The sequence below is a fragment of the Panthera uncia genome, assembly GCF_023721935.1.
Source record: "Panthera uncia isolate 11264 chromosome A3 unlocalized genomic scaffold, Puncia_PCG_1.0 HiC_scaffold_11, whole genome shotgun sequence".
Lineage (NCBI taxonomy): Eukaryota > Metazoa > Chordata > Mammalia > Carnivora > Felidae > Panthera > Panthera uncia.
Genome location: NW_026057578.1, coordinates 29620131 through 29674776, shown reverse-complemented (window position 1 = coordinate 29674776; position 54646 = coordinate 29620131). Strand labels below are relative to the sequence as shown.

The following is a 54646-nucleotide window of genomic DNA, read 5'->3' as shown; positions in this document are numbered from 1 at the left end:
GAGGGGATGGGGGGGGAGAAGGGAGGAGAAGGAGGAGGAGGGGAGGGGGAGGAGGAGGGGAGGGGGAGGAGGAGGGGAGGGGGAGGAGGAAGAGGAGGAGGAGGAAGAGGAGAAAAAGAAAGGAAGGAGGGGAGGAAGAAAGAAAGAAAAGAAAAAAAAGACACATTCTTGCACACATTCTGGTAGACATAAGCTCTTGTTTCTGTTGTGTTCATGCCCAGGAGCGGAATTGCTACCTCCTAAGTTATGCATATGGTCACTGTCAGTAGGGTACTGCCAGTTTGCCAACAGTTTTACCAATTTATATACCCCCCAAATGTCTGTGAAAGTTTCAGTTGCTCTGTGTTTTCATCAGTACTTGATCTTGTTTTGCTTGTTTTTAATGTTGATTCATTTTTGAGAGACAGAGCACACACGTGCGCGTGGGAGAGGGGCAGGGAGCGAGGAGGACAAAGGATCTGAAGCAAGCTCTGTGATGACAGCAGAGAGCCTGATACACAGCTCCAACTCACCGTGAGATCATGACCTGAGCCAAGGTCAGACACTTCACCGAACTGAGCCACCCAGGTGCCCCAGCACTTGATCTTGTCAGACACTTTCACTATAGCCTTTCTGCTTAGGCGTCTTTGTAAATTTACACTTCATTTTCTCCTTATTCCCTATAGTTTCTAAGTGTTACTGTTTTCCTGGGTTTAGTTATTGCAATTATTTTTTTTTAATGTTTATTTACTTATTTTTGAGAGAGAGGAAGAGAGAGCGTGTGAATGCGTGCACGTGTGTTCAAGAGGGGGAGGAGCAGGGAGGGGAGAGAGAATCACAAACAGGCTCTGCACTGTCAGTGCAGAGCCCCACGCTGGATTCGATCTTGCGAACAGTGAGATCATGACATGAGCCGAAACCAAGAGTTGGACATTTAACTGACTGAGCCATCCAGGCAACCCTAGTTATTGTAATTATTAATAGTGTATAACTGATCAAAACAACACTTGTCCCTTCTCCCTACCCCCACCTTTGCTTCAGGCATCCCCCTTTAGACCGCTCACTATTGGACTGGAAACAATAGGTGGTGGAAGGGGGCCCTTAGAGTGGGGTTTTGCTTCGTTATCCTGTGTCTCCAAGGCATTTCCCAATACTCTGCACACAGGAGGTGCAAAATATTGTATAAATACATGAAAGTATGATATGAAAGCCCATTCGTCTCCACCACATTTTGTGAGCCATTCCCAACCACTGGAGAGTAAGCAAGGGTCTTTTTAAAAAAAAAAAATTTTTTTTAACGTTTATTATTGAAGGACAGAGAGAGACTAAGTGTGAGCAGGGGAGGGGCCGAGAGAGAGGGAGACACAGAATCTGAAGCAGGCTCTAGGCTCTGAGCTGTCAGCACAGAGCCCGACGTGGGGCTCAAACTGAGAGATCATGACCTGAGCCGAAGTCAGACGCTTAACCAACTGAGCCACCCAGGCGCCCCAAGGGTCTTAACTCATATTAGGCCTTAGACCTGGCACTGGAGAATCCTTTAATAAACGATGTATGCTACACCAAACTGGCCTCTGGAGACCTGGCATTTTAGTCTCGAGCCGACTGCTTTGCCTCACACAGCCTTAGGCCATTAAGCCTGAGCACACATACAACGATTATAGTCCAATTGTTACAATATCTCCAAAACTATTAATTATAATACTGCACATTATTACACTATTACACCATGGGGCAGATCTTGGCACCCTGGGCAGGAATGTGTTGGTGTGAAATCTCACTTCAAATGGGGTCCCGGCTCCAAGGCATCCAATCAGCTGTGGGTCATGAGCGTAGAACATGTCTAGCTCTGGGGGCTCAGGGGCCAGAGTTTTCCCTTGTACTGTCTCCTCTGGTCCTTCCTCCCTCCCAGTCTTGCAGACTAGCTATACACTGGGTCATAATGGTACCTCCTTTATAGGGTTGTTTGGGGATTAAATGAGTTAATATATTTAAAGTGCTTAGCCCAGCGCCTGGCACGCAGCAAAGTACGGGGTAAGCAGTGGCCCTTTTTATTATTGCTGTTGTTATTAACAGCAGCTGCAGGAGTGAGGAATACTGGGTGACCATGCCCAACACCAGGTGTAAACTTCACGGCCCTAGGCTACAAGGAAAAGACCAGAAAGGTGAGCACAGGGAGAGCGTGTGATTTTCATCTATAGAATCCCTTCCACCACTGATCAGACTAGGAATGCCAACACTACTTTTCCTGTGGGGAGGTAGGGGGCAATTCTTGGCCATCGGTTTGGTGACGGTCCTTCAATGGAAAGCAAGTGACCTCAAGGCCTGACCGACTCCATTCCTGGGAGACTCCTATTAAAGCAGGAAACATGCTGTGGAATTTGAACCGGCCCAGTTGGGTAATTTCTGCCTGCTGGAAGGGCTCTGTCAGAACCTGGAGGAGGCCCCTGGTGCAATGGGCAAGCTGCCACGGGACACCCCCAACTGTTGCCTCTCTGGGACAGAAGCAGTAGCCAGACACCTCCAAGGAGCTTGTCAGTGGAAGAACCCCCTTTGGTCCCCTCCCACTAGGACAGGAACCCAGTGCTGCTCACTCCTTGAACTAGTTCAAATGGGATGCCACCCACGGCCAAGAAACCAACAGGGGAATGCCTAATGCTGCCTTGGGAAAAAATAGAGGGCCTTTACCACAAAATTCTCCCAACCCACATGTGCCCCTTGGGTTTCTGAACCCCTCACTCTGAGTTACAAAAGGAGCCTGTACAGAAAAGGGGGAATCGGGCAGGGATGAACAACGATGGCATGAGTCCGTAATTATTAAAGCTGGGTGGGGGCACCTGGGTGGCTCAGTCGGTTAAGGGTCCGACTTCAGCTCAGGTCACAATCTCGCGGTCCGTGAGTTTGAGCCCTGTGTCGGGCTCTGGGCTGATGGCTCAGAGCCTGGAGCCTGCTTCCAATTCTGTGTCTCCCTCTCTCTCTGCCCCTCCCCCGTTCATGCTCTGTCTCTCTCTGTCTCAAAAATAAATAAACATTAAAAAAAAAATTAAAAAAAAAAACTGGGTGGTAGGCACATGGCAGGTTCTCCTTCTGTTTTCTCTTATATATATTTCTTATATACATTTCTTATATTCTATTTCTGTGTGTTTGAAAGCTTTCCGTCAGAAATAATGTTTCTTAAAAGAAGCTATGAATGATCTAATGCCTGGCAGGGCAAAGGGCATCTTCTTGATCTCTAACCAGAAATTCCCCCTAAACCCAATTAAATCTGAGCGTATCCAGCAAGGAAAAGGGGGAAGGTACGGCCTTGGTCTGGCTTCAGTAGATTATCAAGCAAGGTCTATATTTCCCAAGGAGAAAAAAGCCATGGTGGCTCAGACGTTCTGAGGGAAATGTTTTAGCAGGAGAGACAAGGTAGAGAGGGATTGTATTTTGACAGGTGGTGAGTCCCTAATGGATCAGGATGGCACTGAGCCTCTGGCCCCACCCCGGCCTTCACCCTGAGGTGAAGTGTGCTTTACCAAGTCTCCCAGTATAGGTGCCAAGTTTCCCAGTCTACTGAGGGTAGAGATTCTCTGTCCTCTCCTGGGGTTCTGGCCTCCATGTGGTCCAGGCCATGGTGGTGGGAGTTACCTGTGTCATCCTCCTCCTACACACCCTCCTGCAGCTGAAAGCCTCACTTCAAACCCCAGGATTCCTGAAATCTGACATATCTTACCAACTATCCCAAGTCCTCTCCTGGCCACAGGCCTCACTGCACTGGCCAATTCCCAACCCTGCTTCAAGTTGGCATTTTAGAGGCCTTCAGTTGACAACGGCCAAAGTAGGGATGCTGTTTCACGTAGGCCAGGATTAGGGCTTCTGGGCAGCATCATTTGAAAACTACCTGGTAGGGGGCACCTGGGTGGCTCAGTCAGTTCAGCATCCGACTCTTTGATTTTGGCTCAGGTCATTTTCCCATGGTCATGGGATTGAGCCCCATGTCAGGCTCTGTGCTTGAGATTCTATCTGTCTCTCTCTCTCTCTCTCTCTCTCTCTCTCTCTCTCTCTCTCCCTCTGCCCCTCCCCCCTACTCATGTGCTCTCCATCTTTCAAAAAAATCTTTAAAAATCTGAAAAATGCCTGGTAGGTCCCTGAATGAGTCCTATACACCTTACACAAAGGTCTCTCCCACATGGCTGGTCACTGTGCTTGAAATTCCACCAGCTAAGTAACGTCCTTTGGGACTACACATTACTTTCTTGAGATACTCTTTTCCAAAGCTATCCTGGGAGGGTAACACATTAAAACTAGTACCAGGGGTTAGTGTCTGGCTGGCTCAGTCAGTAGAGCATATGACTCTTAATCTTGGGGTTGTGAGTTGGAGCCCCACGTTGGGTATAGAGATTACTTTAAATGAATGAATGAATGAATGAATGAATGAATGAATGAAAATTTAAAAAATAATAAAACTAGTACCTGTCCATGAATTTTTTACTGACCTGGGTATCTGAGAATGAGGGAGGGCTAAAAGAGGGCTGGTTAAGAGCAAAGGTGATGGGGAGTGGTGCGGACAACTTGGGTAAGGACCTCTCCTGATTTTAGGGTGTAGGCTATTGGGTTTGGATTGAGGGTTGAAAAGAAATTCAGAGGGAGGAGAGGTCATTCAAGGTGGAGGTCACTGAAGCCCCCTAGGGCAGTGCAAAGAAAGGCCTTAGCAGCCAAAGCAGGGTACAGGACTTACCAGCTGACATTTGGGGGAGTACACAGCTACTACCCCCAGTATCCCCCCAGAGTGCTAGTCTGTCTCGTGCAGAGAACAGGAATGGAAGTGGCTTCTGGGTCTCCTATGCCTGCTTCTTGTCCAGAGATGACTGCCTGAAAAGAACCCATGAGGATATTCCCCAACCCATCTGGTTGCTGGGGGGCCCCAGGCCTCACCCTGCACTGCTTTGCCACTAGACATGCCTCCCTCCCCGCTCCCCAAGGCACAAGATGAATAAGAAACAAATATAAAGGGAGTGAGGGGAGGTAGCAGGGTCTGGATCTGCCTCGTAAGGTGTAGCCAGTCACTCCAACCCCTCCACATTTACAGCACCATGTATCCAACACTTAATAAATGCCAGGAACCATTCTAAGATTCATATAGATAAACTCATTTAATCCTCATCACACTAGGAGATATTTATATACATATAAAATTTTACTATTCATCCTCATTTTACAGCTGAGGAAACTGAGGCACAGAGAGGTTAATAGAGAGCACAGTGACAGAGCACAGAGTGAGTGAAAGTTCGAGTGGGGTACAGGCCCAGGCCACCCCAAACTACAGAGTTGCACCCTTACCCACTGGGCATTCTGCCTCTTATACCCTCATGTCTACCAGGCTTGGCAGGGGAGAGGTAGGGGCAGCTATCAGCAGTCACCTACTCTGGGGAAGGCAGGCACTTGACAAACACTTGTGTGCTTCAATCTCAGAAGAGCCCAGTGGAAATGAGCCATGATACTCACTGGCCATGTGGGGAAGCAAGACCAGAGAAGTCTGATCATCTTGTCAAGGCCACACAGCCCAGGAAGGGGTGGAACTGAAATCCAAACCTTGGCCTGAGCTTACCCTGGCAGGTCTCTCCTTCCCAAACCCCCCTCCCCACCACCACCAAGCTAAAGACCACGGAGACCAGAGGGAGGGAAAGGGAAAATGGGGGTGAGGAGACTGGAGAGGGGCTTCAGAGACAGTCCTCAGGCCTAGCAGCTGCCTTAGGTTCCCTAGGGGTCCAGGGGAACCTCTGGACTTCCCTCGCTTCTTGGGGGACCTCAAGCAGCCAGGTCCCTGGAAATGGATCACCCTTATGTTCTTGGGGCTTTTAGGGTCTGGAGCAAGGTCCTGTGGGATCCCCCACCCTGCACATCTGCTGGCCACCAGGCACCAGGGCAGGATGGGGTGGGGGGGGGGGGTTCTGACCCCCTGCATGATCTAGCAGCACCACCTCATCTGTGGACTTGAGCAAACAGGGTCTGGATGGGGGTACCTCACCTCCTCCAGAGAATAAAGGCCACAGCCCAGATTGTGGGGTGTGTGAGGTCTGGAGTACATGGGGAAGGCATGGGCTGGGACAGAAATCTGGTCTGCACTCAATTCCCCCCCCCCCCCCCACCGGCTCTCCTCAGGCCCAGGCTCCACGAGCCCCATGAAAGGGACAAGACGGGGAGATAGCACAGTCCGTGCTTGGGCTAGATGTCCTGCAGGGAAGGGAGCAGACTCGGGACAGGGAGGCCCTAGGGGCTTCACAGGCGCCGCCTATACAGCACAGCCAAGAGCATGGCAAAGAGAGCCCCAGCTGCAGCTGCCCCAAGCCATGGAGCATAGAATCTGGCCGGGACAAACTTGTCCTTGACTGAGGGCTGTGGGGCAGCAGGAGGCCCGGGACTACCCTCTACCAGGTCAATGCTGGGATCCTGGGCCACTTGGATCCTAATGGAATCCACTGACTGGTACTCATTCTCCTCTGGGACATTGTCAGGCCCTGCGCCCAAGGACTTGCTGCAGCTGAGGGCCAGGTCCGCAGAGCAGCCTGAGAACGGCTCACTGTCCATGTGGGAGACCAGCCGGCCAGGCTTGCTCAGCTCCAACTCGGAGCCCCAGGTGGCAGAGTTGTGGTCTGGCTTGGGCAAGCTGTCTCTGGTGGAGGTGCCTGTGGGCTCTGGAGCCACTGGAGGAGTCTCCTGAGAAAGAAAGGAAGGGCTGGAAGGGACTGGGGATGGCCGGACACCCAAATGGGTGGCCCCATTCCCAGCCAATACATGAACTAGCATCTCAACCCTCCAATTCCCAGCCCACAGTATGGGAGGAAGCCACCCACTCTTGGAGACTCAACCCAATGATGGTGCAGGAGGGCACTGAGAGAGGAGGTGTCCAAGCCTCTGCAGTGGTATCAGTGGTAACTTTCTCCAAGGTACCCCTCTCCCTACTCACTGGCCTGCTTGTGAGCTCACCCCCGCCCTCCTAGAGCCCTTGGCAGTTGTGGCCCCATCCTACTTCAACATTCTGCCAGGGCTGAGGCCATGGAGCAGCCACAGGGTCAGAGGCCTGGCCATGTGCCTAACAGGTCCCTTGGACTTGGTTCTTCCAGGCAGACAACAGGAGCAGGACTAGATGTGCTGGCCCAGAAGGGGCAGCTGTGGGGGGCTGTTGGGTCAGTGTGGCTGTCTCAGGCTGAGACTGCTATCTACAAAGCCCTGATAATGGAGAAGCAGACTGGATATCCTGGGGGTGAAGAGCAAGACATTGAGGCAGACAGGCCATCCAGCTCTATCCCTCACAGTTCCCTCATCTGCAAAATGGTGCTGCTAGGCCTAATATACGGCTTTGAGCTCTAAACGGGTTGATGCACATGACCAGTGGGGATGGCCGCCACACCCACCCCTCCTAGGAATCCACACTCAAGAGCTCTAATGATTATTAGTACTCTAAAGGATTTGGTGTGGGGTCCAGAAGAGGCTGGATCTCAGCTATCCCTATACCCTTGAAAAGAAGCCCTGGCACAGCCCAGGCTGGAGACAGAATGGAGACTGGAAAGGGTCCAAGGATAGGGCTCGGGGGCAAAGCCTGGATCACTGGTAGAAGGGCAAAGACTCACCCCTGAGGATATGCTGCTCCTGACGGGGGGCACTGTGTTGGAAGGCACCTTGCTGGGCGCTGTGCTTGTGGACATCCTGTGGTCAGGCACCAAGCCAGTAGGCACCTTGGGTGCCACTGTGCCAGCACGTGTGGAGTTGATAGGCAGTTTGGATGGTGGTAGACTAGTGAGCACGTTAGTAGACATTGTACCAGAGGGTTTCGAGCTGGCAGGCAACTTGGAAGGCATCGTTCTATCAAATGCTGAGTTGGTAGGCACTTTGGAGGGTGCCATGCTGGTGGTCAATGAGCTGGCCAACACCCCGGCCCCAGGGCAGATGGTAGCCTCACCATGGTCACCAGCACCCCCTGAAGAGGCCAAGCCAGGGGAAGAGGAGGAGATGCCAGTAGGCGGAGCTGATACTGAGGGTCCTGGCAAGCGGCTTGCCCTGGGGATGGAACGGGTCAGTGGCTGGAAGGAGACAGATGGAGACACAGGCCCACGGGGTGATGTGAGGCTGGAGGCCATGCCTGCAGGTGGTAAAATAAAAGGGAAAACACAAACCCACAGGACTGTTACCCTAAAAGCACAGTCACCTGGGATCAGAGAGCTGAAGAAGGGTCTCAGTTCCCCAGCTCAAGTCCCTACTGCACCCAGGCCCCCCAACATCCTCCCATGGAGTCTCCACAGTCCCTCTGGTCATTGCTCCCAGGCCCCGAGGTCCAACAGCTGCAGGCGCATCCTCAGCCCTATCTAGCCTTAGTCCTTGACCTAAAGTCAAGTCTGTTCTCTCATAAGAATGAAATGGTTCCTCCCCTTTACAGCATCTAGGAGCTTGAAGATCATTAATTATCCTCTCCTCTTTCTTCTCCTGCCTGGGACACCCCCCTTTCCTCCTGTGTCTGCTCATTAGCTTGGTGGAATTCTGGATGCTCCTCCCTCTGCCACCTTCCCCTCCCCCACCAGTAGGAGCCACCCCAGATCACAGCAAAGGGCAGCACGATGGCTCAGCAGGTGGTAACAGTCCATATAGGCATTTATATCCAGATCCCCCGTGGTACTCTGAGAATACATGTGCCAGGCCCTATGGCTGACAAAGGCCAGAAGTAATTCTGATGTACCACCCCACCCCCACCAAAATCTGACACCACAGAACCTCGTGGGACCTGTATCCACGCATGTATTGAAATCTTAGTGCCCTCCACTCCTTTCACCCCAGAACTCTTCCCCAAGCACCCATTTATACTTTGCAATGTCAGCTTGCCATGGGACACCTTTCAGGAAATGCTGCTGTGGACCAGGGAGGCAGAGGGCACTAAGATGGCTTCTCGGAGCCTTTAACTGTTCAGGTGCCTTGTGGCTGTCCCAGGGGCACCAAAGGCTGGTCAGGCTATAGTTTTACATGGCATACAGTTTAGGAAACAACGGAGCAGAGAGATGCCATCCTGGGAAGTCAGAGTGGACAGCTCTATATTCCCGAGGGTGGGAACTGAGATCTGGTTTTGGGGCCCAGGCCCTTAACTGATGAAAATCATACTTCCTCTGGGGCTGAGAAGTTTTAGTGATTCATTGGGAGCTGAGCCCCACTAGGGGTAGGGAAGCACCTAAGGGCTCTAAGGGCCCCTGCCAGTAAGTAGCCCAGCTCTTCCACACTGTCCTCCAGGTCCTGGTGAACCCCACAGGGTCCCCTCAGCAGAATCCACAAATGGCCCTAATGCTCTTCCCCTGCCTGTATCCACATCCTCTGCAATGTGACTGTCAGTCCTCTCATCTAGAGACAGAGTCTGTTCCCTACTCCTTGACTCTGGGCTGGCCCTGGGACTTGTTTGGGCCACAGAACGAGGCAGGAGGGAAGACTGCCAGTTTTGAGCCTTTGCCCCAGGAGTCTGCTCTCTCAGAATTCTGCTCAGCTGCCAGGAAACAGACTTGTCTGGTGAAAGATGAGGACTCACTGAAGAGAACCAAGGTGCTCCCCCCTCCCCCGCCAACAGGCGTAAGTAAGCAGTGCGTACACGGGTGTGTACGCAAGAGGGAATCCAGCCAAGATCCCAAGAACTACCCTGAGCCAGCCCAAATTGCTGACCCACAGAATCACGAGCTAAATAGTCCTATTTTAGGCTACTAAATGTTGGAATGGGTTGTTACGTAGAAAATACTAATACACCCTCAAGGAATTGGGTTGCTCCTGAGGTAAACTCCCTTTACTCCCACCCTCACCTCCTGTCCAAGGAAGCCAGAGGGGCAACTCTAGTCTTTACCCTCTGGGAGGTCCGAGAGGTCCTATGGCTCCAGGTCACATACGTACCTGCTATGTGGGCACTGCCTGGTTCTGTGTCCTGCTCCTGACTCCCACTGGAGGTCAGAGGGCTGAGGGCTGCCATGTCAGAGGAGGGCTCCAGGGGGCCAGCTGGCCTCCTCAGGACAGTCCCAGAACTGGGTGTCTGTGGGACTTTCTTTGAACTCTGCAAGAGGGAAAATGGAAATGAGGCAGCTGCTTCTCCCAGGAGCAGGCATCTCCCACCGGCCTCAGCCTGTGCCATGGAGCACAGAAACCAGGGAAGCCCCTCGCCCCGGCTTTGATCATTGCCAGACCCTCTGTCCACAGGAACGTACCTTACAGAGAACATACACCATCCCATGGGGAGTCTCTATTCATCTGCCTGGCCCTATCAAATGTCCCCCTCTCTGAGGCTACTGCACAGACCCCTTTCTTGGGCTTCAAGTCCATGATCTGGGGTCTCCTGAACACCCTGCTGCCTGCCCATCACATCTCAATAGAATCAGTAATTTTCGCCCTGAACTTGACTTTACTGGCAATAATTACTCCATCTACCCTTTACCCCATCACCTCCTCCTTCCCCAGTACTCCTCCAGTGGTCATTCTCCGGTCCTTTGACCCAGCTCAACATCTCACACGGACCACTTCAAAGACCTCCAAACTATGACCTCACAGCTGGTTGATAAGAGGGTTGGGGGTTGCCATAGGGTGAAGCCCTAGTCAGCAGTCTGAGAGTTGGTTTGGGGCATATCTCCATTGGGGGAGCCCTTAGGTTCTGAGCAGAGGTTAGGCATGACTTGTGGTGGGGGCAGAAGAGAGCTTCTAGAGGCTGGGCAGACAGGAACACAAAAGCAGGGGTCCAGACTAGACGTGAGAACACACCTCTCCTAGGGACTCTGGCGGCCGAGTGTCCTGGACAGGCATGGGGAAACTTGGCTCCTCCTCTCTGTAGCCATTGTGGGGGGTGCTGGGGGCCACGGCAGGTGTGGAGGGCCCTGGAACCTCAGCAGGAGCTAACTGTGGCTCCAGTGGGGCTGGGGGGCAGTTCTTCGGGACCCCTGGAAGACAAAGATACAGTGATGTCAAGGAGGAGTCAGAGGAACTCCCAGTGACAGGAGAGGCCTGGATGCTCCTGGACCCCCAGAGCCATGACTATAGGCCCCCCACAGCTCCAAAAGCTGTCCTGAGGTGGGATGTACTCCTTAGAAGAGACAAGATTCACTGAGTGGGAGGCAGGAAGGAGAGAGGAGGTAGGGAGGACAAAGACAAGAAGAGGTAGAAGGAGTGGAAGGGTAGAAGAGAAGAGAATGGGGGTGGGGAGCATGCGGGGCACCTCACAGGCCTCTCACAACCCAGACTGGGTCAGCAGTCACCACTTCTCTGTCCCTCAGCACTCTGGAACCCAGTGGCTTTCTTCTCCTCCTTGTAGGCGGTTGTCACCCCTAACTAACCCCTGACCTGATGCTGTTTCCTCAGAAAGAAGGGAGGAAAAAAAGAAAGCAAATGGCGGGGGGAGGGGGGGAGTAGGGCTGTTCTAAGGCTTTAAATCTGAGCAGTGTCTCAGGAGTCATCTCTAGTCTAAAACATACATAGGGCTGGCTTGAGTTTTCTTCCTGTCTTATCCCCTCAGACCTGACCTGACCAGATCCCTCCAGGCACTCAACCTGGCAGGGAGCATTGAAAGGGAGCTGAGGAGTAACTGGGCAGCTGGAGTGGGGGACCTAGAAGGCTCCAGGGGATGCTAGGGGGAGAGGAAGAGATGAGGGAAAGGAAGAAGGAACCCATGAGGGAGAAAGAGGAGACATGAAGCGGAGGAAGAGAAGAGAGGAATGGAGAGAGGGAAGCTGAACTGAGGGAGAAGACAGGAAGTGGGAAAGGAATGGGAGGCAAATGTCACAGCCACACAAATTAGAAGGCCCACTTGCTGAGCACACGGGAGGCACCCAGTCCCAGCTAAGCACTCAACATGCCACCCACTGTCCCATGGTATCCACCACAGCCCTATGACGTAGATGTCTGGCCATTAACCCCATTTTACAGAGAAGAAGACTGAGGCTTAGGGAAATTAAGGCACTTCACCAAAGGGACATGACTAACAAGAGGCTAAGCTGGGATTGACACCCAGGTTTGTCCACTGCCCAGGAGTGATGGGAGGGAAGGGGACAGTGGAAGGCAGAAGGTACAGGGGTGAGGGGACAGACAGAGTAGAGGCCAGGGGAATGACAGGGGTTCCATGAGGAGGGCCAGGGCAAGAAGCTCACCAGGCAGGTTGCTCTGGTAGACAGAGGCCACTTCGTCAGCAAGACCAGCCAGCTCACAGATCCTCAGGGCCTTGATGAAGGATTCCACCCAGCCAGTCCGCCGCCGAAGGCTGTTGAAGAGCTCCCAGAGGGTGCCCTGGTTCCCCCAGAGCTGGTAGTAGGCCCGCAGTCGGTCCTGGAACACAGCCAGATGCCCTGTTCAAGCCAGGTGGCCCTGGACCCTTCCCCACTCGGGGACAGCTGCAGAGAGAGACACCAAGTAGCCACAAGAGTGCGGCAGCCATGCGAAACCAGGTCAGAGCCCAGGACAAGGCCAGTGTCTGGGCCCAAGTGTAAAGCCAGCTTCCAGGAAGTAGGCTTTTAGTGTGTGCCACGCTCTGAGCTCAGGGCTGTGTGTGAATTATTTTAATGCCATTACCCCTACTCTACTGGTGAGGAACCTGGCAGTTCCTCAGTTTATGCAGCCCCCAAAGCAAAAAGAAAGGGTTTGGATTAGCAGAGGAGGAAAAGGGTGCATAGGGAACAGGAGATGAAAGGAGGCAAAAGGAGAAGAGAGGCAGCTGACCTAAGAATCAGGAGGATGGGGAATCTCGGGGCGGCAAAGGTTTTAAATCTCACATACAGACTGAATTCCCACATTCAGACAAGCAACCAGACAGCAGAAACGAAAAGCCACAGAAAACATTTACTGCAGAACTGGTCACAAGACATCCCCACAAGCCCCCGAATGCAAGGCAGGAGGGCAGGGGCAGACCTTGTCAGCCACAGGCCTGCTCCACCGCCACGGCCACCTCACCACTGCCACCTCAGCCGCGTTGAGGCAGCAGAGGGCCCGGGCCATCTGGGAGCAGCTGAAACTGGGAGGCGGCTGGCCCCGCTTCACTTGGGGCCACAGCCAGTTCTAACAGATGAGGGTGGTCTGGCTCCCATGAACTCTCAAAACTGAGCCCTGGACTCCCTGCCAGGACAGAGCTCCATGACAAGGAGAACGGAGTCAACACTGAGGAGGAGTAATGACAAGACAGACTGAAGAAAAGGAAGGTTCCCACGGAAGCAGAACGGGGATTGAAGCCCAGAAATCTCAGGCAGCTGGCACCATATATTTCAGCACTACACCAAATGGACACGAGAGGGCGCTCAGCCATGTTGGAAAGGCCATCCTGACCCACACTTGATTCAGCAAGTTAGAGAAGCGTCAAGGTCAGGAAGCAGGATGCAGACAATAACCAAGAAGGAAGGAGTTGGCCCTGGCTTTGGGTGAAGCTCTGAACCCCCAGCCTGCCCCAAGTCAGTGGCTGGCTGTCATGCCCCAGCTCACCTGGTCACTTATTGTGAGGCAGGACAGATAAGGCAGAATCTCCAGAACATGAATATGACCAAAATTGCTGTAATGGTAGCGGATATACTCGTAAGTCTTGTCCTCAGCAAACGTCATCGCTGTCCAGGTTCTGAAGTGACAGAGGGCACTGGCCCAAAAAAGGATGGGCTGAGAGGGGAAAAAAGACTGGAAGAAAACACACCACATATGGCAACAGAGTTGGGAGTGGGATCGGACAAAAGGCAATTACTTCTTTCTTTCTCAACTCTTTGGAATGTTTTGCTTCTTTCTTTAATCATCCAATTCTATTACTGCCCAAGTCCAGAGGCCCTCAAAAAATAAAAAATGAATTGATGAACAAAAGAAATAAGATCCAGAAGATGTAGGCCCCATTTCTGTCTTGTAGGTTGGTTGGTATTGCAGAGAGTTCTGACTCCTTGCCATTGTCCTAAGGTCTGTATGTGCCCCTCGTTGCTGAAAGCAAGAAGTCCTACTTCTTTGGGGTGTACTAGGGGGGAAAAAGCCCAAAAGGATAATAATAAGATCATCCTACTTTAAAGGTGAAGAAAATGAAGTACCAAGAATAAGGACTTGCTAGTTAGTGGAAAATTATCAGGCTCCAGGATCAGTTTCTTTCCAGAACATGATTGCAGGCCCACCATTAAAGCTTGCCACATACATGTTCTTAGGGTAGGAGGCTGAGTTCCAATCACTATGTGTGATCTGGGGCAAATTACCAGTCTTTTCCAGGCTTGTCTTCACTCCTAAAATGGCTCAGAGAGCTTATTTTGACAACACAATAGTTCAACCTAGTAAACTTGACATTTACAAGCGCCTCAATTACAAGCAATTGCCTTAAGTAGCACTTACCACAATTTGCAATTATAGATGGGGCTGTCTGCAAATTTCTTACCTGCTTCCCCCCTCAGGGAGAGCTGTAGGGAGTAAGAGGGATAAGATCTCTGCCATCATCCAATTTATATTCTATTGAGGTGGGACAGATGACAAATCAGTAAGTATACATATAAATAAAAATTCCAAACAATAATCAAGGTTATAAAGAAAATAAAGCAGGATAAGAAGACAGAACTCCTGTAGAAGGGCATGCTGCCTAGGCAGAGTTGGTCAGGAAGTCTTTCTGGATTAATGACATTTGAGATGAGCCATTCTGGACTGTGAGATCAGTGTTTTGGGCAGAGGGCACAGCAAATTAGAAGTCCTCAGGTGGAAACAAGTTTGGCATGTTTAAAGAACAGAAATCAGTTCCCGGTGGTCCAGGTTTAAAAAACTAGGGGAGGGGCTGAGATCAAGGTCAAGGAGGTTGGGAGTGGTGGCTTATGGGGGCGTTGCAGGAAAAGACTTTGAGTTTTGGGTTTACTTTTTTCTCTCTCGAGTGAAATGGGGAGCCATAGGAGGCTTCTGAGCAAGGAAGGGAGAGGATTTGACTTATGTTAAAGACCTCCCTGGTAGTTGTGAGGAGCTAGACTGTGGAGGGACCAGGATGGAAGCAAGAAGACAAATCAGGAGGCTAAAGCAGGGAGCCACGTGAAGGGTATGGCCAGAATGCCAACCATGGAGGTGGTGAGAGGTGGCTGGATTCCTAGTGTGTTGTGCATGTGGGAGGTGAAGAAGGGAGAAGAATCAAGGTGATTCCTCAGGCACTAGGTGCATGGATGGTGCCATTTTCCAAGCCAGAAAATCTGGTGGGCAAGTTGTGGCACAGAGAGGACTCCAAAGATCCATTCTGAAAAAGCTTAAGAGGCTACTAGATGTCCAAGTGGATTTTCTGGGAAGGAAGGAATCAGAAAAGGGAGGGCCAGGTGGTGTCAGTCTTGGGTGGGACTCTAGGAGGCAGTGCTGCAGAGCACAGCTGAGCTGCCAGTCCCTCACCACATGGGAAATGGGGCGACAGTCCTGTCTACCGGCCTCAGAGCCTCATGTTGCCTGCCTCCCTTCGTAGCCACCAGGTGCTACATTCCTGGTGGGGCAAGTGTTAATGACAGAGGTCAAGAGGATCAAGGAGGTGGTGGGGTGGGAGTCCTCTGAGCCTTCAGGAGACGAGCAAAGAACAACTCTATGGTGACTAAATGACCCTTTTCTCCTTCTTTCCCATGGCATCCAGGGAGGTACCAGGACAGAATCAGGTAACACATTCTTCTGCACCTGAGCCTCAGCCCTTAGTAACACAGTTAGGGGAGTATGGAAATATAACATGCTCCAACCAAAAAGAAAGGAAGACCACATTTGTTCACATACTGATGGTCCACTTAGGCAGGCACCTCCTGGGTTTCTTTCATTTAGGAGAGGAGAAATGATGCCAGGCTGCACAAGCAGACCCGTGATCCTGACAGGATTTGAACCCAGGACTTGTTGCCTCCTTGCAGTTCACCATGCATCTTGCAGAACATGGGGGCAGCTGCAGCAAGTGAGACTCACAGTACTAGAGGGACCAAGGCCACTGTCTGGGTGAGGGGGGGTCGCTGGGTGGGGGTGCCCCTGGGAGACTGCAATATTTAGTCCTTGTCTTCTGGGAAATGGACATCGTTCCGACAAGGCTGAGAGCATTCTAACCTGCCCTCTACAGCAGTCACGGTTCTCAGGTAACTGACTATCCTTCTAGAAGTTATTGAGGCTCCACAGAGTGCAGGAGAACGTGGTTGTTTGTTGTGTTGTTGTGGGGGGTTGTTTTGTTTTGTTTTTTCAATGTTTTCCTAGCACCTCCTTGTGGTCTCAGAGAAGAAGGGCGGACCAACGTTGCAAGGAGAATTTCCTACCAGACAGCCTCGGAGGCTCTGAGTGCGTCCCGGAAAGAAATAATCTTCGGGCCCAGAGGGGCGAGGCCTCACTGCTTTGGCTAGGATTCCTGGATGGGACCAGGCCCGCGGAGGATGAGAGGCTGTTCTGAGCAGGTATCATCACCGAGAACTGTAAAGATCTAGGGGAGGGCGACGGCCCTGGCCCCTAGGCGCGGCCGCGGCTCCGGGAGGTTGGCCCATCCAGGCTAGGCCTCGTCCCAGGGTCACCCTCGGCCTGCCGGTGCGGCTGGAGGACCTCAGCTGCCTGTGCCTGCCTCCTTCCGGCCCAACCTCCCCTCCAGTGCCAGCAGACGCCCGGAGCCACCCTGGGTGCTGGCTGAGGCTCGTGGAGCCCTCGCTGCCGCGAACCGCGTGTGCACTTAGGACCAGCCCTTCCCCAGACCCGCGCGGCCAATCCTGTCCCCGGAACCCCGTGCGCCCCAGACCCCGTGCGCCCGGGCGCACTTCGAGTCCCACTCGGCTTCTGCCGCCGCTGACCACCTTCCGGGGAGGCGTCCGCGCGTCCTGAGCCGACGGGACCGAGCGCCCGGGGAGGCTATCTTACCTCGGGTTGCCACCACACGCCGACAGGCCGACCTCCCGGGACAGTCCGGAACCCTCCCCTACAGGGGAGGGGGAGGGTGGGGAGGGGCGGGAGGGGCGGGACCGCGCGGCCATTGGCCAACGGCGGGGCGGGGCTTCGCGGCCACCCCGAGCCCCTGGGAGGCGGGGGTGGGTGCTTGGCCTTGGCTTGGGGGCCTGGACTTGCCGGACAGGTGCACCGGACCGACCTAGGTTCCTGCTGGGGCGCAAAAGATAAAATTATTTTCTTTCTGTGTTTGTCTCGGGCAACTTCTAGGAGAAATCCAGAGTCTGGCTAGAATCCAAGCGGATGGCTGAGCTCGGAGTCAGTGGTCCCCATTCTTCCTACTCCTCCTGCCCAGTAATTTGAGGAGTGAAGGTCTTTATGTCGTTTGCACCTGGGCGCCCAGGGCCTGGCACACAGTTAGTGCTCAATAAATATCGGGTGACACCAAAGTTCGCACAGGCGCGACGCCAATGCTGGGCCTGAGGAAGCAGGATCACGGTGGACGGAGGCTGGGTAGGTGGGAGCAGGGCAGGGGCGCCACTGTTGGCTTGCCCAGCCTTCTGGGTGTGGTTCTTGACTGCTGTGTGGGAAAGGCCTCTGCCCAAGGGTCTGGGGCAGGTACCTCCCCACAGTGCTCGCCAACTGCCTGACCCTTCCTCTGCTTCCGGTAGAGGCCAGCAATTATTGAGACCCCACTGTGCTCCAGGTACAGGCTTGAAGCCTTATACCTTAAGAGTCCACTAAATACTCTCACAATAACCGGGCAGAGATTTATTTTTCCTGTTTTAAAGAGCGATTAAAAGATTTCAGAAAATGTTTGGCAGTTCTTACTAAAGTGAAACATGCCAACCCTATCACCCAGCCACCACTCCCGGCTGTGTGTCCATCTAAAACCATGCACAATATAGGACACCTGGGTGGCTCAGTAGGTTGAGCATCCGACTTGGCTCCGGTCATGATAATGATCTCATAGTTTGTGGGTTTGAGCCCCCCACCCGGCTCTGTGTTGACAGCTCAGAGCCTGGAGCCTGCTTCAGATTCTGTGTCTCCCTCTCTCTCTGCCCTTCCCTTGTTCATACTCTGTCCCTCTCTCTGTCAAAAATAAACATAAAAAAATAAAAAAATTTAAAAACATGCACAATAGCTAATGTTCCTAGTGGTTTTGTTCACAATAGGCAAACTCTGAAAACAACCCAAAGGTCCATCAGCAGGAGAATGAGGAAACAAACTGTGGTGTGCTCACATTATGGAATAGTATACAGCAGTGAAAAAGAGCAATCGGTTAATACACATAACATGGATGAATCTCCCCAGGATAAATGGGCACCATGGCTAACTAAGCACAAAGAGTACATGCTATCTGTTCCTCCAGTTGCAAGGTAAAGCAAGGTTCAAAAACAGGCAAATCTCATCTACATAAATAGAAATCATTCACTGGTTACTTCTGTGGTGGGGTACATGGGAACCCTTGCAGGGGATGGAAACTTCTGTATCTTGATGTGAGTGGTGGGTACATGGGTTTGTGCATATACAAAACTTCATCAGCTGTACACTTAGGATTGTTACGCTTTATACTACAACTTGAAAATGAAAGAATGACAACTGAGGAGTTAAGAGGTTTGGCCGAGATCACACGGAAATGCCTGAGTACATACCTGTCTCCAAAGCCAGTCCTCCCAAACTAGATCACGGGAAAATGCCTGAACACTTTCAGATGAGATTTTATTACTTTATTGGGATATTTCACAACATTCAGCATTTACAAAAATGTTGTTAATGTCACATCTGAACTCAACTAACTGTAATAAAGCCAGCTCTGCTTTGTTTAGCCAAGGCAGAGTGAATGTCGATTGGTTCAAGAATTACTCCTGCCTGCTACCGACTCCAAATCCATGATCTCATATCTAATTCTTGCAGGAACAACATTGGAAGTGTGGTGACTGGCTTCCAAATGCAGTTGCATCCCTGTCTCTACATTTGTCTGGACATCCCAGGACATTAAAAAAAAAAAAAATACAGCTTCCTCAAAAACACAATGAGGTATTATCTTAGTCCTTTGGGCTGCTATAACAAAAATACCATACACCGGATGGCTCACAACAAACATTTATGTCTCAGTTCTGGAGGCTGGGAAGTACAAGATCAAGGTGCCAGCACATTTAGCGTCTGATAAGGGCCCATTTGCTGCTTCACAGACAATCTTCTTCTGGTGTCCTCACATGTTGGAAGGGGCAAGGGAGCTCTCTGGGGTCCCTTTTAAAAGAGCACTAATTCTATTCATGAGTGCTTCACCCTTATGGCCCAAATCACCTCCCAAAGATACCACCTCCAAATACCATCACACTGGAGATTAGGTTTCAAAATATGAATGGGAAGAAACATAAACCTTTGGTTTATAGCAGATATAAATGTTTAGGATGGCTATCATAAGACAAACAAACAGAAAATGACAAGTGTTGGCAAAGATATGGAGAAATTGGAACCCTTGTACATTACTGGTGGGAATGTGAAATGGTGCAGCTGCTGTGGAAAACAGTATGGCAGCTCCTCAAAAATTCAAAAATAGAATTCCGACATGATCCAGCAAGTCTACTTCTGGATACATACCAAAGAAATGAACGCATATGTGTATACACACATCCATAACCAAAAGGTAGAAGCAACCCAAATGTCTACTGATGGATGAATGGATAAACAAAACGTGGTATGTACATATAACAGAATAGTACTCATCCTTAAAACGGAAGGAAATTCTAACACATACTATAACATGGATGAACTTCGAAAACATTATGCTAAGTTAAATAAGCCAGTCACGAAATGACAAATATTGTATGATTCCACACACGTGAGGTATCTAGGATAGTCAAACTCATAGTGCCAGAAAGTAGAGTAGTCGTTTCTAGGAGCTTGGGGCAATGGAGAATGAAGAGTTAGTGTTCAATGGGTAGAGAGTTTCAGTTGGGGAAGATGAAAAAGTTCTGGAGATGGATGGTAGCGATGGATGCACAACAATGTGAATGTACTTACTGCCAATGAATTGTACACTTAAAAATGGTTAAAATGGTAAATTTTATGTTATGTATATGTTACCCCAATGGAAATCCTGGTCTAGGTAGTCTTCTTCCACCTTTTATCTGGGTCCCACATCATCTCATCTATGATATGCTTGCCAAAATTCATAATCCGAAGCCAACCACAAAGAAATATCAAACAAACCCCAAATGAGGGACATTCAACATTTGTCCAGTTCAATACGCTAGCCATTTTGCACAGTAGCCATCTCCTACAAATTAAATAAAATGTAAAACTCAGTTCCTCGGCCCCACTAGCCACACTTCAAATGCTATTTTTGTATGGCTAATAGCTGTCATGTTGTACAGCACAGATACTGTGCGTTTCTATCACTAGTGATCTACACAATAACTCTCCAAAAATGTCAAGGCCATGGAAAGACAGGGAGAGACTGAGGAACTATTCCTGATTAAACAAGAATAAAGAGATGTAACAACTGAAAACAATATGGGATCCTGAATCAGACCCCAAAACAGAAAAAAAAGGGGCACCTGGGTAGCCAAAGCGTCTGACTTTGGCTCAGATCATCTCACAGTGTGTGGGTTCGAGCCCCACGTCAGGCTCTGTGCTGATAGCTCAAAGCCTAGAGCCTGCTTCAGATTCTGTGTATCCCTGTCTCTGCCCCTCCCCTGCTTGTGCTCTGTCTCAAAAATAAAAAAATAAACATTAAAAAAAAGAAAAAAGGACATTGGTGGGATAACTGAGGAAATTTTACTAAGGCTTGGATTAGTTAGTAATATTCTATCTGTATTAAATTTCTGGTTTTGATCATCGTACTGTGGCTATGTAAGATGTAAATATTTTATTATTTTTGCAACTGTTTTGTAAGTCTGAAATTATTTCAAAATGAAAAAATTTTAAATGAAATAAAATTTAAAATCATTTAGACCCTATCTGGCTATTTATATCAATTACCTCTTACTGTTGACTACATTCTGCCCTATTTCATGAGTAGAGTTATTTTTTTTTAAGTTTTTATTTAAATTCCAGTTCATTAACATACAGTGTTATATTAGCTTCAGGTGTACAATGTAGTGATTCAACACTTCTATACATTACTCAGTACTCATCAAAATAAGTGTGCTCTTAATCCCCATTACCTATATCACCCATCCCCCCCTCCCTCTGGTAACCAGCAATTTGTTCTCTATAGTTAAAAGTCTGTTTCTAGGTTTCTCTCTCTCTCTCTCTCTCTCTCTCTCTCTCTCTCTCTTTCTCCATGAGTAGTTTATTGATCACTGTCTATTTATTCGTGGAAGGGCAAGAGAGTGATCTATATCCCAGGTACCACCCCCCTCCAGTGAGGGCCTTTGGAGTACTCCTCCCCTTTAAAGCTCATAACCTAACAGGTGGCCCAAGTCCCCAGGCCAGTGCTCCAAGGAGGGCTGTGACTCACATGTGATGATTCAGCAACCACCAGCTCACATTTCCCCCCAGAGAGCACAGTCAGACCCAGAGAATAGTGACCGAGGGCCCCCAAAACAGAAATGTTCTCATGTCTGAGTCCCTTCAGGGAACTCTCCAAGACTGAAAAATAAAGTATAAACCCTGCCTTTATAACCTTGTTTCAGATAAGTTTTTAAACTGTTATTATTTAAACTATTTTATTTTTCATACTGCCAATTTCATTACCAAAAAATTAATTTATTTTCAGTAAAGCTGAAGGAAAATTATATGCTTGTATACACGATATGGGGAAAACCAGAAATGCCTGATGAAGAAAACCAAAATCTGTACTCATAAGGCTACTACTCAAGAAAAATTGCTAGCGACACTCCGGTGTCTTTTCTTCTAGTATTTTCTTTTCTAAAATAATGGGCCTCTGAGTCCTCTGGCTTCCAGAGGAAGCCTTGACCAACCACATGAGATCTCTGGACATAACAGGGTCTGGTAGGAGCTCACCTTACCTCTCAGTGGTCTCAGAAGAGGGCTTGGTCCATGTCAGCTTGTGAGTCAGTCCCTCCTGCAGGGGGCTCCTCCAGGCCTTAGCCCCCATGGTCAGCACGGCCTCCTCACCAGCCTCAGGGCATTGTGTTGCTGGTCACCTGCCACTCAGGGACTGCTGTCTCACCCTTCCTTCTGAGAACCACTGACGTAAGTTGCTTGGCAACAGACATTTACTGAAATTTGTGGGAAAACAAGCAAATGAATACATGGGCAGGACACAGTTTCCAAGTTGCCAGAGTTCCTAAAATTCACAGGCCTCCCGCAATACAGAAGCCTTCCCCCTGATCACATCCCTCCATGGCTCCAGCTTCCTGCCACACAGCTGGTGCCTTGCTTGCTTTCAGCCCTTTTTGCGGTCTCTTGTCATAGGGTCCCTCCCCTAGGATCTGGAACTCAGTGCAGAAAACAGAAACCACTGTAGTTATTTTGTGCATGAAGCGTTTTTTGTTTGTTTGTTTTTGAGAGAGAGAGCAGAGAAGGGGCAGAGAGAGAGGGAGACACAGAATCTAAAACAGGCTCCAGGCTCTGAGCTGGCAGCACAGAGCCCGACACGAGGCTTGAACCCATGAACCATGAGATCATGACCTGAGCCAAAATCAGATGCTTAACTGACTGAGCCACCCAGGTGCCCCAAGGGTTTTGTTTCTTGAAACATAATTTACCTTCTGTGAAATGTATCAATCTTAAATGTGCCACTTGATTAATTTTTATCTAAGTAAATACCTGTGTAACCAGCATCTGGATCAAAATCTACATTTCCATTTCTCCAGAAAGTTCCCATGTACTCCTTTATCAATCTTAACCCCAGTCCATTATTCTGATTCCATCACCATAGTTATTTTGCCTGTTCCTGAATTTAATACAAATGAAATCAAATAATACATGCTGTTTGGTGTCTGGCATCTTTCACCCATCTTTTTTTTTTTTTTTAAGTAATCTTTACCCCCAACAAGGTGCTCCAACTTATGACCCAGAGATCAAGCGTTGTATGCTCCACTGACCCAGCCAGGCACTCCCCTACCCAACACGTTTTTTTGTTGTTTGTTTTGTTAATTTTTTTAATGTTTATTTGTTTTTGAGAGAGAGAGAGAGAGACAGAGCATGAGTGGGGGAGGGGCAGAGAGCAAGGGACACAGAGTCTGAAGCAGGCTCCAGGCTCTGAGCCATCAGCACAGAGCCCGATGCAGGGCTCAAACCCCATGAATGGTGAGATCATGACCTGAGCCGAAGTCAGACGCTTAACTGACTGAGCCACCCAGGCACCCCCCTACCCAACATGTTTTTGATGTCAGTCTATGTTGTTGCATGTATCAGGAATTTGTTCTTTTTGTTGCTGAGTAGTATTCTATTATATGAATATACCACAATGTGTTCGTTCTATTTTCTATGGAATATTTGGGCTTCTCTGGGTCTGGGCTAATAGCACTACTATGAATATTCATGTAGGAATCTTTTTGTGAAGTTATGCACTCATTTAAAAATTGCTGGGCAATAGGGTATATTTAGCTTAATTAGAAGCTTCCAAGCAATTCTCCAAAGTGGTTCATCACTTTACACCCCCACCAGCCATCTATTGATGGTTTCAGGTGCGATAACCCAGTGCTCTTTACCAACCCTTAACAAGGCCAGTTTCTTTCCCATACCGCCCCCCCCCACCACCCCACAGGAAGGAATATAATACAGAGAATTACTTTGTTTCAAAATTGGTGGTTGGGGGGCAGGGGTGGAGGACTGCAGGCAGCAGGAGGCTCCCAAAGGAGTACCCGAGCTCAAGACCACATTACCATAACCATAGTTGGAAGTGAGAAGGCCCCAGCTCCACACAGCTCTGTCTCAATGTCAAGTGGATGCAGGAATGCCAAGTCTGGCTTTAGGCCTTCACATATTTGTGTCCTTGCTGTGGTTAGAGAGATAGCCTTTATCCCCCAAATCTCTGATGGGGCATCTCATTGTCAGATCTCATTTTATATGAACTCTAGCTGCAAAGGAATCTGGAAGGTGTTTTTCCCCACCTTTCAGCCTCTGTGAAACACAGGAAAGCGCCCTATATGAGGAGGCAGAGGGAGCCTTGTTTCAGTTGGCTTTTACTAAGTGAAAAAGCTATCCCAGGGGTGCCCGGCTGGCTCGGTCTGTGGATCGTGTGACTCTTGATCTCAGGGTTGTGAGTTCCAGCTCCATGTTGGGTGTAGAGATTAAAATAAAGATTAAAAATAAAATCTTAAAAAAAAAAAAAAAAGCTATCCCAAATGTAACTGAGCCACCATTTATCTAGCTCACAATTCTGCAGGTTGGTGATCTGGGACTGGGCTTAACTAGGCAGCTCTCATCTTCTTTGGGCTCCCTCATGCCAGTTACCAATTCTGATGGGAACTGACTGGCCTGAGATGGGCTCAGCTGGGATGGATCATCTCTGTTCTATGTGGTCTGTCATTCCCCAGCAGGCCCGCCTAGACTTGTTTTTTTCATCATGGCCGGACAGGTCTCCAAGAGAGAGTTCAAAATGCTCTTTAGGCCTGGGCTTCAATATGGCATATCACTTCTGCCATTCTGCTGGACAAAGCAAGTCACTAAGGCTGTTAAGGTTAAAGGTGAGTGGAAACAGATTCTGCATCTTCCAGAAGGTGATGTAAAGCCACAGTGCAAGGGTGTGAATAAAGAGTAGAATGAGAAGTCAGGGCAATCTGCCATACTAGCCCACAGCACACACCATACCCCCAACTCCTGGAACTAGTCAGCGAATGCTAAGTACCCTTTTCCTTTTCTGTGCAAAGCAGTAAGATTCCCTCTATCTCACCTTTTCTGTTCCTTCCTTTTGCTTTTTCCTGGGTTCCTTTATTTTCCAGATCTTCAAATTAATTTTTAATGTAACCAATAATGCCTTTATTTCCTGAGAATTCATTCTTATTGTCTGATGTTCCATCTTTGCCTTATGGATGTAATATGTTCCTGAATCTAATTACTGAGGGTAGCAATTAGAGAGTCTTGAAAAATACTTTTTTTTTTTTTCAGGGCGCCAGAGTGGCTCAGTTGGTTAAGCATCCAACTTCAGCTCAGGTCATGATCTCGAGGTTCCTGAGTTCCAGCCCTGTCAGGCTGTGTGCTGACAGCTCAGAGCGTGGAGCCTGCTTCAGATTCTGTGTCTCTCTCCCTCTCTGCCCCTCCCCCGGTAGTGCAGGCTGCTCTCTCTCTCAGCAATGATAAATGAATAAACTTTATTTAAAAAAATTTTTTTTCCTGATATTCCCTGTATGGTTTTCCTCTGAAGCCTTTTTTTTTTTTTTTTTTTCTATTAGCTTAGTTTCTCTTTTGTGTTGCAGTCTCTCCCCTCTCTGGTGAACTTTGTTTGCATTAAGAATGAGGCAATAAAAAGCACTGGGGAAGTTCACTGCACATCCACTGGTTGGCTTCCTTTTGGGGCAGCCAGATGCAGACTGGCCTGTAGAGGAGGCCCTACAGGCTAGAACACGAGGAGCTCATGTATGGGGCTATTCTGTTTCTTTAGAGCATGGGCACTTAACCTGGCTCAGGCCAATGACCCCTTGGATTGTCTGGTAAAGTTCAGAGGACAGAATAGTGTTTTTAAAGGAATTAAAGATACACAGGATTACCCCCCAAAAATCCCAATTATATTGAAATACAATCATTAAACTATTAAACAAATGTTTAAGTAGCATTATGCATAAATGATAATCTGAGGTATCTTTATTGTGATATGAAAACACCCATAATTTCTTTTAGTGACCAAGTCTTAGATTCTGCTAATGTCATCGTCGCTGGTGGCCAACATTTAAAAAGGAAGGAAACTACAAAAGGCAACTTTGTAATTGGGGGGTGATGGATCTGTTCATTATCTTGACTGTGATAATGGTTTCATAGGTACATACCTATGTCAAATCTCATCAAATTGTACACTTTAAAATACGTGTAGTGGTTGGGAAATAAAGAATCCTGTCAACAGCAAGACCCTTGGACACCCACACAGAGGACAGAAAATACCATTTACTGAAAAGGCAGTGAGCTCACACACATGCAGGTATATCACGAGACACTACAAAGCCTAGGGACCAGTTCACACATTTTATACTTAAATTCTACACACTTAAATGTTCTCTCCTCCCCTCAGGAGACAAGTGAATAAACTGGAAGTTTCCTGTCCCCCTCATAAGAGACTCCTGAATTGCTCTTAGAGCTCCACGAACAGAGTTGTAACACCAGAAGGCCTGCATTGTAAAATCCAGCTCACGTTATCGAATTCCTGACCAAATGGTCAGGCCTCTGATATTTTTCAAGGTGACATCCTAAGGTGAGGGGAGAAGCAGCTACCTCCCTGTTATTAAACAAAAAAAATTGTATTTATTTATCCTTACGGCAGCTCATTGTATGCCATTTGTACCTGATACAACTGCAAACATCTTCAAAAAAGGGGGGGGGGATATTAATTCCAGTTAGTGATTAGTGAAAAAGATGTAATTTTTCCCCCACCCAAGTCTGCATCATCCCCTGAATTCTATCTATGGATCCTTTGCAGGTCTGTGGTTTCCAGGCCCCATAATTGTCTCAATGGTGCCCTCACCAACCTTTCACTCACTAGTTGTGGTGTCTCGTAGGCACCTTTGTGTGGATCCACTCTAACCCTAATTACATCTAACCCTAGGCATTTTATGTTGGTCTTTATCCTGAATGGGTCATGTCTTCCACTGTGTTTACTAACTCCTCGTCCAAAGACATAGGAAACTTACCGATTTTGCTCATCAGTTTTGTCACCTTAGAACCTCTCTGAGTCAGGAGAGGCTCCTCTCTTGGCCAGAACTGACTTCATTTTCATCACATGAGTACTATAGGAACACATGAGCCAGAAACCTGTCAAAGGGTTTTAATGTCTTTTACTCTTGATCAAGTGTCCACACCAAGCAATGCCCAGAGAGTAAACACTGTGCTGCCAGCTCTAGCTTCAGGCAGAGTCTTTGCTGGGCCAAAGAATTCTGGACCCTCAAGCTGCCATGGCCTGCATAATCAGGGTGGACATAGAAGGTGTTGCTCTGACTACTGCTAGGCTTCATAAACTCAGGCGATTATTTCAGAGAGAGGAGGAGTTCTAACCACTTTTTTACTCACCATTCCTAGGGGCAGAAATCACAGGCCTATGCTAACACCCAATCATAATACTAACCAAAGAGAAAGATCATTCCTTTTCGTTAACAGCAGTGTAGAAGGCAAGCCAGCAGAAGTTCTGAACACAGGGGGCCCGTAGCAGGAAACTTGCGAATATTACACCATTGGTTTCTTTGCTGTAACAAGTAGCTTATCATCTGGGAGAGGGACATGTGATCTTGGGCCTACCATCCTTGAGAGATAGCAGAGGCAGTCTGCTAGTTCTATCTGCTTTCCCAGGAGAAATAAAAAGTTGTTACATGGTGATGTTGCAGACTCCCTGGCCCCAAGGGTCTCTTATAAACCACCTATTCATTCTGTGCATTCATTCATTTAACATATTTTGGGTGCCTGCTATGTGCCAGGTGCTATGTTTAACTAGAAAACAAGAGACACAATGTAAATCCTCCTGGAGGTGTAACCTGATGGGGAACAAAACATTAAACTAAATAACACACAAATAAGCATATGTGATGGGTGGAGGGAGGCAGAGAAAACTGATAAAACCGCTGTATCTGCTTCTTAAGGGGAATATATAATTCATGTCTGGAAGAATACATCTTTCTATGATCCCCTTCAGCTTACAGAGATTAGTGGGGAAGGAGGCCTTGCTTGAGAATTTAATCATTTCCTATAAGAGTTTGTGAGTTCAATGCAGAACATTGAAAATGTGGTTTGAGGAGCACCTGGATGGCGTAGTCAGTTAAGCATCCGACTCTCGATCTCCACTCAAGTCATGATCTCGTGGGCTTGTGAGTTCGAGTCCCACATTGGGCTCTGCATTGATGGTGCAGAGTCTGCTTGAGATTTTGTCTCTTCTTCTCTCTGCCCTTTCCCTGCTTGTGTTCTCTCATTCTCTCTCAAAATAAATAAATAACAGGAAGGAAGGAAGGAAGGAAGGAAGGAAGGAAGGAAGGAAGGAAGGAAATATGCTTTGAGTTGCTGCAGATGGAATCCCAGAACAGTCTTTTTCTTTCTCTTTTTTAAGTGGGCACAGATATACTATCAACAGGTAGGCTGGAACCAAGCTGGGTGGGCAATGAGGCCTTACACTGCTCAGTATGAACAGGACAGGGGGGAATGAACACGAATAAAACAAGGCTGCTAAGAACAGCGAGTACAGGAGGAAGCATGGGGAGGCACTGCTTAATGGATGCAGTTTCTGTTTCACATGAAGAAAACAGGCTGGAACAGATACAATACTGTGAATGTACTTACTGCCACTAAATTGTACACTTAAAAATAGTTAAAATGGTCAATTTTATGTTATATATACTTTACAATAAAAAGAAGAAAAACAATTTTTAATAAAAAGATAAGAAAGAAGGGAGCAGCCTGAAAGCTGATGGGTGGCTGAGGCTCCAGAAGGAACTGAGAGTAAGAACATCCCTTTAGAGGGAATGGTCTAGAGACTCAGAGAACAGGAATGTCTAACAATCAATCTTAAGTTTTTTGCTCTGTTCTTTAGGATAACTCCTAAAGAACAGGAAAACTCTCTATCCCTCTAACCTTTAGTTAAAGTTTGCTACCACCCAAATGCCTGATTCTGGGGCATCAAGGGAAAGAGCATGTATTCGGAGTCTGGGCAGACACAGCACGACAGGGAGAAGAGAAGAGCCACATGTCTTGGGACCTGAGGGAGCCTGACAACACCACAGAAGCCAAGAAGACAAGAAGTGATGCCTCAGAGACACATATGATGTGCTCAGTGCTCAGTATCCCCCTGCAGGTGGGATGAGGGCTCGACCAACTGCCACTGCAATACTAAGGGGATGCACCAACTCCACAGAATGGAGGACCTGGAACCATCCAGAAGGCAGAGGTCTGAGTCACACAGGTGAGCCTCAGGGACTTCATAGCCTGCAAGCTCTCTCCTAGGTTAAGCTAAACTGGTTCCAGTGGAGCCTCTGCACTGCCGTTCCTACTGGAAAATAAGAGATACATCTTGAGAAAGTCATTTTCCTTTTCTGATGCTTTCAGGGATCTGCCATGTTACAAAGATTAGGTAGTGAAAGGATGGGTGAAACAGATAAAGGGAATTAAGAGATACAAACTTCCAGTATAAAATATGTAAATCACAGAGATGAAAAATACAGATAAGGCATACAGTCAGTAATACTGTAATAACGTCGTATGGTGACAGATGGTATCTACACTTATGGGGACCCATGCATAATGTACAGAATTGTTGACTCAATCTGTTGTACACCTGCAGCTAATATAACATTGTATGTCAATTATACTTCAACAATAATGATTTTTAAAAAGGATTAGGGAGAAAAAACATAGCCATGGATAACAGGAAAAGGAGAGCCAACTAGTGCTTCACTGGAATCCCTGAAGAGAACAAAACCAATGAAATACAATAACTATTAAAGATATAACTCAGGGGGGACTCCTGGCTGGCTCAGTCGGTGCAGCATGCAACTCTTGATTTCAGGACTGTGAGTTCCAGCCCCATGTTGGGTGCAGAGATTACTTAAAAATAAAAACCTTAAAAAAAAAAAAAGATATAATTCAGGGAAATGTTTCTGAAATAAGAATTTCAATCTACATTTGAACAAAAAAACACACCATGTTTACACTACAAAATATATTCTAGTAATATTACTGGAAAATAAAGAATCTTTGGGGCACCCAGACCAAAAAGGTAAGTATACAGGTTCCAAATTATTATTATTTTTTTGAACATACAAGAACTCAGGAATATTGTTCTTACATGGTCATGTAAAAATAGGGAATCAAAGAGGAAAGAAATTACACTGCAGGTTTTCCAGAAAATATCATTAGAGAAAACACCACATGTCAGCACCTATGGGTTATAGCTAAAACAGTTGTCAGAGGAAAATTCTTAACTTAAAACACAAATACCAATTTAAAAAAAAAAAAAAACCTGAAAACAAAAGAATTAAGCACCCTTAAAGAGTTATAGATAACAGAAGGAAATGAAAACAGAAGGAAGGACTTAATAAAAATGGCAGAAATTAATGAGTTAATGCTTTTGCAAGTTTAATGATGGGTACTCAGATTATGATTCTAACCACCGTTTTATAAATGTGAGATATTTCACAGTAATTCTTAGATCTGTTAAATGAACTATAATATACTCATATAATGAGTAAAGAATAAAAAAGAATAAGGGGCACCTGGATGGCTCAGTTGGTTAATGTCCAACTATTGATTTTGGCTTAGGTCATGGTCTCACTGTGAGATCAAGCCTCGCATCAGTGCACAGCCTACTTGGGATTCTCTCTCCCTCTCTCTCTCTTTGCCCCTCCCCCTCTTTCTATTTCTCTCAATAAATAAACAAACTTAAAAAAAGAATAAGAATCCTATGTACTGCTATGAAAAGATCTCCAGGCAACACTGTTAAGTGAAACAAGCAAGTGCAGAACCCTATATCAAGCTGGCCTATAGTGTAAGAAAACAATGCAGGCAGGAAGTGGAATAAGAACCCAAGTTCGTATTTGCTTGTATTTGTATAAGAGAGATAGATATGTAGAAAATATAGAAAGCTATCACCCTTTGGGATAGTGGGGGGAACAGAATGGATGGGACAGAGGTGAGAGCAAGTTTTTCAGTGAAAATTTTTTTTATCATTCTGACTTCTAAACCATGTTACCTATTTGGAAAATAAAATTTAGTTAAAAAATTCAAGGCTGGCCCAGATGGGTTCACTGGTAATTCTACCAAACATTTAAGAAAGAAAATATACCAATTCTCTCAAATCTCTTCCAGAAAACGGAAGGAGGGGCAATACTTCCTAACTCATTCTACGAGGCAATATTACCCCAATACCAAAATCAGACCAAGATATTATAAGAGAACTACAGGCCAATATTGCTCATGAACATAGAGGTAAAATATTAGCAAATAGAACCCAACAATGTATAAAAAGAATTATACAACATGACCAAGTGGGATTTATCCCAGGTATGCAAGGCTGGTTCAACATTTGAAAATTAGTTAATGTAATCAATCCATCAGACTAAAGAAGAAAAGTCATATGGTCATAAAAACAGATACAGAAAAAGCATTTGACAAAATCTAACATCCATTCATGATTTAAAAAAAAAACTCCCAGCAAACTAGGAATAGAGAGGAGCTTCCTCAACTTAATACAGAATATCTACAAAAATCTATAGCCAACATCATAGTCAATGGCAAGAAACTAGAAGCTTCCCCACTGAGATCAAGAACAAGAAAAGGATGTCCCATCTCACCACTGGTTTTCAACACTGTACTGGAAGTGCAATTCATTCAAGAAGATAAGAAAAGGAAATAAAAGCTATATATGTGGAAGGAAGAAATAAAACTACACCTGTACACAGATGACATGATTGCCTCTGTAGAAAATCTAAAAGAATAAGAAAGAAAAAACTGTTGGGGTGGGGGAATGGCGCTTGGGTGGCTCAGTCAATTAAGCCTCCAACAGTTGGTTTCAGCTCAGGTCACAATCTCACAGTTAGTGAGATTGAGCCCCGAGCTGGGCTAGGCTCCTTGCTGACAGTGTGGAGCCTGCTTGGGATTCTCTCTCTCCCTCTCTCTCTGCACCACCCCCCCCCACCAAAATAAATAAATAAACTTTAAAAAAAAAAGAAGAAAAACCTGTTGGAACTAACAAATGATCACAGCAAGGTTGCAGGATATAAGTTAATGTTCAAAAGTCATTCCCTCTCCTCTATACCAACAATGAACAAATGGAATTTGAAATTAAAAATATATTGCCATTTACACAGGTACCATTAACATCCCCAAAATGAAACTTAGGTACAAGTCTAACAAGATTTGTTATGAGGAAAACCATAAAACTCTGATGAAAGAAATAAAAGAAGAACAAAGTAAGTGCATATTCCCTGTTTGTGGATGGGAAGACTCGATATTGTCAAAATGTCAGTTCTTCCCAATGTGATCTATTTGATCTACATATCCAGTGCAATCCCAATTAAATTCCCAACAAGTCATTTCGTGGATTTGAAAAACTGATTCTAAAGTTTATATGGAAAGGCAAAAGACTGAGATTAGCCAACTCATTATTTTTTTAAATACTTTTATTATTATTATTTATTTTTGAGAGAGAGAGCATAGGATGGGCAGAGAGAGCGAGACTGAGGATCCAAAGTGGGCTCAGCGCTGACAGCAGAGTCAGATGTGGGGCTCAAATTTATGAACCATGAGATCACGACTTGAGCTGAAGTCAGGATGCTTACCTGACTGAGCCACCCAGGTACCCCTAGCCAACTCATTATTGAAGAACAAAGTTGGAAGACTGACACTATCTGCCTTGAAGACTTACTACTATCTAAAGCAACAGTATTCAAGACAGCGTGGTACTGACAATAAAGAATAAAGAAATTTTTTTCCAGTTTTTTTTTTTTTTAACGTTTACTTATTTGAGACAGAGAGTGCATGCATGCACACACACAAATAGGGGAGGGACAAAGTGGGAGAGAGACAATCCCAAGAAGGCCGACTTGGGGCTCACGAACCATGAGATCATGACCTAAGTTGAAACCAAGTGTCAGGTGCTTAACAGACGGCGCCCCCAATTGAATCATTTTAAACCACCACAAGGAGCTGCTGGTTAAAGACTCATAACAGGAGTTTGGTGCCCCACCCATATCCTTTTGGGTTTGACCATCATGCAGCCAGGCCCAGCACCACAATGCCTTTTTCTGGGGGCAGAAAGAGCCAGGTAATTTGTCTTAAGACCAACTCAAAACCACTGACTGAAGAGAATGGCAGACAAACATTCTTAGTCCCTCGCCCTTGAAGCAAGGTCACTCAAAAGTGACTGTTGGGTTACAGGCCCCCAGAGGCACTAAGCTCCCGACCCACCCTTGATAATGTACCTGTATGGGCTGCCTTCCCTTCCAGTACTTCCTGGAATCACCTCCCATGTAAGCAACTTGTAACTAATCCTCTAATCCTCGTCTCAGGCTCTGCTTCTCAGAGATCCACACCAACCTGCCACATTTTGGTACAGAAAACAAGTACTACCACCCGAAGGAGGCACATAAGGCGACAGGGGTGATATGGGGCACAAGAGGTGGAGACCTCCCAAGATGCTTCTTGGGGGCATCTTTGATCATGAAAGCTCAGATACCCAGCTCAGTGCCAAAGAGACACGTACTCATAAGAGCAAATATACATTATCCAAACTTACAGAAACGAAGAATGAAATCACACGATCAGTGCTTTTAATTCAAAACAAGAAAGACAACTTCATCCTGGCTAGACTTCTTGCACCCATCTGATGGTATCTTCTCTCCCTGAAGACAAAGGAAACCTAGCATTATCTTGAAGTTGCCTGGTGGGCAAGGGATGGGCCCAAAGAGAGCTACAGAATCCCCCTGCTGAATGAACGACAGACACATTTGTGAACTGTGGTGGGGCTGGACACTGAGCAGGTCCTCACTGACAAAATCCTTGTTGATAATGTTTCCTAAGTGAGTGCAAATACAGCAACCAGCTCCCCCACCCTGGGAGTCTCAGGTTCCTTTTGCATTGTGAGGACTATGGGTTTGGAAGGAGAAAGTGGGCTGAGTTCCACTCCTCATGCTCCAACACTAGCAACTGGTGGACTGTTTTGGGGGCTGGCTGCCGGGGATGAGAGAAACTGGGGTCAAGGACAGGTGAGACTGGTCCACTATGCAGTCTAAATGAGTCACATGGCAGCTCCAGGCACAGGATGTTCTGGGATTCCTCCTCACCACCCTTTGCCCAGCCCTCTTTTCTGCCAGCTTGTCCCGTCCACTTGTCCTGGATGTGGTAGCACAGCAGAGCTGGGAGCAGGCTGGGAAGGAGGCCAATGCCAAGATTCACCTGGCTGTGTGTCCATCCATCCTTGTCCTCCCTCCCTGCCCCTCAGGAAGCCCCATCCCAGTGAGGGGTCAGCGGGGCCAGGAAGCACTGAGTTCCTTCTCCAGACCCTGGACAAACTGGTCATTGAGGAAGAGCAGTTGACCATGGGGCAGGAAGCGGGCAAGGATGCCCTCGATGCGATCAGCCCTAAGCAAGAGGTTGGTGCTGGGGGTAAGCAGCCGGAGGTGATCCAGAAGGAGGCGTGCCAGCAGCCGGAGTGTGCTCTCAGCCAGCAGCAGGTTCTCATGGGCATCCAGCACCAGGGCGAAGCCTAATGAGAGCACACCCAGCCACACCACTGTCCGAGGCTCCTGGAAAGGGTCCCCTGCGGCCAGGCGGAAGGCCCCATGGGGGGCCTCATGCAGGGGCACTGGCTCATCTGGGGACTGAAGCTGCAGGTCCACGGAGGTCCGGCCAGATGCCTGCTGCTGAAGCTGGCACATGGATTCCACCTGCCTGGGAAGAGTGGGTGAGTCACTGATTTCTGTCATCCTCATGACCACCCCTAAAACTGAGAGGTGCTATTAACTCCATATCTCAGATATAGAAACTTAGCCCCAGAGAGACTAAGTGACCTGCCCAGGACCACAGAGCAGGAAGCATGAGCCATGACAGGAATCCAGGCTCCCATCTCCAGGCCCTGAACCATTTCACTCCATGTGTTCAAGAGAAGGCAGGTTTTGAACACAGCTCCTTGAGCCAGGAAAGGGCACCAGGGGAAAAAGATCCTGCCACCACTAGCTTCACAGAGGCTTCCTTAACATAAAGAAATGCAAGCCATGAGAAATGAAGAAATGCAACTGGCCTGTCCAACCTCTCCACCACCATCCTGCAACCCTTTCCAAATAAAAAAGAAAGACCGTCCACTTGGCCATTCAGGTTTTTGAAATCACTCTCTGATCCCTCCTGAATCACTTTCTAATTTGGGCCATGCACAGGCTGGTTTTAAAGGCATTTAATTTTCTGTGCTACAGGAGGGGGGTGGAGGCCCAGAGGAACAAGGGGATGGCAAGAGGCTAACACAGGGCTGCCCATTCGAGAATGCTAATCCCCGGACACAAAAGGCAGAGAGGTCAAGAGATTCTGGCACTGGCTGGCTCCATCTGGGTCTGGGATGGGAAGGTCCAAGGCCAGCCACTACATCTGGAACAGTATTTCCCACACACTGCTCTTTCAGTGGCTTTCAGGAGGCTCTGGGCTCAGCATTCCCATGTATGACATTCTCACTCCTCCTTAGGGATTCATAAAACCTACAGGCATACTAATGGCCCTAAGAAGTCCTGCACTGCAAAGCATGTTCCAGGATCTGCCTGCCCACACCCAAATCCCAGCTCTGCCATGTTCTAGTTACATAACCTTGGGCAGGTTAAGTTCCTTAAAGTCTCTGTACCTCAGTTTATTCACCTGTAAGGTAGGGATAACAACTGTATCTATCTCAATAGACGGTTACAAGGATTAATGAGTTCATATACATGAAATGCTCAGAACATAAACTCTTAGCACATATGTACAGGCTCAATAAATGCTAACTATAATAGTTAACGATGATGACCGTACTGTTATTATTTCTTTAACCCCTTTTCACATAACACTTGTGAACAACTGTGGACAGCTCATGGAAACACTACTCTAAAACTCTGTCTCTGCTTTAGTCTGATTCTCTGTGCCCCGCAGAAAACCTATCATTATCAGGCATGTGTTCAGTGAAGGCCCATATGTTACCTGGCCACAGCCAAAATCTGCTCCTTTCGAAGGAGCCTGTCCCTCTCAGCACCATGTGGCCGTGGGTCATCAGGTGAATTCTCGGCACCAAAGATGCAGGAGTAGAGCACTCGGCAAAGGCCCGTGTCCTGGGCCTGCGGAGCCCGCAAGTTGTGGATGAGGAAGGCGTGGACCATAGCTCCAGGGCAGGCACTACAGGGAAGCCAGAGACCTCAGTGAGATGGGTGTTAAAGTCACAGGGCAGCCACAAGGCAGCATGTCCAGAGGCTGCTGTGGCTGGTCAATGGCGCTCCTCAGCCACCCAAGACACATTCCCCGCCTCGCCATAATGGTGTCTGGTCAGCAGCACTTCTGCCCACAACAAAGTCAATGGTGAAGAAATCTCAATTGCTTCTCTGCCTTTTGGCTAAGGTCAAGTGAAGAAATCTCAGACAACCCCAAACCTACAAAACTACAAAACAAATGGCCAGGAATCTTCAAAAAGTGTCATGAGAGTCAACAGAAGCTGGGGAGCACTGCTCCAGACTGAAAGAGACTAAAAAGACAAGGCCAGCTGAACGCTGCCTGTGTGTGGGATGTGTGTGGGGGATCCCCGGCCAAGAAAAGGGTAGTTTCAACGTACAGAACTAGTAGGGCAACTGGAAACATTCTAGATAATAGTCTTGACCAATGTTACCTAATTTTGAATGTGGGAGAATGTTCTCATTTTTAGAAAATACACACTGACATACCTCTAAACATTGAGCTAAAATGGCATCGTATCTGCAGCTAACTTAATTATCAAAGGGTATGAGATAGCTCTTTATAAGAAACTCTCGAAATTTTCTGTAAGTTTCAGATTACTTAAAAATAAAGACTACTAAGTAATGATACTAATAATAAGGGTGTCTGGCTGGTTCAGTGGCCAGCCAGGAATGGAAAGGCAGCGGGTACACAGTAAACAAATATCTGTTATGTGTGATTAAGGGTAAATAGATCGTCAGTTTAGACTGGTCAAGCAAGAAGGTTCGCGAAGGCGCTCTGAGAGCGGGAGCCAGCTGACCTGGCGCTGACCTCCGGTGACCCTCCAGCGGCAAGAAGAGCGCGTCATCAGCCTCCGCCACCGCGTCCCCCCTGCCCACAAATGGTAGCGACAAAAACTCTCACGTCACTGCCTCGCGCAACCCTGTGGCGCAGGGCATTTGGGGGGTTGTAGTTTCTTGCTCCAGTCAGACAGACCTAAGCCAGACACCCCGCCCTGAGTGTGCTGTTCCTGAGCCCCGGGGCCGCTGTCCTCCAGGCGTCGTACTCACCCTTCCTTCCCTGACTGCGGACTTCTGCTAACAGGCCGCAGGACCCGGCAGTGGGAGAGTAATGGCGGCTGCGAAGCCCCTGGGCGCTTGCGCACGCCGGTCGCGAGAGCGCGCACGAGGTGACGCGCGCAAGGTGGGCGGGGCCCGCGCGCCCGGAGTGCTGTGCCGGGAGTGGGGAGGGGCGGTGTTCTGACACCCGGGCCCCCGGCGAGGGCAGCTTTTGCCCTCCGATCAAAGACCCCTTGCTTCGAGCTCCCAGCAAGGCCCATGCCCATTATTTCCAGACAGGGTATGGGTGTTCGTACTCGGAGCCCCTGGACCAGCCGAGCCCCAGGCCACAGCCCCCGTCGACCGCGAGAGGGCGCAGCGACCCGGCATGTGAACCTTCCGGAAAAGGCCGGGCGGCCGCGTAGTTGCGAGCAGGAGGGGTTCGGACGCCGAGGTCCCTGCGAACCTTCTGAGGCTCGTGGGGCCTAAAGGTGCGGGGCTTGTTCTCAAACTGGCCATTATGCGTGGGAGTCAGTGGGGTGCCTGTTAAAATGCAGGTTCCTGGGCTTTACTTTTGGAAATTGTGACTTCAGGACAAAGATGCATATTTAGGCATTTCTTCGGGGAGGGTTTAGGGTTGTGGGTTCCTGAGGTGGGTTAAGGCCAGGGTTCGGTTTCGAGTAGAATGATTCAAATTTATCCCTGCCCCCCCCCCCATCCCCCTAGCCCACCCCTGTCACAAGTTTGTGTTCCTGGCAGGTGAGTCACTTCGTTGGACCCCAATGAAGGGTTTAGTAGGCTGACCAGTTTTTCCTTTGGTACTTCCACCTGTAATAAGTTGACCCCTCTTTGAGGGAGGCTGTCAAAGGTATAGTGAAGAGATTTATTCTTTCAACCTAAAAGGGGCCTGGCAGGCCATCTGCCTCCAGCCCCAATTAGAGACTCAGCCCAGAGGTGTTTGCGACCCGGCAAGGTCTATCCTGAGCCTCACTGCCTACCCTGGACATCCCCACACATGCATGTACACTTTTGCCTATTAGCAAGTGAACCACTCAAGCCTCCCAGTGTTCTGTTCCTCAGAGCTTCCACACTGGCTGTTCCCTCAGCCTGGAATGCCCTTTCCTCCCCCGCTTTTTCCCCTTCAAAATGTGCTCAGACCAAAACTTAGGGGAAACTTTCTTGCCTGGACTGCCCGTTAGCATTCAGGTGCTCTCTTTGCACCCATTGCTGAGGGTCTGCCTGTGGTGGTGATGTCTCCCATGGGGTATACACAGGCCATGGCACACATGTTCCCTCCCCAGGGCCATGCACGAAGTAGGCCTGGAGCCGACAAGAACACACTCCTTGGTGACTGAAGAAATGAAGAGCCGGGCAGCCAAGGTGGGGACCCTGGAGCCAGGACCCTCCAAGGGCAAGGCATGCATTGGCTACAGGACCTGGGCAGGGCAGCATTGAAGGAAGGCTACAGGAAATGGGCAGGGTCTGACTAGGGCATAGGGGCATTTTGAACACATGTACAACATATATTTGTAGATGGAGGGGCAGGCCCAGAGACCGTGTGAGAACTCAGTCACAAGACTGGGGTCATGTTGGCTCAGTTCCTGGTTGCTGGTCCCTATCACGCTCAGCCAGGACCCATGTCTGACAGCTGATTACAGCAGAGACCTGGCCAAGGGCTGTGGTTGCTTGGGGCCACCTGGCATCTGGAATACAGTATTCCAGCCTCTGTCCATTCCTTTTTTAAAAAATTATTTTTAAATTTTTTTTTTTTCTTTTTAGAAAGCCCAAATGGGGGAGAGGGGCAGAGGGAGAAAGAGAATCCTAAGCAGGCTCCACACACTCAGCATGGAGCCCAATGTGGGGCTTAATCCCACGACCCTGGGATCCTGACCTGAGCTGAAATCAAGAGTCGGACACTCAACCGACTGAGCCACCCAGGCGTCCCTCTGTCCATTCCTTAGGCATTGAGTCCACTCCCAAGTCCCAGGCCACTGAGGGGCTGGCCTCGCGAGGTATGTAAAGGAGACAGCGGTGAAAATCTAGCCTGAGCCACTACTATGCAGGGCTTTGGAGGACCCAGATGGAGGTAGTGTCTTGACAAGTAGCAGAGCAGACTCAGGTGCCATGCCTGACTCTTTGCAGCCTTCAGCCAGCCTGTGATTTCCAGGTCTAAAGCCATGAGCTGAGGACAGTGAGGCAGGAAGGAGCCTGGGTCCCCCAAGATGCTGCAGAGCCTTCTTGCTGAGTGAGGAGCACACACATTTATTTTGTTAAACAGCTGTGTGGGGTTGCCGTTACATACAGTCTAATTCATGCCTAATTGAGGCAACGTGAAGTGGTCAGGGTGTTGCCTGGCTTATAGTAGGCACTTGGTAAATCAATGCATGTTGACAACCCTTAATACAGAGGCAAGATAGGAGAAGGTGTCAGAGAGGTGTTGGTCAGCACTGGAAAGCAAGTGGGGTGTTCTGGTCTGATGGGAGGCAGAGGGACGGACAGGCTGACCTTCCAGTGCCTCCTGGAATTATAAGACCGGTCCTCACGACAGAATGGAACAGTCTGAGTGCGGTGGAAGCAACATGCGTTGCATGTTCATGTGTGTGTGAGCCTTTCATAGTGGTTACCCTACAGGTTGCAGCTGGGCCAGGCATACAATAGGTGCAGATGTGGGTTTGTGGGATATGGAGAGTGTGTGTATGTGTGTGTGTGTGTGTGTGTGTGTGTGTGTGTGTGTGTAAGAGAGAGAGAAACTGAAGAGAGAAGGAAGGAAAGTAAAATAAAGCACTACACAAAAGCTAGAGGAGATTGAATGAGGAAGGTGGCTGGATTTAGGGCCTGGCCCACCTGTCTGGAAGTGGCTCAGGATCACACCTTCCTATCATTCCCCCTCCGCTCCCTCTGGCTGTGTGCAGAGGTGCCTATCACCCCACTCCCCAGTGGTCTTCTCAGTGGTCCTCTGAACTGGGGTGGGGGGTTGCCTGTACCCTCTTACATTGGGCCCCTTCCCTACACTCCCATCCTCCACTGCTCCCTACCCATGTCAGGGTGAGGCCTACCCCATGGTGGCAGGCAGCCTGGTGCCTGCCTTTTCCAATGCCCCTTGGTGCCTAACACTGTGATGTGTGCACGGTGACTGGGTGACTGATACTGATTCAACTTGGAAAGCAGTTTCCGTTCCGCACCTACCCAAGCCGTAGCAGTGTCCTGATCACCGGTGGGCAGCCTGGCTTGGGAAGCTCTGCTGCTTCTCCCAGATGTTAGAACCAACCCCCAGGTCCTGCTTACACATCTCCAGGGACAGGGAACTCACTCCCTGGGGACAGCCCCATTAGTTTTTGACAGCTGGGAACCCATATTGAAGGTCTTTACAGACCCTGAGTCCTCAGGCCAGACTAGTTGAGCCACCACCTACTTCTGGATGTGAGGAGGGCAATTGGGTAGAATCTGCCAGCCCCAGGCAGTGGATTTTCTGAATGACTCCCTGATAAGGATGTCTAGCCATTTCTCAAAGAGTAGAATAGCAAACTAAGCAGAAGAAGGGATCTGCTTTTTTGAGAATCCAGGCGGGCTGAGATTAAGTGGATAAGGCTGCTGTAGAATAAAGGGGACCAAATTCAGGCCAGCCTTGTTCTTCCATCCCCCTCCACCTCCCTGAGTCATCTCACAGATGGCATTGTCCTGTGTGGGCAGCTTTCCACCAGCCACACAGATGGCTTCCTCCTCTGTCTCCACCACATCCCCTTCCACAGCTTCCTAACTGCTACCTGGACTGGTGCAGTAGACCACCAGCCTACATACAGCATTTGGGCTTTTCTCCTACAACCCTGGGGCTTGCCCATGTGCAGAAAAGGGACAAAACCCTCAGCCTGGACCCCTTTCTTCTAATTGTTTTCAGGCTCATCCTTTTTACCTGTCTGTTCTTTAATCCTCACACCGGCCCTAAGTAGTAACAGCCATAGTCAACTCTTGTATGGCACTCGCTGTAGACAGGTTCTGTTCTGAGTGCTTTACATACACTAACTCATTTGATCCAACCCGCAATCCTTTGAAGGAAGGCATTTACAATCCCCATTTTACAGATGAGGAAATTAAGGCACAGTGAACTCAAGTAACTTTCCTGAGGTTACGTGCTAAGGGAGATGTGCATGTCCGTAGATTTCAGCCTGCCCCTCCCCCCACCTTGTGTGTCCCCCTTCCTCCCTGTCCCCTCACAGTGGCCCCAGGGGCTGACTCAGCCCCTGCTCCAAATTTCAGAAGACCATAAGCCTCCTCCAACTCCAGCCCTGCATACCTTCTACAACCCAGCCCTGGGAGCTCCATCCCACCCTCAGGGAGCCCCAGGCCCCGTGGAAGTAGTCTTGGCTGGACTCCAGGAGGAGGAGGCCATGTGTGATTCGTCCTTTCAAACAGCCGCGCTTCCTGCAGGGCTGACAGCCAGAAGGCCCCACGAGGCGGCTGGGACCCGGCCACGTGAGGCTTCCTCCCCTGGGCTGCCTCAGGCCCCGCTGACTCAGAGCCTGGCAGCCCTCCCAGGGGCGTGTGCTGGTGCAGCTGGGTGGGGCGGAGGCTGCCTAGCGGCACAGGGCTGGCACCCACACCAATTCCTGTGTGGGCTGGGCAGGAATGCTTCTTACCTTCTGTCCCGTAACCAACTGTCTTCTTTGAACAATCGGCTGTGAACAAGTCCACGTCCTCCAGCATTCTCTCAAGGCATGGCTTTCCTGGCTGCAGAACAGCAACTTCCCCGTCATTACTCAACTTCCCTCTCCTGATTGTTTCCAGATTCCATGAGACCGTGGACCTCCTTGTCTAAACATCCCTCCTTTCTGTACGAACAGTTTCATTGCCTCTGGAAAGTGGGCGCCTACGTGTTCGATTCCAAATATGAAGACTTTTTTAGAAATCCCAAGTTTTCTAGATGGCTGTAAGCTGTCGTCAATGGATGGGCTCAAGCCAATGACATACAGCCAACTGACTCTGAGGAGTCACTTTAACTTTTTAGAGAATCTGACTTGAGGAAGAAATTAAGACCAATATTTCAATGTAAGAGAGTCAGAAAACAGGCTGGGCTTATAATGCTTGAGCCTTGCTGCTGCCACACCACAACGTGTAGGTTCAGCACTTAACAGAGCTCTTTGCTATGTACAACGGTCACGTTTTCTGGTTAAGAGAGAGAAATTAAAATTTACCAATTGTGATGAGCATACGGGGCAGCAGAATTCTCACTCTGCTGGTAGAAAACGCTAAAGCTGAGCAAACACACTATGACCCGGCATTTCCACTCCTGGGTATATTGCCGGTACCATTTGAAATCACCTCAAATAATCCATCAAGGGCAGAATGAAAATGTTCTATACCTGATTGTGATGGTGATTACACACTGTATGCATTTGTCAAAACTCACAGAATCGTACACTCAAATGGGTGGATTTGATATATATAAATTATATCTTCACTTTTATTTTATATATTCTTTAAGTAGGCTTCATGCCCAGCACAGAGCCCAATGTGGGGCTTGAACTCATGACCCTGAGATCAAGACCTAAGCTGAGATCAAGAGTCAGATGCTTAACTAAGCCACCCAGGCACCCCTGTATCTTAATTTTTTTAATGTAAAAACCAGAAGAAAAAAATTTAGAATGAATAAGTCAATGTAGGAGTATAGTCACACAGTGGAATACTATTCAACAATGAACAGGAACAAACCGCTGCTAAAGGAAACATAAATGAATCTCAAAGTCATGCTGAGTGAAGGAAGCCAGACGTAAGGGTATGAACTGTATGATTTCATGTATATGAAGCTCAAGACAGGAGAAATGAATCTACCTGACAGAGGTCAGAATAGTGGGGACCCCTGGGATGCAGGCACTGGGAGGAAGCAAGAGAGAGCCTCATGGAATTCTAGAAAAGTCATTTATCTTGAGCTGTGTAATGGTTCCTCGGGTCTGTGTTCTCTGCTTAAGATGTGTGCCCTTGATGAGATGTTGATTATTCTTCAATTTAAAAAGAAAACATTTTTTAAAATTGTTTTTGCAAGTGACCCAGTGAGCGATTCAGCTGGTGTCCACACCCCACTAGTGCCCACTGACTTGGTCAGCTTGGCACAGGCCAGCTTCCCACCTGTGCCTGGCCCTATGATGCTCTTTAACTACCCTGGCCCGGGCAAAACAACCTTCAAAACTGGCCAGCAGCCCAGGATTTTAAACTGCTTCCTTGCCTGATCTGTGTCCCTTCATGAGCATCCAGGAAAGAAGTTACCGCTTCTCTTGCTAGGGGGAGGAGAGATTGCCCCATCCCCTGAACTCCAGGGATAGATGGGGTCCTGGCCCGAGTTGGAGAGGCAAACCTCTGGCATTCCCTCTCCTAGACTCAGGCCCACCCCCATCAAGGTATATGTGAGCACCAGGACCTTCTCTGGGGGAAGCTTTGTTTCCTAGCTTGACCAAGACCCTCTCCCTGACTCCTCCTCCTCTTCCCCTGCAAAATGAGCTATATACCTACCTGGTAAGCTTAGGAGACAACGTATAAGTGTCTGGAACAGTGTGAATGCCCCATGACCACAACTATGGCTCCGATGATGGGATATGAGGACAGATGTAGTCTCAGATGTCAGCACCTGGCACACAGCCTATGTGTTTACACTCAACACCCATGGCTCTCTCCTCCCACATGGCCTGACCGTGACCCATGGGGTGGAAAGAGGACACTCAGAGTAGAAACCAGGCAACCTAGCCCCACCCACTTGGCTTTTCTGGGACCAAGGCAGGAGGTGAGAAGTGGGAGAGTCCTAGGCAGCTGGAATGCTGCTCTGCTTGTATCTGCTGTGTGACTTGGAGGCAACCACATGCCCTCTCTGAGCATCCAGCAGCCTTCCTCCTCTATAAACCAGGAAGGAGGGAGTGGGGCTTCCTGGGACCACCTAAGCAGAGTGGAGCAAGCAAATCTTAGTAGGACAGTGCCCGGGGCCTTCCCCCCCACTCCCCATTTCTCCCTGTTCCTCAGGGGTCTACACAGATACTTTTTTTCTGGGGCAAGTCCCCTTACCCGAATAAATGCTACCCTTGGTGTTAGCTGCCTGATCAGCAGATAGGGCTTTGGAGCTTTCAGAGCCCCTCCCTCCCTGAGCAAAGGCCCGGGCCCCCGGACCATCAAAGTCACACCCCAACACCCCCCATGCATTGTGCCCTTGCACGGGGCCTGGACCAAGAGGGAAGACCAAGCCTTTGGGCGTAAGAATCTTGGAGGAAAAGTCGGAGACAAGGCAAGCATTGTTTAGACTCAGCCTGGGAATCTGGAGTCCTTTATTGCTCTGGTAGGAAATAGCCTCCATTTTCCCATCTACAATATGGAGTGAATAATCGTTAGCACCACCTACTTCAGAAGGTAGATGAACTTTGACAGAAAGTGGTAATGATGCCCCACATGTTGTACACACTCTGTATCAGGTAGTACCTTATCTGTACATGTGTGCAGAGGAGGCCCGGCAATCACAGACTTGCATTTGGGGGCAAGGGTCACCTGCAGTGGTGTTCTGAGGGAATTTCCTGAGACACCAGGTTTGGTCCTGGGACCCGTTCTCCCAGGTTGGCCCTTTTCCACTCTCTTGATCTTGAACTTGGCATCCCCCTACGTGGTGGAACCTCTGAGGGGTGCTGGGGCCGCTGAGAGGAAAGTCAGTTTTCTGACAGGGCAGGAAGGCTTCTGGGAGGAGGTGACATCTGAAATTGAGTCTCAAAGGAGGAATAACAGGGAGAGAACATTCCTGATGATGCAGCAGGTGCAAAGGAAGGAAATGTGAAGAGCAAGGCATGGGGATTTGAGTCAAAAGAGGTGAGGAATGGGGCTGGGGAGGGCCCAGGTCCTAAAGGGCCATGCAGGGATAAGTTTATCCTGAGGGCAGTGGAGAGCCACTGACAATTCTTGAGCAGTGACAGGGTCACTTTGGTTACTTGGTGCAGTTTAGAAAGGGTGAGCTTAGAGGTGTTTGAGTAGACACACGAAGGAGAGGCAAGGCTGCCTTGGGAAGAGAACATGAGGCCACCTCTTCAGGAGTCTTCCAGCCCCCATCCACTGACCTGTGGCTATCCCCCCCCCCCCCCACCAGCGTTTGCCATGGTCTTGTCAAGGGCCCATAGGACACAATGCTGGTTACTCAGCTTGCTCAGTGCTTTATTGAACCAAGGCCCAAACAGATGACTCATCTGGGCCTTCAAGCACAGCCCCCCACACATCCTGAGATTCGGAATCCGGACGTGGCTCTGTCCTTGGCTTCGCTGCTTCTATGACATTTCATCTTGAATATTTCCAAACCTTAAAGTGTAAAGACTTTGTCCACACAGACAGACACATATATATTCTTGCCGCAGGCTGTCATGCTCACTGAAATGCTTCAACTCAGCAGTTTGTGTGTGCAAGGCATTGGGCATCCATGGCTATCCATCCATCCATCCATCCATCCATCCATCCATAATCCGTCCATTCGTCCATCTGTCCATCCACAACAAGACAGCAGCAAATTCTGACCAGTCAGGCCCCGGGGTTCACAGCAGTGAGGTCTGGGCTTCCAGGGGCTCAGGATGCAGGCCTTAGCCCTGGCCCAAGGGCCCCTGAGGAGCTAGGGTCAAGTGGCTAATTAATGTTCAGAGTCTCTAACCCCAGCTGGAGAGGGGAGCCTAATCCTCAGCCTGTGAATATCCTGAGATGGGCAACAAATCAGACAAATGAATCAAGCGTGCGGGTAACACTGAAACAGGAAAGAGTAAGAGGTTATGTTTGTGCTGGAGGTGTTCATGTGGAGGGACAGGAAAGAGAAAGAGAAAGAAAACACGGCAGACACACCCAGGAGTGCTAGAGAGGGCCCGGCCACAGTGCCAGCTCCCCTCACAGGGAGGAATTCTGCCTTGGCCCATCCTGGGGGGCTGTGGCTTTCCTCTGGCCACATACAAACAAAGCCCCTAGAGAAAAGGGGGGTCTTTTCTGGACATGGGAAGACAAAGGGTTAACTCAAACAAGGAAGGAAAAAAAGCAAAAAGGTCCCTGCTGGACACAAAATACTTCCTTAGAGCTCGACATAATCCAATTTCACCAAATCAACAGGCTGGGCTCCTCCAGGGGCTGGGCTGGGGTGGGGGTGGGACAAGGGTCTGAAGTATGATTGAATGGAGACATGGGGACCAGGGCTGGGGGCAGACAGACAGGACACCCTCACTGCCCTTCCCCTGGATGGCACCTGGGGCCTGCAGCAGACCCTCAGCCCTGCAGGGCCCTAGGTGGCTGGCACCCAGGCCACGAGGAAGAGAAGGTAGGCAGGACTGGCGCTGGCCTTCACTGGTCCTGCAGGCGGCTACAGAGCTCCCGCCGGCTCCTCTCCCCAGCCCAGCTGCGTGTCTTGAGACGGAAGGTCTTCAGCTCATCCTTAAAGGCCTCATGGTTCATGGGCCGGTAGTCCTGGGGCTCACAGAAGGTCTAGGGCAGGATGGGAGAGTCAATCAATACAGGGAATGGTTAACTCTGGGAGGAGACCTCCCTTCTCCTTGGGCAGAACCCATTCCCTACAGTCCAACCCTCCCACACCCATGGTACCGGGTGCTGTGGGAAGAACTCCTTATAGCCGCCCTTGAGGATATACATCTCAGGATAGTAGAGGCTGGGATAGTCGTTGGCAGCTCTGTCACGCTCCCTGATGAAACGGCACCTGAGACCAGCAGGGGTGTAGGGGTCAGAGCTGGGCGTGCAGCGGGATATACCTCAGGGGACCTATTCTTCTTTGCACCCACCCCTTTGTGGGCCATGGGGAGCCACAGAAGGCTTGAGTAAAGGAATGTCAGCCACAAGAACACTCTTAGATCATCTGGCTACTGGGTCCAGAAAAGGTTGGGGAGATGGAAGAAAGGAGGTAAATCAAGGGAGTTGTTTCTAGAAGATAGTTCACAATCTTTGTTAGAGATATCTGACCTGGACCAAGAAAGGGGAAACAGGAAGGAGAGAAGTAGACAAAATTGTAGAGATCTGTTCAGGAGGTCTGGACAAGACTTGGTGAGGATGAGAGGTGGGGAGAAGAAAGATCCGTCAAACCCTGGAAGGGTCAACATCACCGAGGCTTGGAACAGGGCCCTTGAAGGTTAAGGACACTTTTGGAGACTTAGAACCAGATCTTGGGGGGGGGGGGGGGGTAGCAATGGATGGTGGGTGGACGAGGCCAGATGGGAAGGATGGGGAGAGGGAAGTAGGAGGAAGGTGCCATGCACAGGAAGGGAGGCTGAGGTCTGCTACACACTGCCAGGAAACCAGAGGCCCAGGTCTAGGAGGGGCTGGGGCTGGGCTCAGGCCTCCTGTGCATCAGATGGCTCCAGCATCCCAGAGCCTGGGCAGAGGTCGGGAGCAGACACCAGCTGGCTGACTCACATGCGGGGACCGCGTTCAGATGAGAATTCACAGTGGAAAATGAGGATGATTCTCTTGTCCAGATTACAGGGTGTGATGGGGCTCTGTAGCAGGAAGGTCTCAGCATCCCGTTCCAGGGGCAAGTTCACGGCAGTCTGCCAGAAGAGCTGGAGGTCAGGCAGTAGCCCTGGGCCTGGGTGGCAGGTCCCTCCCTGTGCGGTTCCCAACTTTCAGACAGGTGACCCCACCTCTTACTGGGCAGAATCCTTCCCTAAGATAGGGTGCAGCCACCCCCCACTGAGTCACTCTCCCCGCAGAGGAAGGACAGACCTGGTGGGTCTTCAGGGCCTGTCCTCATCAGCCCGCCTCACCTTAATGTGCCCGCCTTCATACTCGTAGGGGTACCTGCAGTCCACAATCACGAACCTCTCCACAATGTTGCTGAACTTGCCTGCCAACAGGGCTGCCATCTGTGGGTCACAGAGGTGGGTCCCAGCAGGTCAGGCTGACAGGTGGGAGCTGACCCCAACCTTACCGCTGCCCTGGCCTTTTCCAGCCAAAAAAGGTTAACAGGCAGACGTCCCAAGTGTGCCTGGAGAATGGCTCATCCCCACATACCGTTTCTGGTGAGATGTACTTGAGATCTTGGTGCTTCCCATCCACAGTCTGCAGAAGGAAGGCCTGAAGGGAAGAGGAGAGAGAGTTTGAGAAAGGGAGATGGGAGAAAGAGAGAGAGAGGAGAAAAAAAGGTGAAACTGGCAAGACCAGGAGTCAGGTAAGTATGGAGTTTCTTTTCTAAGCACAGAAGGCCACACCTGCTCTTACCTTCAAATTTAGCTCTGGTTCCGATAGCAACCAAGAGGTGCCTCTTGGGTTCTGACATCCAGGGAGCAACCCCTTTCCAAGGGGAAAGTGAAGAAGAGAGCAGAAGAGATGAACTCCCTGCCTGCTGCCCCCACACTCTGCAAAGCGCCCGGATGAGGCCAGAGGTGGCTCCAAGCTAGATGTTAGTTTGGAAATGTTTTCCAAGGTTGGAACACAACTGATACCCCAGACAGATTTGAGGTAGAGTCAGGAGACCAAAGAGAGCCAGAGAGAGGACTCTAGGTAAGAATAAAGGATAAGCTGCAAATGACAAAGCAGGGAGTGGGCGGAAGTGTGCTGGGAGGGGAGAGGAAGGTGCCAAAACACCTGCTGAGCTTGGGGGGGCCATACAGTAAGGGGTCAAGTCTGCGGAGGGTCCCTAGTGCTGGTACCTTGGAGTAATCCCCAATCAGTTCTCGGTGGTCACTGTCCAGGATAGTCTCAATCTCATCATGACACAAGGACTTTGAGCGGAGGACACGGGCTTTCTGTGGGGTGGATGGTGGCCAGGATCAGGGGTGGGGAGGCTGCCCCTCAGTGCCCCCATTCAGCTGGTACCTCTTTCCCTGCCCCCTCCCTCTGCCACAAACCCAGCCAAGAAGGGCTTGCGGGGTGGACTTGGACAGTGTCCGCCTAGCCCCACCCTAGGGGGTACCCACAGGTTCCTCGGCCTCCCGTTGCTCCTCTGGAGGGGTGGCGCTCTTCCTCCGCTTGTTCTGTATGGGCAGGTCCCTGTCGTGGGGCCGCTCCAGCCTCTTGAGGATGGGTCGGATCACGCTGCAGGGCATGGACGGAGAACGGAAGAGCCGCTGGCACTTGCTGTATATGATGAGGTCCTGGGAGGGGTGGCAGGTAGGGGGTCAGAGTGCCCAGCCCCTGCCCCCTACTAACCCCACCTGGAGGGTAGGGCTCCACCCCTCCAAGTTCTGAGCGGCCCCCCCAGAAACCCACCTGCTCTTCCTCCTTTTCTGAGGTCTTGACCAGTGGGGCGCTAATGAGGCTCTCCATGCCTGGGGGGACCACATTGTCATCCTGAGGCCAAATCAGCAAGGATATGGTTAACATGCAGGCAAAGGCCAAACTGCGTAGGCCCTAAGTCCTTCAGCATGGCCCTCCTCGGCCATGTCCACACAGGGTGGTCCCTTAGAACCAGGAAATTGCAGGGCCCCACTTGTTTGCACAGAATCGTGAGAAGCGTGGCCATGGTGGAGTGCCAGGCTTCCCTCTGCCCTGCAGGGCCCTCCCTCAGTGCATCACCAGTGCCAGTCGCCTGCTAGTCTCTGGTAGGCCAGAGGTCAGGCTGTGACTCCATTAGCTCCAATTCCTCTTCTGTCATTGGAATGATGGTGTAGTCTCCCTGCAGGAGGTCAGTGCTTTCCTCTTCGGGGAGATCCTGGGGAAAGACTGGTTACCTTTAAGTCACTCTCCAGGATGTCCACAAATCCATCATCTTCCTCAGAGGACCCCTGGGTGGCAGTCAGGGGGAAGCGGGATCGGGCCGGGGGACTCCACTCCTCTATTTCCATCTTCCGCTCAGGGGTGAGACACTGTGCAGGGGACAGACACAAGCTGCTCAGGGTGGGGACCCCGGGCAGCCCCCAACCCCATCCTTCTGAGAAAAGGTTCCCACTGCCTCAGGGTTCAGGATCACCCTCCACCTTCCCCCAGGCTGCCTTCAGGGGTGCCAACCCTACATGCAAGCCCACCCTGCATGGTCTGGCTCTCCTGACGTACCATCAGATCGGGGGCTGAGCTTGGTCTCTGGGCAAAGGCTTCTCTTCGGTCAGCCCACTCTTCCAAAGCATGGGCATGGCTGGGATGTGGGGGTTTCCATGGCATCTTGAAAACAAATCCATCCTGTGGGCAAGATGGGGGGGGGTGTCATCAAACGCCAGAGAACCACCCCAGCACACCCCCTTCTCTCCCTGAAGTGCTCCCACTCCAGCCTTCAGGACGCGCACATTCTCTTTGTCCTCCCCAGAGCTGCGGGCAGCTCGGCCACACGCCTCGCTCTTCCTCCAGCTGCCAGGTGCTTGGGAGTTGGTGATGTTCCGTAGCACAGGGCTGTGGCCCAGAAGCCTCACCTAGAGAGCCAGGTAGGGCAGCAGGTACTGAAGGCTGCATTCCTCTGGCATCAGCCCTGGCCCTACCTTCTCCCATCCCTCCTTCGAATCCCCCAGCTTGCCCATCCACCTCCAAAACCCCATCTCCCACAGCCAGACCAGGGACGCCAGACCACTTCAAGTCCACCCTCTGGGAGGCCACCCTGGATCCCTCCTGCCCTTCCTCAAGCCTGGGCAATGCCTGGGCCTCTAAGGTCAGGCCTCAGAGGGCACTCACCGGTAAGGACTGGAAGCGTCGAATGGCAAACTGCTCGCTGCAGAAGGAAACGGGGATATGTCAGGGCTGGAGAGTAGAGGGCTGTGCAGGAGAGCAGGCAGGATGCCCCTCCACCGCAGAGCCCTATGCATCCCTGTGGGAGGGAATGGGACAGCACCCTCCCCATGACTACTCCACCCAACATGGGGGGGGGTGGGGGGGTGGAGGGGAGGGGAGCATGGACAGAGCCTGTGGTAGGTAGACTACCAAGACTACCAGAGCCGGCCTGAGGAAGGCTGTAGCACTTACTTTCGGATGACCCGGCTGGCTGCTTGGATGGCCTGTTCAAACCTAAGAGAGAGAAACGTCCTGTGCAGCCCACCTCCTCCCATAGCACATTGCCCACCCCCAGCATCAGGCCCCCAGTCCACAAGGCCCAGAGGCCAGGACTCAGGCCAGTAGACAGTGGAGGGAAGAATGCAGGGAGGGGGTCCAGGTACTGGGGAGGGGGGAGAGGAGAAGCAGCCTGGGATTTTGAAGACTGCCCTGAATGGAAGAGGGCCCAGAGAATGGCAGCAATAGAGACAGCTGGGGCAGGTCACAGGGTTGCTGAGGCGCTACCAAGGCAACGGTCTCGCCAGCCTGCCCACAGGCCTTCCACCTGTATGCAAATCACCTCAGCGGGGCCATATGGTGGCCAGGAAAGGCATCCATCCATCCCATGATGACAGACTGTGGCCAACAATGTGGGTATCTCCAGGGCCTGGATGCCTTCCCTCCCCTTGTGTGGGGCGCTCCTGGCTCCCCCCAGGACAGGGGCCTAGTTTAGTGTGCCCCTGGATCAGCCACAGTGTGCCATGCCAGACCCCCTGGTGACAAATGTTCAGGGTCACATCCTCTCCTCCCTCCTATGGAATTTTCCAGGACCCAGCCTCTGTCCCACCCCCTTCTCCTGCCTTAGAAGAGGCCAGCAGGCAAAGAATTCCAACAGATGTTCCTTTTGAGGCTGGGGCACAAGCTTCTGTAGATAGGCCCCACCCCCTAGCTATGTTACCAGAGACCACCTGCCACGCAAGGCTTTTGTGAGTCTATGCGAACGCAGGCACACACACACACATGCTTCTTTCTGAGAAACTGTAACCGACACAGCAGGTGCAGAGGTGGGGGGGCCCACTGAGGGCTAGAGTCAGGGGGATGACTCCTAGGGGTGGGGAGTAGTTGTGCCCAGACAACCTGGCATCAGGAATGACCACGTTGGATTGGCTTCATTTACAATCTGCACCTGGGCCTCGGGAGTAAAGCAGGGACAGCTCTGTGTTGCCACCAAAAACCGACCTGCAGTCCCCCCACCCCCACCCATTTCTCTCCCTGCTTCCTGTTTGTGAACAAACCCTGTAGCCCAGCCCAGTTTGATCAAAGGCAGTGGGAGGAAAGATAGGCACTGCTCTGACCCCAAAGCCATAGTCCCTCAGCTCAGTCTGGGGATGCCCAGCTATCCCCACTAAGCCCTGGCAGCTGCTCTCCCTGCTGGGGCTCTAACAGCTGGATGGGAACAGCTGTGGTCTGGAAGATACTACTCATGCCCCACAACCAAGGGGAAGGGATCTGTCCTCAGCAGAACTCTCTCTCCACGCTCTCTCTCATAAAGCGCCTGGTCCAGAGGTTGCTGATAGGATGGCCAAGGGCTGGACCAACCTGCCCCAACTGTTTTGTTTGGTCTATAGCAAATTCAAAGTTTTGAATCAATTGGACCATATTTTAAAATTGTTATATCTCACAGAAAAAAAACAAATAAACATCTGTATAGGCAAAAGAAAAACAGGACACACACCAGGCCTGTATTCCCACAAGCCAAGGGCTGGCTGAAGTATCCACTGCTCCAGAAGCCACTATCCCCACTACCTGGTCCTGAGACCACAGTTGGCTGCTCCTATAGGAGCAGACCCTTTTCTGAGACAGGAAGTAAAGTCTCAGGACTTGGGAAGGTCAATTAGTACCAGGTATATGGGGATAGGAGGGGTCTGGGCATTCTCCCAGGCTTCCCCAGTGGGTTTATGCTGAAACTGGGATTCCCAAAGGCAGGTACCAACCCCTTGGTAGTGAGGATCCTTTCACTTTTTTTTTTTTTTTTTGAGAGAGAGAGAGAGAATATCTTAAGCAGGCTCCAAGCTCAGCATGGAGCCTGACAAAGGGCTCAATCCCACGACCCTGGGATCATGACCTGAGCCAAAATCAAGAGTCGGATGCTCAACCCACTGAGCCACTCAGGTGCCCCAGTGGAGATCCCTTTTCTGTACTTACGTCTGCTCTGCCATCTGGGGGTCCATGGGGCTGGGAGAATCCATGCAAAGACCTGAGGGGACAGAGCACCTTGGTTTGAAAGTAGTGCCCATCTTCTGCACTTTCCCCCACCATGTCCCAACCCTATTCAAGAAAGGAAAAACCTGTTTCTATTTTAGATCTTGACACATTAAAAAAAAAAAAAAAATGAAACAGGGCAGAGAGAGGGAGAGAGACAGAATCCCAAGCAGGCTGTGTGCTGCCAGCATGGAGAACTTTGAGATCATGACGTGAGCTGAAATCAAGAGTCTGAAGCTTAACCAGCTGAGCCACTAGGTGCCCCTCCTCTGTATGGGTTTTTAAACCAAAATTTTGCTAAGCATTTTTCTTAAACTGGTTTAAAGTAATTTGTTCTAGAAGAGATAACAACTTTTTAAAGAAAAGGTTATAGCTGAAAGCAAGCGAATGTTATAAAATGACCAAGTTTCAGCCCTAATGCCTCCCAGGTGGGGCTGTGGTTCAGGAACTTTGGCGCCTGGTTTTAAATAGGTAAGATCTCTTCTCCCCAAGTGGGCCCCGCCCTACAGCCGCTCAGCCAGTCTGGGCGGGGTGTGGTAAGCCCCACCAGAAGTGGGCAGGTGGAGGCTCCCGGTTGTGGGGAAAATGTTAGTGTGATTGGCAGGGAAGTGGGGAGACTCAGGCAGCCCCCCAAGTCCCCCGGGGTCCCTTGAGACTCACCTGCATCAGAAGATTCAGAGGACTCAGACGACAGGGAAGATTCAGATGCTCGTCTCCGGGACAGGGATAGGCGTGTGAGCAGGCCGCCTACCTGACTCTTTGGGGTCTCACTGGGAAGGCAACAGGGACCCAGGGAAGGAGAAATGTAAACATGGGGCTCAAGAGCTGGCTGGCCCATGTTCCCACTGGCCACACCTCTGAAGGGCCCACCACTGCCCCAGAGAGGTGATGGCACTGAGGGCTTACCCTCTTCTCTGGGCCTTCTGCAGAAGCCCTAAGTGTCTTTTCTTTGTTGATTAAGAAAGAGGTGAGCCCAGAGCAAGAGCAAGAAGCTGGGCTGGAGGCCACTCTGGGGGATGGCAGGGCAGGAAAGGAGCCCTGGAGGGCCTTCATCGGAACTCTTCAGACCCCTACCCATCCACAAGCCTTTCTGGAACTAGGACGAATACTTTAGTCTCTATTGCTGCTGAGGGCAACCCAGCCCGGACACTGCAGGCCTGTTCAGGAAGCAGGACCAGTGTTTAACCCCTTAACCCTGGTAAAGGACTAGGGGTGGAGGGAGCAGGGGCATGGACATAGGAGAACCAGTCTGTTCTGCCACCCTCAAGTTCCCACTCCAAGCTCAGAATCCCCTGCCTGGGGCAAAATAGTGGTGATTAGGGCAGAGATTAGGGAGGCAGCGGGGGAGGGGGGGGGAGCCGGGAAGTGGGACAGTGGTCTCCAGAGGCTTGTGCTGCCAAGAGCAAGTCACCTGGAGGGTGTGAGCAGCACAGACCTGGCCTCATTGCCCTAGTCCCGGGTCCCTGAAGCAGGCTCTTACCCAGGACACCTCCCCACTCAGCCTCTCGATTCGACTCCCACGCCGGGGACCAACACCCTAGTGCGGGCCTCTCACCCCAACACCCCGCGTCGGTGGGGCGCCCTACCTGCCCAGCCCGGCGAGGTTGTGCATGGTCTGGGTGAGTGTGGTGACCGGCGAGGAAGCGGCCGCGCGCTCCGGGGACCCCACGAGGCCATGAGCTCCCAGCCGGAGGCCCCGGAGGTGGCTGGGACGCTCGGCGCCACCGCGCACGCCGGCCGGACTGAGAGCCACGCCCGGCGCGGGCTCGGGCTGGGGCAGCTCCATCGCGGCGTGGCCCGCGGAAGGCTGGCCGGAGGGCCGGGCGCAGGGCGACGCCGGGCACAGCTGGCCGGGGCGAGGTGGGGAGCGGGCC

At 50.0% G+C, this 54646-nt stretch overlaps 3 protein-coding genes across 8 annotated transcripts; all 3 read right to left on the bottom strand.

The window, feature by feature from the left end:
• Window positions 1-5092: 5092 nt before the first annotated feature.
• Window positions 5093-21880, bottom strand: MAVS (mitochondrial antiviral signaling protein). Of its 4 annotated transcripts, none has more exons than XM_049650056.1 (8): window positions 21792-21880; window positions 16786-17022; window positions 13426-13573; window positions 12108-12282; window positions 10729-10904; window positions 9874-10030; window positions 7590-8098; window positions 5093-6675 (listed from the first exon to the last, which is right to left on the bottom strand). In XM_049650056.1, the coding sequence occupies exons 1-8, from the start codon at window positions 21878-21880 to the stop codon at window positions 6238-6240; spliced, it is 1929 nt and encodes a 642-aa protein (XP_049506013.1). In that variant the 3' UTR covers window positions 5093-6237. The 4 variants fall into 4 exon arrangements, with proteins under 4 accessions (XP_049506013.1, XP_049506014.1, XP_049506017.1 ...); XM_049650057.1 differs by having other exon boundaries at window positions 16786-17019; XM_049650060.1 differs by lacking the exon at window positions 21792-21880 and having other exon boundaries at window positions 13676-16854.
• Window positions 18810-36978, bottom strand: AP5S1 (adaptor related protein complex 5 subunit sigma 1). 2 transcript variants are annotated; one of them, XM_049650072.1, is made up of 5 exons: window positions 36861-36978; window positions 35569-35760; window positions 33808-34302; window positions 33149-33254; window positions 18810-22004 (listed from the first exon to the last, which is right to left on the bottom strand). In XM_049650072.1, exons 2-3 carry the CDS (start codon window positions 35742-35744, stop codon window positions 33876-33878), a joined length of 603 nt encoding a protein of 200 aa, XP_049506029.1. In that variant the 5' UTR covers window positions 35745-35760; window positions 36861-36978; the 3' UTR covers window positions 18810-22004; window positions 33149-33254; window positions 33808-33875. The 2 variants fall into 2 exon arrangements, with proteins under 2 accessions (XP_049506029.1, XP_049506028.1); XM_049650071.1 differs by having other exon boundaries at window positions 33149-34302.
• Window positions 36979-45154: 8176 nt separating this feature from the next.
• Window positions 45155-54639, bottom strand: CDC25B (cell division cycle 25B). 2 transcript variants are annotated; one of them, XM_049650062.1, is made up of 16 exons: window positions 54359-54639; window positions 53433-53542; window positions 52716-52767; window positions 50724-50765; window positions 50436-50472; window positions 50057-50179; window positions 49830-49952; window positions 49508-49642; window positions 49047-49127; window positions 48755-48931; window positions 48488-48583; window positions 47850-47912; window positions 47603-47701; window positions 47253-47386; window positions 46431-46542; window positions 45155-46313 (listed from the first exon to the last, which is right to left on the bottom strand). In XM_049650062.1, exons 1-16 carry the CDS (start codon window positions 54556-54558, stop codon window positions 46173-46175), a joined length of 1725 nt encoding a protein of 574 aa, XP_049506019.1. In that variant the 5' UTR covers window positions 54559-54639; the 3' UTR covers window positions 45155-46172. The 2 variants fall into 2 exon arrangements, with proteins under 2 accessions (XP_049506019.1, XP_049506020.1); XM_049650063.1 differs by lacking the exon at window positions 50057-50179.
• Between the last annotated feature and the right edge of the window lie 7 nt (window positions 54640-54646).

Bases quoted from the DNA above. Each gene is read 5' to 3' on its own strand.
- MAVS (XM_049650056.1), bottom strand. From the start codon at position 21,880: ATGGGGGCTAAGGCCTGGAGGAGCCCCCTGCAGGAGGGACTGACTCAC. The intron at 10,905-12,107 runs GTGAGCTTCTTG...TTTGTCTTCCAG, and splicing joins CTACCAGAGCAACCTGCCTG to GGGTCCCGAAGAACTGCCCC. The intron at 6,676-7,589 runs GTGAGTCTTTGC...TTTCTTTCTCAG, and splicing joins GGAGCAGCATATCCTCAGGG to GAGACTCCTCCAGTGGCTCC.
- AP5S1 (XM_049650071.1), bottom strand. From the start codon at position 35,744: ATGGTCCACGCCTTCCTCATCCACAACTTGCGGGCTCCGCAGGCCCAG. The intron at 34,303-35,568 runs GTAACATATGGG...CACTCTTCCCAG, and splicing joins CAGATTTTGGCTGTGGCCAG to GCAGGTGGAATCCATGTGCC.
- CDC25B (XM_049650062.1), bottom strand. From the start codon at position 54,558: ATGGAGCTGCCCCAGCCCGAGCCCGCGCCGGGCGTGGCTCTCAGTCCG. The intron at 47,702-47,849 runs GTATGTGGGGAT...TGTGACCCACAG, and splicing joins AGTACATCTCACCAGAAACG to ATGGCAGCCCTGTTGGCAGG. The intron at 46,314-46,430 runs GTACCATGGGTG...ATCCTGCCCTAG, and splicing joins AGTTCTTCCCACAGCACCCG to ACCTTCTGTGAGCCCCAGGA.